The 72089-nt window shown below is 38.1% G+C and overlaps 2 protein-coding genes and 1 long non-coding RNA gene across 3 annotated transcripts in view; 1 reads left to right on the top strand and 2 right to left on the bottom strand.

Annotated features, from left to right (window-relative positions):
- Positions 1 to 12161: 12161 nt before the first annotated feature.
- LOC132131357 (SLAM family member 5-like) lies at positions 12162 to 20560 on the bottom strand. The gene is made up of 3 exons (XM_059543380.1): positions 20512 to 20560; positions 18169 to 18486; positions 12162 to 12490 (listed from the first exon to the last, which is right to left on the bottom strand). Exons 1-3 carry the CDS (start codon positions 20558 to 20560, stop codon positions 12162 to 12164), a joined length of 696 nt encoding a protein of 231 aa, XP_059399363.1.
- Positions 20561 to 30317: 9757 nt separating this feature from the next.
- LOC132131674 (uncharacterized) lies at positions 30318 to 32784 on the bottom strand. Its single transcript, XR_009428918.1, has 3 exons — positions 32701 to 32784; positions 31879 to 31946; positions 30318 to 31439 (listed from the first exon to the last, which is right to left on the bottom strand). It is a non-coding gene; the product is annotated as an uncharacterized LOC132131674 (long non-coding RNA).
- A 26406-nt stretch (positions 32785 to 59190) lies between these two features.
- The window catches only part of LOC132131356 (uncharacterized), a 13266-nt gene continuing 367 nt past the window's right edge, over positions 59191 to 72089 (top strand). The window contains exons 1-6 of the mRNA XM_059543378.1: positions 59191 to 59429; positions 59968 to 60303; positions 60923 to 61060; positions 69667 to 69819; positions 70242 to 70595; positions 72030 to 72043. Of these exons, the coding sequence (XP_059399361.1) occupies positions 59357 to 59429; positions 59968 to 60303; positions 60923 to 61060; positions 69667 to 69819; positions 70242 to 70595; positions 72030 to 72043 (1068 nt within the window). The 5' untranslated portion in view covers positions 59191 to 59356. The remainder of the gene's footprint in view (positions 59430 to 59967; positions 60304 to 60922; positions 61061 to 69666; positions 69820 to 70241; positions 70596 to 72029; positions 72044 to 72089) is intronic.

The raw sequence follows: 72089 nt of genomic DNA, 5'->3' as shown, positions 1-72089 counted from the left end.
ACTGACTCAAATGTTTCGCGAACCCACTTTGAACTCCCGAACTGACTCAAATGATTCGCGAACCCGCCACGAACTCCCGAACTGATTCAAATGATCCGCGATCCCAAAACTGACTCAAATGATTCGCAAACCCACTGTGAACTCCCGAATTGACTCAAATGATTCGCGAACCCGCTACGAACTCCCGAACTGACTCAAATGATTCAGAATCAGAATCAGAATCAGAATGAGCTTTATTGCCAGGTATGTTCACACATACGAGGAATTTGTTTTCGTGACAGAGCTCCGCAGTGCAACATAACAGCGACAGAACAAAAAACACAATAAGGAATAAAAAATACAAAAAAATACAAATAGGTGGGTAAGGATTGACAATATACAAATTGACAATGTATGGCAGGTATATTAAAAAGAGCATTTATGTATGTACATGTATATTATGTGGAAAAATTGTAACTGTACGCTAAGTATGTGTGTTTGGATAAATAAGTGTATGTCTATATAAATATAAATATAAGTAGTATAGTGTGTTCCATGTATGTACATGTATATTATGTGCAAAAGATTTACGTGTACACTAAGTATGTGTGTTGGATAAAAAGTGTAGTGTATATAAATATAAATAGTGTAGTGTGTCCCACAGTTATTATCAGCTGTTCATAAGATGGATTGCCTGAGGGAAGAAACTGTTCCTGTGTCTGGTCGTTCTGGTGCTCAGTGCTCTGTAGCGTCGACCAGATGGCAACAGTTCAAAGAGGGAGTGTGCTGGATGTGAGGGGTCCAGAGTGATTTTAACAGCCCTTTTGCTCACTCTGGATAAGTACAGTTCTTGGATAGAAGGGAGGGTTGTACCGATAATTCGCTCAGCAGTCCGGACTACCCTCTGTAGTCTTCTGAGGTCCGATTTAGAAGCTGAGCTGAACCAGACAGTTACTGAAGTGCAGAGGATGGATTCGATGATGGTGGAGTAGAACTGTTTCAGCAGATCCTGTGGCAGGTTAAACTTCCTCAGCTGGCGAAGGAAGTACAACCTCTGCTGGGCCTTTTTCACAATGGAGTCAATGTGAATGTCCCACTTCAGGTCCTGAGAGATAGTGGTGCCCAGGAACCTGAATGACTCCACTGCAGTCACAGTGCTGTTCATGATGGTGAGTGGGGGGAGTGCAGGGGGGTTTCTCCTGAAGTCCACGATCATCTCCACTGTTTTGAGCGTGTTAAGCTCCAGGTTGTTGAGACTGCACCAGACAGCCAGCTCTTTAACCTCCTGTCTGTAAGCAGACTCGTCACCGTCCTGAATGAGGCCGATGAGTGTGGTGTCATCTGCAAACTTCAGGAGCTTGACAGAGGGGTCCTTAGATGTGCAGTCATTAGTGTACAGGGAGAAGAGCAGTGGGGAGAGAACACAGCCCTGGGGAGCTCCGGTGCTGATTGTACGGGTGCTGGATGTGTATTTTCCCAGCCTCACTAGCTGCTGCCTGTCTGTCAGGAAGCTGTTGATCCACTGACAGACGGAGGTGGGCACGGAGAGCTGAGTTAGTTTGGGCAGGAGGAGGTTTGGGATGATCGTGTTGAAGGCAGAGCTGAAGTCCACAAACAGGATCCTCACATAGGTCCCCGGTCTGTCTAGGTGTTGCAGAACATAATGCAGTCCGATGTTTACTGCATCGTCCACAGACCTGTTTGCTCTGTAGGCAAACTGAAGAGGATCCAGCAAGGGTCCAGTGATGTCCTTCAGGTGGGCCAGCACCAGTTTTTCAAATGACTTCATGACTACAGACGTTAGAGCCACAGGCCTGTAGTCATTTAGTCCTGTAATTTTGGATTTCTTTGGGATGGGGATGATGGTGGAGCGTTTGAAGCATGAAGGGACTTCGCACAGCTCCAGCGATCTGTTGAAGATCTTTGTGAAGATGGGGGCCAGCTGGTCAGCACAGGATTTCAGACAGGCTGGTGTAACACAATCTGGGCCTGGTGCTTTTTTCCTTTTCTGCTTCCTGAAGACCTGGCGCACCGCATCCTCGCTGATCTGTATTGCAGGTGTGGGGGAGAGGGGGGATGCAGGAGGTGTGAATGGTGAGAGCGCTTGATTGGAGAGGTGTTCAGGGTGGGTTGCAGGAGTTGTGAGTGGTGTGAACAGTTGTTTGGAGAGGCATTCAGGGTTGGTTGCAGGAGTTGTGAATGGTGAGAGCGGTTGATTGGAGAGGTGATCAGGATGGGTTGCAGGAGCTGTTAATGGTGTGAACGGTTGTGTGGAGAGGCATTCAGGGTTGGTTGCAGGAGCTGTGAATGGTGTGAACGTTTGTTTGGAGAGGCATTCAGGGTTGGTTGCAGGAGTTGTTATTGGTGTGAACGGTTGTGTGGTGAGGTGTTCAGGGCAGGTGATGAGTGTTCTTTCAAACCTGCAGTAAAACTCGTTCAGATCGTCTGCCAGTCGTTGATTTTCCACAGTGCTGGGGGGTGGTGTCTTGTAATTGGTGATCTTCTTTAGGCTTTTCCACACTGATGCGGAGTCGTTCGAAGTGAACTGAGTCCTTATTTTTTCAGAATAATTCCTCTTTGCCACTTTGATCTCCTTTTCCAGTGTGTATTTAGCCTGTTTATACAAGACATTGTCCCCCTTCACGTAAGCATCTTCTTTGGCCTGACGGAGCTGTCTGAGTTTTGCAGTGAACCATGGTTTGTCATTGTTGTAATTTAGTTGAGTCTTGGTAGGAATACACATATCCTCACAGAAACTGATATATGATGTTACGGTCTCTGTGAGTTCGTCCAGATCAGTGGCAGCAGCTTCAAAAACACTCCAATCAGTGAGGTCAAAACAAGATTGTAAATCCTGCTCTGCTTCATTAGTCCATCTTTTTACAGTCCTTAATACAGGTTTAGCTGATTTTAGTTTCTGCCTGTAGGTCGGTATAAGATGAACCAGAAGGTGATCAGAATGTCCCAAAGCTGCTCGTGGAACAGAGTGAAATGCATCCTTTATTGTTGTGTAACAGTGATCCAATATATTACTGTCTCTTGTGGGACAAGTAACATGCTGTCTGTATTTTGGCAGTTCACGGGAGAGATTGGCTTTATTAAAGTCCCCAAGAATGATTAAAACAGAGTCTGGGTGTTGTTGTTCTGTCTCTGTGATCTGCTCAGCGAGTTTCTGTAAAGGTGAGCTCACGTGCGCTTGAGGAGGGATGTAAACACTCACCAGAATGAACGAATGAAACTCCCGCGGCGAATAGAACGGCTTGCAGTTAATGAAGAGCGTTTCGAGATTTGAGCAGCACGTCTTCTTTAACACAGTTACATCTGTACACCACCGTTCATTGATGTAAAAGCATGTCCCGCCGCCGCGCGATTTCCCCATTGATTCTGCGTCGCGATCCGCTCTAAACAGCTGAAAGCCCGGCAGATGGAGCGCGCTGTCCGGTATGGTGTCATTCAGCCAAGTTTCCGTGAAACACAGAGCAGCAGAGTGGGAGAAATCTTTATTTGTCCGAGAGAGCAGAAGCAGTTCGTCCGTTTTGTTGGGTAGAGAGTGGAGATTTGCCAGATGGATGCTAGGCAACGGCGTTCGAAATCCGCGTTTTCTGAGTCTCACGAGCGCTCCCGCTCGCTTTCCCCGCCTGCGCGTCCTCTTGAAGCGTGTGATCACGGCAGCCGCTCCGCCGACAAGAATGTCCAGCAAAACATCAGAATAGTCGAAAACCGGTGAAATATCGGGAGATGTGTGTTGCCTAATATCCAGCAATTCGTCCCTGGTGAAACTGATTGCAGGAATATAACTAAAGACAGGACAAACTAACAAAAACACAAAAACAACTGCAGAGCACGTCACGGAGGCAGCCATCCTGTATCGGCGCCACTCAGAGGATTCGCGATCCCTAAACTGTCTCAAATGATTCGCGATCCCGCTATGAACTCCCGAACTGATTCAAATGATTCGCTATATCCCCAAACTGACTCAAATGATTCGCGAACCCGCTTTGAACTCCTGAACTGACTCAAATGATTCGCGAACCCACTTTGAACTCTTGAACTGATTCAAATGATCGGCGAAGCCGCTCCGAACTCCCGAACTGATTCAAATGATTTGCGATCCCCAAACTGACTCAAATGATTTGCGAACCCGAACTCCCGAACTGACTCAACTGCTTTCCACGTCGAAACATCCACGAACATAACCAGGTGAGCAGATCACTCACTCACTATTTGATTGCTCTAGTCTTTATCCACTCATCATCATCATCCACCAATCAGAACACACAAGAGCTCTTTGACCACAGCTGCTGTGCTTCAAAAGCTCTTGCAGCAGCTCAACACTGGTTTTCTCTGAGGTGGTCGGATCACATCAGATTGTGGTTAATCTTGCAGATCATGACTTATATCTACTCTTCCTCTCCCTGCAGTTTAGTAATATAAAGATTTTCTCTTTTGAACTCCCACCTCTTCTGTGGGTTTTATTGTTCTGGGTCTGAATTTGGGCTCCTGGGATCTCAAAAAATAAACATTTTCAATCTCCAAGTTGAACGTTATGACAACACACTCTTAGAAAAAAGGGTTCATTGGGGTTCTATATAGAACCATAGGCTTCTGTACTCAACTCCAAAGAACCTTTTATGCTAAAAAGGTTCTATAATGACAAGAAAGAACCCTTTTGGCTCAAAGGTTCTTTAGGCTATTATTCAATCATATATTACATTATTCTGCAACATTTTGTATTTGTAATTAAATTATTGTTTGTAGTAACTTAATATCACATTTTAATCATGCTGATTTGTGGAGAAAAACTGAAATGGCACTCTTCGTGTGATATTGATTAACTACATAAAATGATATAAATATTTATTTGATATATGATATAAATACGATTTGTTTAGTTTTTGAATATTCTTGATACTGTTAAAAGGCACATCATTAAAACAAAAAATACGAGTTCATGTATCACACCTAAACAGGCGTGGAAAACGTAATTAGAACGAGCTTCTAAATTAGTTAAAAATGCCTATCCATATACAGCTATGATTCGCGAACCCCAAACTGACTAGGGCTGGGTAAAAAAAAATCGAATTTTCGATTAATCGTTTTTCAAAATGTGGTCGATTCAAATTCGATTCTCAAAGGCCAGGAATCGTGTTTTTTCCATATTTATTTCTGCAGACATTTAACATAAGATTAGCGTTAATCTAATTACAAATCTTCTCCAGTAGATGTCACCCTCTTATGTGCCTTGTGCGATGTTACCAACGAACCTGTCATTCATTCATTCAGTGTTTAAAGCAGTGGTTCTCAACCCGCGGCCCACGCCCACCATATGATGAACACACACACACACACACACACAAAACTTTTGCAACTCACTTGAAGAAGTTCAAGCAAAAGGAAACACCATATACTACGCAGCAATCATCCGTAATTGAAGAAATGTGGCAAAACATCTCTGGAGAGAACCTCACATTATTAAATTCGAAAGTGCTTTGCATATTTGGATCAACATAGGCTACATTTGTGAACGCACATTTTCTGCAATGTTGCGCGTCAAGTCATGCTCCCGTGCACGTCTTACAGACTGCATCTTAAAGCCTCTGTTAAACTTTCTGCGTCCGCGAGTCCGCTATGGACCGCTAGGTAGGCATGATGTAAAAATCGCAATCGGAGAGTGTGTGCCGAGGCTCTGAGCAGACGACAGCACGGACAGGTGCGCGTGGTCAGTAGTCTTCAAAAGCACAATTGCACATATTCAGGCAGTGTGAAGAAGCCCATTGCCAATCGAACCTGTGCAATCCCTCAATAAAGAATATAAAGACAATGATTCTGGGCAATTGTTTGTTAACATGTTTGTTGCAGAGCGGATATCAGCGTACGCTTTCGGAAGTATAAATGGAAGAAGTCCGCGTCAGTGCTGGCCGTGTCTGCGTCCAGATTGCTCATGCGGAAAGTTTAACACAGGCTTTACAATCGCAACTTTCATTGTGCTGTTACTACATCGAGCCGAATTTCACAAAATTGTTCAGCTCCCCACAGAATCAGGTGTAGTAGAATTATTTATGTATTTCAATGAATCTAATCGATTAGCTATCATAATATTTAGGCTATAATATTATAAATCAGGTTGGTTTGTATTGGTGATGTAATGTGCGTGCGGCCCGCGAGACTTGTACTTGAACCATAATGTGGCCCGGTGGGGAAAAAGGTTGAGAACCACTGGCTTAAAGGGTTTCAGGTGCTTTGTCGATGTTGATGCCACCTTCAGATGAAAAAGTCAGAGGTATGGAAGCATTTTAGATTTCGTAAACAAGACGACGACGATAGTGTTTGGACAAGAACAAAGCATTTTTCATCTTGCATCAAACTTGTATTTATTTAACATAATTGTATGCATTAGAAAATTAGAGATGGGTTCTGTTTTAATTTACCCAAGTGTACCTAAAATAAAAAAGATTTAATATACAGGTTTGTGGCTCTTAATTTCTTTTTATTAATTACCCAATTGTAAACTTATGTTCACTGTTCTTTTTTATACAGTATTTGTATTAAATCTATATTCATTGACTTGAATTGAGAATCGAGTATAGAAAATAGAGCTTAAGATCTTTACCCGAACAAGACAGGACCCGATCGGACTTTATTTTGATTAGGGCTTCATTTATATCATTTTACACGGGCTCGGGCCGGGCTCAGGCTTGTGCGGTAAATGAGCGGTCATGTAATGTGTTTCGATTAGCGCGAGAAAGATGCGAAAATGGATGCTGAGTAGGAAACGGAGGCTTGCCTCTAACGATTACTTTTTGGTAGCACCAGCAACTAAAGCAAAGTGTGAGGTTTGTAAAAGTTTTGACCTTGTTTATAATGAGAATCCTCGAATAATGAGCCATAGGGTTATATTGCTGGACGCACCTTCAGTGAGCGCAAGAACGCGCTGAAGTCATCTACAGTGGATTCAATCATTTCTCTTCACAAAAACACGTAGGCCTTACCTAATCTTGGTGAGTAAATGTTTTTCAAATAATAACTAAATATGAATTGAGTTTTAAATGCATAATGTAGACAGAATAGGCGATATAAGCTAATGTTGGCATTATTATTTTATTATGTCAGCTGCTATGGCGAAGCAAATCCGGCAGAGCCTTTATCTTAAATAATTTTGTTATTGCCAAATACCCATCTTAATTTAGAATTTATCTTTATAATTTTTTTTAAGAAAGACTTGTTTTTATTGGTGCGTTGGCCTATTTATATGCTAAATGAGCCTATACCTAGTGCTATTTATAGAGTGCTGAGAGATGTTACAGAGGACTTAGGCCTATTTTATTTCTTTGTTCAAACTTCCAAGTGGCCTATTACGTTAGTCTTGTATAAATTATGTTAAAACATGTATAAATGACTCATTCCGGACAAAAGGCAACAGAGCTGTGTGCCTGCATACATTTGAATAATGTCGGGTTGTAAATGGGTTCGGGCTTTTAAAAAGCTGTCAATCAAAATGTACTTGTCGGGCTCGGGCCGAAATCTGTCGGGCTCGGGTCCTGTCGGGCTTAACTTTTAGGCTCGATTACAGCTCTAATAGAAAATCGAATAGAGAAATGAAATCGAATCGATTTGAGAGCTTGTGAATCGAAATCGAATCGATCTGGAACATCTGAATTGATACCCAGTCCTTACTGGGAAATGATTCGCGAAACCGCTACGAACTCTCGAACTGATTCAAATGATTTGCGATCCCGCTCCGAACTCCCGAACTGATTCAAATGGTTTGCGATCCCCAAACTGACTCAAATGATTCGCGAACCCACTTGAACTCCCGAACTGACTCAAATGATTCGCGAACCCGCTACGAACTCCCGAACTGATTCAAATGATTCGCGATCCCGCTCCGAACTCCCGAACTGATTCAAATGATTTGCGATCCTCAAACTGACTCAAATGATTTGCGAACCTGCTTTGAACTCCTGAACTGACTCAAATGATTCGCGAACCCGCTACGAACTCCCGAACTGATTCAAATGATTCGCGAACCCGCTCCGAACTCTCGAATTGATTCAAATGATCCGCGATCCCGCTCCGACCTCCCTAACTGACTCAAATGATTCGCGATCCCCAAACTGACTCAAATGATTCGCGAACCCGCTACAAACTCCCAAACTGATTCAAATGATTCGCGATCCCCAAACTGACTCAACTGATTCGCGAACCCACTTTGAACTCCCGAACTGATTCAAATGATCCGCAAACCCGCTACGAACTCCCGAACTGATTCAAATGATTTGCGATCCCCAAACTGACTCAAATGATTCGCGAAACCACTCCAAACTCCCGAACTGACTCAAATGATTCGTGATCCCGCATCGATCTCCCAAACTGACTCAAATGATTTGCAATCCCCAAACTGACTCAAATGATTCGCGAACCCACTACAAACTCCCGAACTGATTCAAATGATTAGCGATCCCCAAACTGACTCAAATGATTCGCGAACCCTCTTTGAACTCCCGAACTGATTCAAATGATCCGCGAACCCGCTACGAACCCCCGAACTGATTCAAATGATTTGCGATCCCCAAACTGACTCAAATGATTCGCGAGCCCGCTCCGAACTCCCGAACTGACTCAAATGATTCGTGATCCCGTATCGATCTCCCAAACTGACTTAAATGATTCGCAATCCCCCATGAGAGGTCATGGACATGTTCCCATTTCTTCAGGTTCCACAACTTGTGAGTAGTGTTGTTTCCTTTGAGTTTAGTATTTCCACTGTAGGCTATTTTCAAAATAAAATTTGTATGAATAAAAACAGTCAAAATTGTTTTAATGAAATTTTCTTTCTATTTTCTTTATTTCTTTTTTTGGTAGCTGCTGCATGAAGTGAAGATGCGGTTTGGGAAGGACCTTCATCTTGATCTAGAGACTGCTCTTCAAGTTCTGAACAGTTTACTTCAGCAAATTGACACAAACACAAAAAGTACGTTCTTTTTTTCCTTAACACTACCATTAGTTGCTTGGTTTGTTGAATGGTTACTGTGATAAATCTATTTATACCATGGTTTGTCTGAATATTTGATTCTGATTGGCTAAAAGGTGTGCATTAAAATAATTTGATTCACAGGACATACATGCAAACAAAACACTTGCACATGGAGATCGGAGATTAATGTGAACTGAGACATTTTGCATTTCATTTTTTTTAATTTTTTACAACCTCAGTTGCATTGCTTCACTGCCATTCATAAATCCTCTCCTGTGTTCTCATGGAGTAGTAAAGTGTCCATTGTAAGCATACTTCAGAATCTCAGCAGAAGTACTTTGATTTTGGATGCTGCTCTGCTCACATACTAATTAATGATTCATGTTTGAAAGTGAAGTGTAAAATAAATTATATAAATATTTTATTTGACTAAGTAATTACAGTATATTTCAGTCTTTATATATTAATAATTGAATAAAAAAATAAGCAAAATAATAATGTTATTATGTAGATTTTGTTATTTGTTCAAATTTACAGGGTTTCCAAAAACACTGTGAATGTAAACCGAGACAACCATCACAGCTAAAATATAATGTGGACCAATAACCTGTTTTGTTTTGTTTTGTTGTTTTTGTGTAAACAGATATTGCAGATCTGGAGAACAATGCCGCACTGCTTATCTTACCATCTTTATTCAGAGAAAGCATCAAGTTTCTCTTCTGTCTGGACAATGTAAGTTTGATATGTCATGTCTTTGTGTTGGTGGGAGGGGGTTCAGAAAATGATCTGAACTTGATTTCCAAACTGTATGACGTTCATCGTGATGAGCAGATATTTGAGATGCCATCATTTTAAAGAATTGACAGCCACGATCACTTGATTGCATGTAGCTCTGTGAATGTGATAACACAATTAAATAAAAATGTCTTGCTCTTGTAGAATAATGTTCTAATGAAGAATGTTTTACTCTTATTGACAGTTGTTTTGTAATAGCAGGAGAAATACAAAGATGTTAAAATTGAGAGAGGGCTGCTCAGTTTCTAACTAAAACCTTTGCACAATTTAAATAAAAGACGTGGAGGCAACTGGCCTTTAGATCTAGCATTCTGCATGCTTTAAATCAGATACAGAAATAATGTAGCTTGAACAAATAACATTTTTATTTAAATGAACAACTGAGAGAAAGTGAAAACGGCATGTGTGAATAATGTTTGTGTAGTGTCTCTTCAATAATCAAGCTGCGAGTTTAGTTAAATTCAAAACAGTTTTTAGTTTTTCAGTATGCTATCCAACCAAGCTATTTTATTAATGAATATTGCATTGATCTTGAAGTTTCTGTGGTCATGATTGTTTGTGAGTTGCGTGTGCAACCTAGCCAGTGAATTGGCCCTTACCACTGTGGTAAAAAATGGTCAGTCACATCCCGAATTGTTCGGAAGAAAGTATGCAAGATTCAAGTTATTTCATAAATAATTTATATGTTTTCCAACTTGCAGGAATCAGTAAAGCCAACTCCGACTATAGTTTTTCATGAAGCTTCAAACCCCTGAATCTGAATCTGTAATTACAATTCTTTATGAGTGATATTAATGTACATTAGATGTGAAATACTTGATGTTCTGAAATGTTGATCTGAATTTTAATCTATGTATTCACATTTATTATGAGTGATATTAATATGATTTTGTAGATTTGAAGTACTTTTATATCTGTATATTTCCATTGTGAGTTATATTAATATGGATTTGTAGTTTTGAGGTACTTGATGTTGTTCTAACCCTGATGGGAATTTAGATGAATCTGTATATTTGCATTATTTATTAGTGATATATTAATGTAATTTTATAATGGACTTATTTTGTAATATGTAGATGTAGGTGAAACTCTATTTTCATTATTTTTGTGTTTTAATGTGATTTGTACATTTAAAGCCTTGAATACTTGAAATTACAGTAGCATTCTTTCAGTAATAGTAATTATTTTTGTTAATATAAATAAATGACTAGTTCTATGCACTTTGGGTTTGCTTTTTTCAGTATTCATGGGTGACTTTTTTATGTGAATTACATTTTTATATTTTAGGGTCTTGATGTTTGTCAATTATATGAAATATTTAATCCGGAAAGGACAAAAGAAATAATCATGAATAAACCCCTAAAAGGTTCCATATAGAACCTTTTTCCTGGTTACAAAGAACCCTAAAGGGTTCTTTTGATTGAACTCTTAAAAATGGTTCAATGTATTAGCAATGTTATTGTTGTGAGTTTCATCCTCTTTAATATTCATTTTTGTAATGTTGTTATTGTTTGTCTTTTTCTCATTGTTACTATGCACTTAAAATGGTTTGAGATGGATAGAAATGTCATCGCTGTGTGAGTTGAGTCTTTTTCAAAATTCATGTTCACAATGTAGCTATTGTTTGATGTTTTTCATTGATACAGTTGTACACACTGCTAGTGTTTTTTTTTTTTTTTTTGATTAAATATTCTACCTAGTAGTAATGTTTTTCAATATTGTTTTTTTTTTATTTACTTTATTATAAATAAATATGATTTAAAATCATAAGATGTGATTTTTGTTTTTTTCAGTGTTACTAGCAAACACTGACAGCAATGTACATTAGTGTTAGTATTTTGTAAGTATTAAATGTCCATACATTGCACTTGAAAAAGAAGTTATTGTGGCTCTTTTTGGTGAATAAAAATGTATATATTTTTAAATATATTTTCAAAAAAGTACAAGATTAGGCTAACTGAATATATGGGATATCAAATAAGGGTTAGCACAAATGTAATCTAAATGTAATCCAAAAGTGATCAGATTACGTTACCAAAAATGTGTAATCTAAGAGATTATATTACTGACTACAACTCTTTTCATGTAATCTGTAATCAGTAACTGATTACAATTCATAAGTAATCTACCAAGCTCTGATTATAATACTCGGCTATCAACTAATTCATATTTTTAGAGGAGATTTGAGTATATTATTGTTTGTTATAACACTTGCCTTCTTGATCAGTTTTCCTACATTTCCAGCAGATGCAGAAAATCCCAAATCCAGCGACAATCAACAGAGATCCAGCAGCAGGAGCAGAGTTCAACTCTATCAGAGAGACGGAGACTGGAGGAACTGAAGGAGAGGAAAAGACAGACAGTCATGAATGTGAGTGACTGAATCAGTCTGATCTACAACAGAAGACAGAGATCAGCTCAATGAATAACTTGTGGAAGAACCTGAACATGTGTGACAGAGCTGAGTGATGTCCAGATGTTGAGTCTGGTTGCTGATGGGATTGTTGAGCACACAGCTGTAGCTGTTTTTATCCTGATATTCCACCTCCAGAGGTAGAGAGAGACTGATGCTGAGATCAGACACACTGATGCTGGACAATAAACTGTTTCCTTTGTACCAGGAGAGAGTCACATGACCCACATTCACCACTGAACACACCAATGAACAATTCTGCTCTGAGGATGAGGATGATGAAGAACATTGTGAAGAGTTACTGCGGATGACAGGAACAGACAAATGAGCTGAAAACACGAGAATAAAGAGAAATCCAGATTTTGGGCTCAATGTGTTGAGTAAATGTTCAGTGTGTTAACAGTCAGTCAGTGTTTTCATCTCAAAATACTGAACTATTAAACATTTTAATATGTAAATAGTTATATAAATATTCTTATTTATTTTTTCAGTTTCAGTACCAGTTAAGCTCCATTGACAGGATTTGTAGCATAATGTTGATTCCCAAAACAGTACATAAACAATTAACAAAAATCACTATAAAATATTGTCCTCCTTAAATCCTGAGTGTATTCTTTAAACACGATTAAAACAGTTTACAGAAAAAAATTCTACACAAGGTTTAACAGAAGAATTAATAAAATTAAGTCCTCCAACAATTAATTTGACATAAGTGGCTCACTGTAGACTTGAGATTTTCTAAAAAAAAAAAAAAAAAGACACAGACTAATTAAATCTACATTTGTTTTTCAACTTTTTTTTTCCATCTAAATAACCATTTTGCCACAAATGCTGTTGATGGAGATCAACTTCTACCGAATGCTCCTTTAATGAAATAAGAACATGTGAAGGACAAGACGAATGATCTCTACTCACCATAGACAGAAACATTAAATGTTTTTGTGGATTTTCTTGCACTAATTATCTCTATTTCATAATCTCCAGAGTGTTGAGTTGTGATGTCTGTGATGGTCAGAGATCCAGTTTGATCGTCCAGCTTCAGTCTGTCTCTGAATCTCTCATCAGTCTCATTATATGTGGGGAAGATTTGCTTGTTTCTATTTTTTTTAATTTTAGCTATGATAAATTGTTCAGCTCCAAATGTCCAAAGTATGTCGTCGTATTCATGTATTTCAGTAAGATCAGTGTGTAGAGTAACAGAATCTCCCTCCGTCGCTGACACTGAATCACCAAACACACCTGATCAACAAACAGATGAAGGTAATTACAAAAGAAGAACATTTTAATTAATCAGCTGTTATTATTCCATTTCTTTCTTTTATAACTGACTAGCAGAACCTTTCTGTTTAGCTCTTGTGGGTAAAAAATAAAATATGTAAAATGTCAACTGTCTTTAAATTGCTGTGGTAAACGGTTAACTTCTCTCATTACAGAGAATCAAACAGACACTATTTGTTCTGTTTTGGCTTTTTTTGATTGTGTTTTCTTCTGTTTTCTGTTAGCCTGTGTGACCGAGTTTTCTAGTTGGTGCCTGTTTGTTCCAGTGATTATGATTCAATTCACATATTGTTCAATTAAATATCATATTTAGTCGGTGTATATATCGTATATTCTCTGTTTTGTTCAGTTCTTTGTCTGGGCTCGTCAATGTTAGTGTTTCCTGAGCTTCTCTGCCTGTTTGGTGGATTATTGAATAAAATATTAATATTCACATGAAATATTCCAGGCTATTTAACACATTAAAAACATAAACAGTTTGTTTGCAGTCATGTGACTTAGGGAGTTTACTTTAAAGTAATGGAGCACTGGGAATAAATTTAATCTACATTAAATGTAAAGTAAAACCAGGATCAAAATAATGGTTTAAATGTACATCTGCATATTTTTAAACAAAATATAAAATTTGGTGCAATATAAAGATTAGATATGCCTTGATTTAATCTCTATTTAAGATTAATTTTTATGGTGCAACACATGTTTAATATTTTGTTTGTTCTCTGCTGTAGAGAAAATCAATGCATAAAGTTTTATAATTTATTGAAAACAAATATAAAATTTATTTTTAACAGAATTTAAATAATGGGCTTACATTTGCATGCAACTTAAAATAAGTTTTTGTCATTCTGAGCCTCCATGCAAATCATTTACATTTACATCACTACAGGGTGACATTAGGATTTAAAATGTATTTTTTTAGTACAAAAAGTGTAGCGCCAAAGTTTTAAACCTTTTTTCTGTGTATAACAGAATCCTATATTTCATCTCATATTTTTTTTAATAAACCATAAAAATGTTTTTATTACTTACCAATCAGACGCCAGCAGCACAAACAGAACAAAACAAACATATGAAACATTTTCGTCAGTATTTCAGCGTTTAATCTGATGAAACTATCCGCTGAAAACACTCAAGCTATAATGAATACTCCCTCAACAGTTTGACCCTCCTAGTTCACACGCAGCATTTGCATATCATATAATGTTATAATTCATCTGGGCCTTATTACCTCTTCTTAATGGACAAAACAATATTTTTATCGTTTAACATACTTTTTGTCAGGTAGCTGCCTGACTTTGTTAAATGGCTAAAAGCAGAAGAATGTTGTGTGAATTGTGCATATACTATATTTCACGATAAAATAGAGCATAGTTGTAGTGTTTAAAATGGTTGTGTATTCAATTATGAGTTTTAGTACAAGCACAGTGCCAGTTTTACTGAAGCTCATCTTCTAAGTCAAACTGAAAGCTGCTTTGGTTTGTGTTCTTCAGAAATGTGGTTTGATCTGTTGCATGGACAAACAGCTTGTAGATGAGAGGGGGTTTACAGAGCATGTGTGTTTAGTTTGTAGATCAAGAGTAGCTTCCTGTTTAAGACCCTTTAAGAAAAAAAAATGGATGAGGTGAGAAGGATGAGAAACTTTTTGATCTTGTGGGAGAAACAAGAATAAATGTATCTTGTTATTTTATCGAAGTCATTTAATATTTGAAAAATTTAGAATGCCTTTTATTTTTAAATGGGGGGGGGGGGGGGTCAGTCTGTCAGGGCCAGGTTGGAAGGACGGAGTTGAAGCGTGGATCTATTTGTAAAGCTGTGCTTATGAAACGAAAAATAATAACAGATAGGACACGCTAAAGACACAGGTGAACGAAATGAGTCAAGTCAAGTCCCCTTTATTTCTATAGCGCTTTAAACAAAATACACTGTGTCAAAGCAACTGAACAACATCCATTAGGAAAACAGTGTGTCAATAATACAAAAAGACAGTTAAAGGCAGTTCATCATTGAATTCAGTGATGTCATCTCTGTTCAGTTAAATAGTGTCTGTGCATTTATTTGCAATCAAGTCAACGATATCGCTGTAGATGAAGTGACCCCAACTAAGCAAGCCAGAGGCGACAGCGGCAAGGAACAGTTTTAAGTTATTCTCAAAACTGACCCAGACATTGACAGAAAAATAAGGATATGACCTGTGGAAAAAAGGTAGCAAGAATACTTATTAGAAAGACATCTTGAGCTGGAAATAACTTCTGAAACTAGAACTGTTTAACTGCAGGATCACTGCATGAGTATAAGATCATGATGCATATGCACACAAAGTATATATGATACTTTCTTATTCCACAGTAATATCACTGTTTATTTTGAGCATTATGTGTTTAATATTTAGCAGTAAAGCAGATTTTCTGTAGAGCAGAAGTCGACGGTTTTATGTGAGCGGGAATGGAAAAAGCCCTTCAACCACACGCTACTGACAGACACACTTTTCACACCTCACACACTCTCACAAACAGACATCAAACACAGACATTGAGCAGTACACATGCTCACTAATACGTTTTCTGTCCAACAGATAAACCACACGTAAATAAATGAATACATGAGAACACAGCGGGGTCTCCATTCCTTTCGATGAGCATTTTGCATCTGCGTTTTGTACGTGTCTTTTATTTTATTTTTTTCATGAGATTTAAACACATGGTTACTAAAGGCAGATTCTTTTGAAGTTTTTAGGAGACCATTTCATTAATCAGTCTTTATGTATCACACTTTACGTTTGATCATCTTCTCATTTTGATTGGTGCATAATCCACATGATCGTCCTCTTGAACTTTCTAAAAACACATTACAAAAGATATAAAAACAGTAAATGTGGCATGTTCATCCTGAAGATTGATTGAGATGTAATGTGATATATATACAATAAGTAACAAGTGTTTCTTGCATTGAATAAAGATTGTATGGCTTTTATAAACCTCTGATTGTGCTGTGGTGATGGATCATTATACAGGCAAAAACAAGTGCACACACATATTCATCTGCAGAAATCATATAAAGTCTCTCAACATAAATGAATCAATTGTCTTACTGATGTCTGTGTGTTTCTTCTGTAGAACACTGGAGCAGCGTAAGTGATCTCTTCTTCATGACGCTCAACTGTTTCAACAAGAAAAGATGCATTAAAACAACAAAACTCCATCCGAACTAACAATCAACCAACAAAAGTCATCATTAGAGATTTAATTTGACTCATCCAGCTGCATCCTTACACATGTAAATATTGTTTATAAATGAAGAAAGCTTTTTTTTTTAATTAATGCAGACTTACGTTGCTGATTTGCATTTCCAGTATTATGATGCACTTTGAGAAATGCAGAATCTCTGTGTGTGTGTGTGTGTGTGTGTGTGTATCAGTGACATGAATAAAAAGTGCTGCCCTGTGTCATTATATACAAACAGATGTGTATTTTGATTTAAGTTAAGTCTACAGAAATTGTCGGTTTATTTTAGAAATGATCTAGGGGGTGTTAACTAAGAAATTATGAGAACTGTTTTGACTCAATTCTAATTGGGGCTATCACTTGACTAAAACATTTAAAATACACTATAATTGCTAAAGTCAGTCTATAACACTTGCCTTCTTGATCAGTTTTTCTGTGTTTCCTGCAGAAGCAGAAGATCACGACTGAAGCAACAATCAACAGAGATCCAGCAGAGATCAACACGATCAGAGATGATTGTGAAGTAGACTGTCCATCCAGCGCTGTAATGATAATAGAGAGAAGTAAATGTGTCCGGCTGATCTTCAAAAGAAGACAGAGATCAGCTCAGTAAATAATCACATATATCAGCTCTGCTGTACCTGAACATGTGTGACAGAGTTGAGTGTCGTCCAGATGTTGAGTCTGGTTGCTGATGGGATTGTTGAGCACACAGCTGTAGCTGTTTTTATCCTGATATTCCACCTCCAGAGGTAGAGAGAGACTGATGCTGAGATCAGACACACTGATGCTGGACAATAAACTGTTTCCTTTGTACCAGGAGAGAGTCACATGACCCACATTCACCACTGAACACACCAATGAACAATTCTGCTCTGAGGATGAGGAGGAGGATGATGAAGAGTTTCTGGTAATGTTAGGAACAGGCAGACGAGCTGAAAACATCAGAGAATGAAGAGAAATCCAGATTTTGGGCTCAATATGTTGAGTAAATGTTCAGAGTGTTAACAGTCAGTCAGTGTTTTCATCTAAAAAAACTGAATGATTATGTAAATAGTTATATAAATATTCTGGTTTCAGTACCAGTTAAGCTCAATTGACAGGATTTGTAGCATAATGTTGATTACCACAAACAATTATATATTATATATATTTTTTGTCCCTACTGGTGCTACAGTGAAATACAATGGAAGTCAATGGAGCCCATCAGTAAATGTTAAAATACCGTAGTAAAGACACAGTACATAAACATTATCAGTATGAATGAATATCACTAAAATATTTATCCAATTTTATAACTTTATTTCCAAGACATTTTAACTCCCTAAACCTTAAAGTTATTATATAATTGTAATTTAAACAATTTACAGCTGAAATAATTCAAATGCTATTTCTATTTAGTAATGAAACAATGTGCCACAAATGCTGTTGATGGAGCTCAACTTCTACCGAATACTGCTTTAATAAAATAAGAACATGTGAAGAACAAGATGATGATCTCTACTCACCATAAACAGAAACACTGAATGTTTTTGATGTTTTTTTCGCTCCACTTATCTCTAGTTTATAATCTCCAGTGTGTTCAGTTGTGGTGTTTGTGATGGTCAGAGATCCAGTTTGATCGTCCAGCTTCAGTCTGTCTCTGAATCTCTCATCAGTCTCATTATATGTGAAGAAGATTTGCTTCTTTTTCTTCATTTTAGATATTTGAACCTTATCAGCTCCAAATCTCCACAGTATGTTGTCGTATTCATGTATTTCAGTAAGATCAGTGTGTAAAGTAACAGAATCTCCCTCCGTCACTGACACTGAATCACCAAACACACCTGATCAACAAACAGATTTTACACTGATTAAAGCTTCTGAGAGTTTACAGAGCCTATGATCAGATGTAGTTTTTATGGTCTGCACATGTCCTTGAGAACATCCAGAATAACAGCATAACATCAAAAAAAAAAAAAAAAAATTAACAGGTAATATATTTACATTTATTCATTTAGCAGATGCTTTTATCCAAAGCGACTTACAGATGAGGACGGTGGAAGCAATCAAAACAACAAAAAGAGCAATGATATATAAGTGCTATAACAAGTCTCAGTTAGGTTAACACAGTACACGTAGCATGGGCTTTTAAATAATATAATAAATAAAAACAAGACTGATAGAATAGAAAAAAGAATAGAGCATGTTGGAGGCCTTTTTTTATAATTTTATAAAAAAATGAAAAGAAAATGAATAGAATACAAAAAGATTAGAAAGGTAGTTATATATATATATATATATATATACAGTACAGACCAAAAGTATGGACACACTTTCTCATTCAAAGAGTTTTCTTTATTTTCATGACTATGAAAATTGTAGAGTCACACTGAAGGCATCAAGGGCTATTTGACCAAGAAGGAGAGTGATGGGGTGCTGCGCCAGATGACCTGGCCTGGGATATATATATATATATATATATATATATCAAGAATAGAATTAGAATAGTGAGTGTTAAAGTTAGAGGGTCAAATAAAGATGGAAGAGATGTGTTTTAAGCTGATTCTTGAAGATGGATAAGGATTGAGTTGGGGAGGTCATTCCACCAGGAGAATGCAACAGTGATCCGTAAAAGTGACTTTGTGCCTTTTGGGATTAACAATAATGCGACGTTCACTTGCAGAACACAAGCTTCTAGAGGCACATAAGTCTGAAGTAACAAATTTGGATAAATGGGTTCAGAGCCAGTGGTAGTTCTGTAGGCAAACATCAATGCCTTGAATTTTATACGAGCAGCAATTGGAAGCCAGTGCAAATTGATAAACAGAGGTGTGACGTCTATTCTTTTTAGCTCATTAAAAATGTTTCTTATAATATGTACAGGCTGATGTTAAAAGCAACACTTCATTTTAAACACAGGTTAAAAAGTCCAGGGATTATAATTCTGATTAAAAACTTTCGTCTGTGGTTAATTTTGTCCCCATGATGGATTCACCATTAAACAGCAAAAATGTTAATGTTCCAATATATATTTATAGTATCAATTAATGGAGTAAAATGGCAGCATAATTTATGAAAAAATAAACGATAACCACATATAACAAACTATAACAAGCCTGAAATCCCCTTTACAGTATTATTATCACTAAATGTATAATAACGGAGAGACTAAAGTTAATCTTTATTAAATGTAAAATAAAACCAGGATCAAAATTAAGGTTTAAATGTAAGTCTGCTAATTAAAAAAAAAAATAGTTTAAAGTTTGGTGCAACATAATTATTAGTTATGCCTAGATTTAATCTAGATTTAAGATTAATCGCGATGATGCAACACATGTCAAATCTTTCATTTATTTTAAAGTTCTGTGGTAGATGAAAATCAATGTATAAAGTTACATGATTTATTAAAAACTAATGCATGATAATTATTGAAGATTAAAAGTGCCAGTTTATTTGTGTTTGATATATTCAATACATATTTTAAATAAATGACGCCTTTAGATCAGTAGACAAATCAGCCTCACTGAACCCGTCTTTAATAATGGTTTTACACTGAAAAAAAAAATCTAATTTGAACAGTACTCTGTCAGAAAAAAAATATAAATACATAATAATAATAATAATAATAATAATAATAATAATAATAATAATAACACAAAAGCACTGGGGCAGTAAACTTTCAAAGAGTAAACTTTTGTACCTTATTTATCTTTAAAAGGTGCATAGTATCTCAAGTATCTCAAGTATTTTATACCAAAAGTGTTCATATTAAAGTGTACCGCCTCAGTGACAGTTATTATACCTTTTTACTGTATGTCTCAAATTGTAGCAGCCGCTGTTATTAAAAAAAAAATGTTTTTATAACTTACCAATCAGACGCCACCCGCACAAACAGAACAGAATAAACACGTGAAACATTTCTTTACCAGTTCAGTGTCTGATCTAACAGAACTATCTGTGAAAAACACCCGAGTATGAATCCTCCCTCATAAGAGTTTGTTCCTCCTAGTTCACACGCTGCGTTTGCATGTGATATAATGATTTAATTCAGCTGGCTGTTATTCAGAATTGAGCTGTATATCTGTTGTGTATTTCAATTATCAGTTTTATTGAATAGAAAAAACCAAAGTACAAAGTAAAAACCGTGGATGGTCTCACAGTGCCAGTTTTAATGACGCTCATCTTCCGAGTCAGACTGAAGGCTGCTGTGGTGATTTATTTAGAGATGTGGTTTGATCTGATAGATAGATGGATAAACAGTTTGTGTGTTAGACTGCTCACTCAGAGCAGAGGTGTTTAGTTTGTAGGTGAAGAGTTTCTTTCTGTCCTGCTACTACTGTATGAACAGCTATTTAAGACTGTTATGGAGATTTTTTTTTTATAATTTTTTTTCTGAGGTTGACAGAGGAAGCAGATGAAGATCCAGCAGATGGCGCCACTCGATATTGTGAATGAAAGTGATGAGAGTAGAGCAGTGTAAATATGAGACAAAGATTTTGGCAAAACCATTTCTCAGTCAATCTCTAATAATAGTAATTGTCTGTTTTTATCAATATATTTACAAATCAAGTCTGTCTTCAGGCCCTATAACAGGACTAGCCAGTGTTGTTGTGCTGATGTGATTCACTATCACTGCAGTAACAAGAGCAGGACAAAAAGAAGCTTTTAGAACCTTTGCTTCAAAAATGATTCGAAGCGCTGGAAACTCACGCTGGTGACCCATGCTGGCTTTTTCATTTCTATCTTGCAATAAGCTAATCAAACGGACACTCTCCTTATTTCACGTGTTTGGCTATTTGCTGCAGGTCACACTTACAGGTGCACAGGCTCCAGAGTTAAACTCTGGATCAAACTCTGAGCTGACAGAGAGTGTTTTATTGAGCATTGTGAAACTGATGAATCTGATCTAAACCAAGTTGGATTTGCTTGGTTTTGTCAACTCTAAACCTACTATGAAACTCAAGAGTTCCCTTTTCAAAACTGGTCTCACATGTTGCATAAAACTCTGTGGGGAAACTCCTGTTTACTGAACACTGAAGTCTGATTGGTTCATGTTTGTGTGTCTACATATAAAAATGGCATTTCAGCTCACCAAAATAGGAGGAGCTGGCAGGCTATATGGGTTGGTGCTGAGTTACCAGTCTCGAGCGATCTGATGCTGGCACAGGTCCTGCGTGCTTCACTCTGCCCATAGCAGTTTGATTCGCTGGTGCATTTCACACATGAGGATCAGTGCCCCTCGTCTGCAGCGACGAGTTTGATCTCTTTCGGCAGATCAGAGGAGGAAGCTGTCGCTGATAGCTTTAGATGCAGACAACTGGGTTTGCTTCGGAGAGGATCCTGGCACCCTTCTCCCCAAAGAGTCACCACGGGACAGACAGTGAACTGATCTGAACCCTCGCCAAGGCTGTGGAGGAACTCGGCTTAGATTGTTTGGCTCCAGAAGAGCCCAGCCACAGCTGCTTTGACAATAGTTCCTGTCAGGACGTTGTAAATGAACTTACCAAGGCGAGGCACTCCCTCTACTCAGAGCGAATCCACTCTTCTGCTTCTGCCATCTTCACCTTGATGGAACTGAAGAAAGGGGATATGACAAGCTCCCCCCTCTGAAGATTGAAAGCCAAGGCCATGCACCCATCCAAGCCCTGCATGACCACCTCCTGGCCATGCTCTCAGCACTGGACATGAAGGCAGTGTTTCACACCAAACTCCTCTGTGCTATGGCAAGTCTGGCCTGAGTCCTGAGGATTTTAAGGAGCTGCACACAGCAACTGATCTGGCTCTGCATGCTACTAAGGCTACTGCTCAGGCAATCACAAGAGCATGGTGGACTTGGTGGTGCTTGAGCTGAATCTAACCAAGATCAAGGATGCTGACAATCGCTTTTTTTTTTTTGACTCCCTAGTCTTCCTGTTATTCAGCCCTGCTGTGGACGGATTCGCAGACAGCCTCACTGCAGTCGTATACTTGAGTTGTCGCAGTCCATCCACTAGTTCCTTCCTAAATGCTCCAGCTCGGCAGCTAGTTCAAGTCACCAGAGGTCTCTGTCTTCCCAGCCTCTGTCTACCCATCTCCAGCTCAGCCTATGCCCAGATCAGCACCCTCAGATGGTTAACCTCCACCTCTTTCCTAAGCGCCAGGGACCTAACAAGTCACTGGTGTCCATATGTATTTCCAAGCTGGGAAAACTATTTTCTGAAGTAAATAAAAAAGTGCTGTTAGATAAAGAGGGCAACACCATGTCTATACCAGATGAAACACTGTGATCTCTGCAAATCCATTAGCCCTTGTCAGGAGTAACACATGCATGTTGAGTATGTCATAAATAGTTTATGTTAAAGAACTTTTGTAGGCCTGCAAAATTAAATAACCCTTCAACATGGAAATACTGTATATTAGTATTCACAGAACACTGAGTGCAAACAGTACAAACACTAATAGTAAATAGGTTAAACCATCCTATGCTTTTGATCTGCTCATTACTGAAGGTAATAATAATAATGACGGTTGGGCCGTTATTCAGATGTCTGTTCACTGACCGCCTGCTGCACATTACACACACAACTTTAATCAGCAAGCTTCAATCAGATTAACGGACTTCAACACATCTTCTTGCAACACAGTCATGAGTGATCTTATCGTTTTTCTTATTTTTGGTTGCTGAATCAGTTCAGACTTCCTCCTGTGTCTGGACTGCATTAACAATAATACAGATGAGTTATAAACAACAGAGTTTGCATTCTTTGTCGATTTCGGGATTAGATGCATTATTTGCAGTCCTAAAATGTTTTTCTCAGTTTCCTGCAGTGGCAGCACATCCCAACTACAGCAATCATCAACAAAGATCCAGCAGCAGCAGCAACAACAGGGATCAGCTCTATCCTGGAGGATGAGAAGGATAGTGTGAAAGATTCCACTGGAACGGCTAAAGAGTCAACGAAAGAGATCAGGTCAGTCAACAATCACTAATATCAGCACTGCTATACCTGCAGATGTGTGACAGAGTTGAGTGATGTCCAGATGTTGAGTCTGGTTGCTGATGGGATTGTTGAGCACACAGCTGTAGCTGTTTTTATCCTGATATTCCACCTCCAGAGGCAGAGGTGGGTAGAGTACCCAAAAACTGTACTCAAGTAAAAGTAAAAGTACTTCTAGAAATATTTACTCAAGTAAAAGTAAAAGTACTAGTCTTGAATAGTTACTTGAGTAAGAGTAAAAGAGTATCGGATAAAAAATCTACTCAAGTAGTTAGTTACTAGTTACTTTGGGTCATATATACTGAGCCTATTTTTATTTAGATATATAGATAAAATGTATGTAATGTATGTGTGCGTGTATAAATGTATATATTTCATCAGCCTTTACTCCAATTTATGTAATTTATTATAAAACCCTGTCTGTTTACTTAAGTAACAGATATAGGTGTCATGCCATAACATATTTTTAATACGACTGACTTTATATTAAATGTGAATTTAACATTGAAAGTTAATGTGATATAAATATTGCTACTAATCTTCTATTGTTCAGAAAGAGAGCAAATAACATTTACATTATTAAAGATAATTTTCACTGACAGTCTAGATTTCAATCACTCTCAGAAACTCCCATTAAAATCACTGAAACTGTTAACACTGTGAAATCAATATCTTAATTAAAGATTCGTACACACATCTGCACTTTGTTGTTTCTGCGAGAGAATTCGCCAGAAAGAGGTCTCCAGTCAGTGAGCGAGTGAAGGAAGCACCGGCATTTTAGCGATGACTCATCGGAACACCTCTGATTGGCCAATGCTTTAATAAGCTCAAAAGAATCATGTGTGATTGGTTATAATGCGCAGTGCTGTATAAACACATCTATCTCTGGCTAAGCGCCAGCAAGCAATCACAGATCTGAATTTAGCAGCTGATGATATGACTCGCTGAACGTACTTGCACAGGTGTGATTGTATTAAAATTAATAAAATCTTAATCGGCTATTTTTTGTCTTTTGGAAGCTGCATTCAACTTGACTCCCCTCTGTTATAAGCCACACACGTACAACAAACTAATGTCACAGTGGTATCGTGTACTGTAATCGAATGTAGCCCAAGTTATTACCTGTTAAACAGTAGACAGCACACGTGGTGTTCATCTAATAAGGATCTCCATCGCTAGCAAATAATAGCCTTTGCAGATTTCAATTCAGTGCAGTTCCAGCCACGTTTTCAACGCTCTTTCTGTTCTTAAACGTTACAACTCTGAGTGAACCACTTCAGATGCTCAGCGCGTGCGGCAGGGAACTGAACGACTCATTCAAACTGATTTATGAACCAATTCACTCGTTTGCCAATTGGTTTGATCAAGCCTTTGAACAGAATTGACTCAAAAGAATGAATCATTCGCGAATGGGCATCGCTCATTGCCCAGAGAAAAGTAGACGGCGCGTTTGGAATAAACTGAAGCATTTATAACATTTATTGCATTAAGATAAAGTAACGAGAGGGGCGTAACACACAGTAACGAAGTAAAAGTACAGATTTTTCCCCAAAAATTTACTCAAGTAAGAGTATAAAGTACCCATCTTTAAATATACTCCGAAAAGTATTCGTTACCCCAAAAAATTACTCAAGTAAATGTAACGAAGTAAATGTAACTCGTTACTACCCACCTCTGTCCAGAGGTAGAGAGAGACTGATGCTGAGATCAGACACACTGATGCTGGACAATAAACTTTGCATCAGGACAAAGTAACCCAACTCACATTAAATAAAATATGAAAAAAGCTTGCAAAAAATACAGATTTTTGAGAAACACCCTTTAATCTTTGGGTTTAGTTTGCTGGATATAGCAAATGATCATACAATTTGAAACAAGATAATGGTCTATGTTTAATTTCATGAAGTGTGCGCTTAATCACAATTAATCAGAAAAAGTGTGATTTAATTAGATTTAAAAAAAAACTATATAGATTGACAGCCCTAATATATATAGTGTATGTGGAAAAGTACAAAGTTAACACTGTTTATCATCTCACAGTACCAGTCTTCTGACTCAAACTGAAATCTGCTGCAGTTTGATTTCTTCAGAAATGTGGTTTGATACACAAGTTTATTCTTAAAAGGGTTTCTTTGTTTCTGTTTTTAGAAACGAATTAGTTGGAAGCACATGTAAGGAATTTCTGCTAAACAAACCTTTCACTCCTTCAATCCCGAAACATCTCGAGGTGGTGGAGCAGTGGCAGGGCATCTCCCTACTGCCCCCTGCAGCCAGCCCTACGATACATTTGTGCTCACATCTTGTCTTTTCTCTGGAATCAGAGCCAAAACTTCCCTGTTCTGCCTCCTCTGTCAGGTCTTTGAGGGCCTTTTTCAGTTTGGAGTCTCTGATTTCAAGGGATTTCTAGAGACGTTGGATGGATGCTCCAGTGAAGCCCCTTCACCTGACTTCTACCGGGAATGTTAATTCCCTCCACCTGGCTTGTGAGCGTACAATGGACAAGTCTGCATACTATTCCCTTTTCAGACTCTATTCCTTCTTCCCATGGCACTGTCAGTTCTGCCAAGATGACCAACACAGCAGAAGTGTACCAGAGCATGATGTCTGGCCAAGGTTGTGGTGATCTCTTGAGTGAACTTCAACTGGGGTTCGAGATCGGCACTCAGTGGTGCTTTGAAGGAAGATAGCACGTGCCACAGGCTTGGATTCTTGCGGTCACAAAGTTGACAGGACTCCTCCAAAACAAACCACTGTTACATGTTCTGATGACTAGGAAGGGTGTTGTATGTGGTCCGGTTGGTGAAGCTCAGCCTTGCTTGGGGTATTCTCCACATGTCCGCCCTTGCGATGGCCGTGTCTACGACTGCCTCTCAGGTTGCCAATTGTCCTGACATTGCTGACTCACTGCTCTGATCTTGCAGGTCTTCTCTTCCTCTATCTTAATTACCCCTGAGATCACCAGGTTTCTCTTCTACTCTTATGGAAGCCATTCCAAATCCAATGCCAGCCCTGCCTGTCTGCAGCCACCCAGAGATCTCATAATGCTTCAATCAGTTCATGGCCTGATCTTCTACCTTTGCTGCATTCCTCTTATTCCAGAATTGACTTGAACCTTGTAGTTCTGGATGATGGTGTCAGGTGAGTCTCTTAGCTTGAAAAGGAGCCTCACGTTCCCTTGCTTGTAGCCCAGGATGATAGATTGCAGGGGAAGCAGTAAGGTGTTTCTTCAAAACAGTGCCATGTTGGAGAAGCTTCACCGGAGGCTTAGCCATTGCGGATATAGCTGTTGACTTTGCAGTCCATCTTCTCAGCTGCTGTCAATGTGATATCACACAACTTTAAGAGCAACATCAGACATTGGTAAAGGGTAAACTCATAACACCAGACCTTGAACTTTCCTGGGAGAAAAAGTCTGGTCATTTTTGCTCAACCCATCCAACAGATGAGACATCACAGAGACGGCCATGTACTTGTCACATGGAGCCTTCTGAGACTTTTTACAGTTTGTTTGTCTGATGAGTGAATGTGTGAATCAATGATGTTCTTCTGCTGTTTGTTTACATGTTTTACATTTACAGACTGCAGCGAGATCATCAGACTGGATCTCTGACCATCACAAACACCAGAATCAGTAAAACATACTTGAAATCATATTCCGAATGATCACTGTTAAAGTAAAGAGCCCAAATCTTAACCCTTCACTTAAAACCATTCACACACACATCCTGATAGGTCGCATATGTTGTCAGAACACCAGCAGTTTAGCTGCAGTTCTTCAAAAACACACTAGATAGAGCCATTTATTAGATCTATCAATATACAAATGAAGATCGGTGTAGAAATGTGTACATTTCAAAGGATTCAACTTTTGGCATTTAATCTAATCAGTTAACGGTTTAACTCATCAATATGAAGCCAATGCCTGAAAACATTTATTTGATATAGGCTACTTACATTAGACGGTGGAGGTGATTCCTGGTTGTGATACTAGGTGATGCTTTAGTATTGTTGCAGTTTTATCATTAAGATGAAAAAATGGGGAGACACGTTAAAGTTTAATCTTCCATTATGTTGGTATTATGTTATGAAATGTATGAAGGTGAAGTGTAGTTTTACATCACGTTTAATTTTCTCCATCGTCACTTTCTCAATAGAATTCAAATGGGTCGCATGTTTTATCATCGGCAGCTCTGTGAATGGAGCAGCTCTTTTAGAGAGTGCCGGTGAATATGATGTAATTGGTCTGTTCAATTCAGATGGGCAGTTGGAACTTATAAAATCTCCAAATATGTGATTACATATGGTATAAATGATTAACAGCCTAAGCCTAAACCCCCCCCCCCAAAAAAATATATATGCAGGATTTTATTTAGCCTAAGTAAACATGACAGCTTTGGAAGGATAAGATGTGTGGCCAAGTGTGGTGATCCATACTCAGAATTTGTGCTCTTTATCCCATCCAAGTGGACACACAGCAGAGAGTAGTCAACACACATACACACACACACACACACACACACACACACACTCACATGTTTGTTTTTGTGAAAAGTGTGTTCATCCCATAGGCGTAATGGTTTTTATACTGTAGAAACTGTATATTCTATGGCCCTACACCAACCCTACACCTAACCCTAACAGGAAACTTTGTGTATTTTTACTTTCTCAAAAAAACTCATTCTGTATGATTTATAAGCGTTTTGAAAAATGGGGACATGGGTTATGTCCTCATAAGTCACCCTCTCCTTGTAATACCTGTGTCATACCCATGTCATTATACAGAGTTGTGTCCTGATATGTCACGAAAACAAGAGTACACACACACACACACACTCAATACATACCCCCAAATCTCAGCCCAGGCTATGAGTTAAATTCAGTTCCCTCAGTTCATGTGTAAAATTCTAAACAACTACAACCCGAATTCCGGAAAAGTTGGGACGTTTTTTAAATTTTAATAAAATGAAAACTAAAAGACTTTCAAATCACATGAGCCAATATTTTATTCACAATAGAACATAGATAACATAGCAAATGTTTAAACTGAGAAAGTTTACAATTTTATGCACAAAATGAGCTCATTTCAATTTTGATTTCTGCTACAGGTCTCAAAATAGTTGGGACGGGGCATGTTTACCATGGTGTAGCATCTTCTTTTCTTTTCAAAACAGTTTGAAGACGTCTGGGCATTGAGGCTATGAGTTGCTGGAGTTTTGCTGTTGGAATTTGGCCCCATTCTTGCCTTATATAGATTTCCTGCTTCTGAAGAGTTCGTGGTCGTCTTTGACGTATTTTTCGTTTAATGATGCGCCAAATGTTCTCTATAGGTGAAAGATCTGGACTGCAGGCAGGCCAGGTTAGAACCCGGACTCTTCTACGACGAAGTCATGCTGTTGTTATAGCTGCAGTATGTGGTTTTGCATTGTCCTGCTGAAATAAACAAGGCCTTCCCTGAAATAGACGTTGTTTGGAGGGAAGCATATGTTGCTCTAAAACCTTTATATACCTTTCAGCATTCACAGAGCCTTCCAAAACATGCAAGCTGCCCATACCGTATGCACTTATGCACCCCCATACCATCAGAGATGCTGGCTTTTGAACTGAACGCTGATAACATGCTGGAAGGTCTCCCTCCTCTTTAGCCCGGAGGACACGGCGTCCGTGATTTCCAACAAGAATGTCAAATTTGGACTCGTCTGACCATAAAACACTATTCCACTTTGAAATAGTCCATTTTAAATGAGCCTTGGCCCACAGGACACGACGGCGCTTCTGGACCATGTTCACATATGGCTTCCTTTTTGCATGATAGAGCTTTAGTTGGCATCTGCTGATGGCACGGCGGATTGTGTTTACCGTCAGTGGTTTCTGAAAGTATTCCTGGGCCCATTTAGTAATGTCATTGACACAATCATGCCGATGAGTGATGCAGTGTCGTCTGAGAGCCCGAAGACCACGGGCATCCAATAAAGGTCTCCGTCCTTGTCCCTTACGCACAGAGATTTCTCCAGTTTCTCTGAATCTTTTGATGATGTTATGCACTATAGATGATGAGATTTGCAAAGCCTTTGCAATTTGACATTGAGGAACATTGTTTTTAAAGTTTTCTGCAATTTTTTTACGCAGTCTTTCACAGATTGGAGAGCCTCTGCCCATCTTTACTTCTGAGAGACTCTGCTTCTCTAAGACAAAGCTTTTATAGCTAATCATGTTACAGACCTGATATCAATTAACTTAATTAATCACTAGATGTTCTCCCAGCTGAATCTTTTCAAAACTGTTTGCTTTTTTAGCCATTTGTTGCCCCCGTGTCAACTTTTTTGAGACCTGTAGCAGGCATTAAATTTTAAATGAGCTAATTAAGTGGATAAAAGTGTAAAATTTCTCAGTTTAAACATTTGCTACGTTATCTATGTTCTATTGTGAATAAAATATTGGCTCATGTGATTTGAAATTCCTTTAGTTTTCATTTTATTAAAATTTAAAAAACATCCCAACTTTTCCGGAATTCGGGTTGTAACAGAACATGTTGTGATGACATTACATTTGATGAAATCTGAATATCAGAATATTTGGAAACCAAAATGCACACATTGCAAATCTGACTGTAACACATGCAACCACAAATACTTAACAAAATAAACTGAATGCCCAATGAAATTAAGTTTATTTAAGTTTATTCAATGAATGTGTGAAGCTTAAAGGTCGCCCACTTTATCTCACATTTTAAACTCCATAGCAAAAACAATCTGTAACAAACAAAACACGAACTGTCACAATAATATTTAGTGTAGTGTGTACATGTAGTGTCTCTTTAGATTTTTTGTCTTTCACCTTGAGTGAGTTCTCCTTTGATATGTGGCCACAACCACCTGTGTCATACTTCATCATCCAAAACCAGTTTATTTCAGATTTTGACCTAATTTGTTTTAACTATGGACAGGAGCCCTGTTAAATCTACTCAGAGTTTATGAAAACTAAATACATCAAACATAAATTGCATTTATTCTTAAAATGACCCAGACATTTGCAGAAGAAAAACAAAACAGGATATGACCTTTATGGGGGAAAAAAAGCTATCAAGAATAGTTCTGCTTAGAAAGACATCTTGAGCTGGAAATAACTGAAACTATAGCACTGCTTAACTGCAGGATCACTGCATGAGTATGAAAAAAAATCATGATGCATGTGCATAAGTATATACCAATACCTGCTTGATTTGAGACATTTTTGTCAAACATCAGCATTGATAAGTTCAGTATTACATAGTAAAGTGGTTTGTCTGTAGAGCAGAAGTCGACGGTTTTATGTGAGCGGGAATGGAAAAAGCCCTTCAACCACACGCTACTGACAGACACACTTTTCACACCTCACACACACTCACAAACAGACATCAAACACAGACGTCCAGCAGCAGACTCATTCTCATGCACAAGCTGTTGTGCACCAGCAGACCAAACCACATTTCTGTACAGATGTAAATAATCAATACCACAGCAAGGGCTCCGCTCCTTTTGATGAGTAGTTTGCATCTACGGTTTGCACTTTTAACTTTAAGAGTACCAAATGAAAATGCTCCATTTGGCTAGAAGAGTTACATAAACGTCCTTCTATTACACTCTAAAGTCTTTTGAAGTTTTAGGAGACCATTTCATTAATCCGTTATTAATTATCATTCTTTAAAACCCTTTTAGGATGATCCTGCTGTATGATTTCCTGATGCAAACTGGCGTACGAAGTAAAACATTGACGTTTAGTCTTCATCAAATCATGATCGGTGTATATTCCACATGATTGTCCTCTTTAACTTCCTGTAAAAACTGCATAACAAGAAAATAAGAAGAACAATAATAAATGTTTATAAAATGCTTTTATAAACATCTGTCAGTGCTGTTGAGAACTAAATCAATGTTCATTATAATATCTAAGCCCATTTCTGCCACATTAGAAAAAAAATAGACATTAAATGGCATCATTTTGACATACTAAGTCAAAATTAGTATTGTATCTCATAATTACGGTATCTCATTAAAAATATCTCAGAATTATGACTTAAATGGTACCATTTGGCTTTTTATTTCATAATTATGATTTGTTAGAGTATTTTTGTTTTCTTAAGGTGGAAATGGACTTCCATTTTATACAGACAAAAACACAAGCACACACAATGATCTACATCTGAAATCATAATATATTTGAAAATTATATCTGCTGAAAGTACACAAATGCACTGAACAAATGAACAATAAAGTTTCTTACCGATTCGTGTGTGTTTGTTTTGGTGAATGTCGGCACGGTGTAAGTGATCTCTTCTGCAGAACTCTCATCTATTCCAACAATAATACGCATTAAAACAACTAAACTCAATCCTAGACAACTACATCGGGTTCTTCACAACATATGTGACATTATTAAGGCTTCCAAACTTAAATCAATACATGTTTAATACAGCAGTTGAAAAAAAATGGCGTGAACAAATATAAATAGCCATTAGGCCTGTAACATTTTCCACACACAAAAAGTTCACAAAAGAGCATGTGTTTATCATTAAATTTAGAGAGATATTCTTTACACATATATCAAACCCGCTTGAGATGTTTAACAAAACTCTTTTCATTATTTGTATGTAATCAGCATGTAAGCTCAACTAGCACAACAGAAGTCATAATTTATATAGATGTTAATATGTGCACCAGCTGCATCTTTACACATGTAAGATTATGTTCTTAAAATGGAGAAAGCTTTTTTATTTTTTTTTTAATTAAAAATAAACATTTAAGTTTTTGTATTTTTTAATATTGATGCAGTTTGTGAAACACAGAATTTATTTTTGTGCGAGTGAGACGACTAAAGAGCGACGTTCTGTATCATTAAATAAACAAGAATTCTGATATGAGTGTGATCTGCAGAAATAGATATATACCCAATAACTACACATATTAATTTGTTTCCATATAAAGGATGTTAACTACAAAATTATGACAATAATTCTAATTAAATGATAAAATATAGCAATCAGTTTAAATTTTTCAAATTCACATTTGTTATAATTTGTGTTTAAAAGCAGTAGGTAACACTTACCGTCTTTGTCAGTCTTTCTACATTTCTTGTAGATGCAGAGAATCCCGACAGCAGCGACAATCAACAGAGATCCAGCAGAGATCAGAGAGACGGAGACTGGAGGATGAGAAAGAGACTGTGCTGAAACGCCAAAAGAGAAACAGTGTCAGTCTCATCTATAAAACAGAAAATAAGGAGATCAGGCCAGTAAATAAACACATATATCAGCACTGCTATACCTGCAGATGTGTGACAGAGCTGAGTGATGTCCAGATGTTGAGTCTGGTTGCTGATGGGATTGTTGAGCACACAGCTGTAGCTGTTTTTATCCTGATATTCCACCTCCAGAGGTAGAGAGAGACTGATGCTGAGATCAGACACACTGATGCTGGACAATAAACTGTTTCCTTTGTACCAGGAGAGAGTCACATGACCCACATTCAACACTGAACACACCAATGAACAATTCTGCTCTGAGGATGAGGAGGATGAAGAACAGTTTCTCATGATGACAGGAACAGGCAGACGAGCTGAAAACATCAGATAATAAGAGGAATATGAACACAACAGTCAGTCTATTTTCATTGTAGCGAATGCTGTGATGAAGGTTGTGTTGAGTGAGTGTGTAGTGTGTTGACGGTCACTGAATGGGTCTGTCATCTCAAGCTATTAAATTATGTAATGTGTGAATATATAAATATAATTTGTGCATGTTTGCATAAATCATGTTTTTATACCAAGGAGAGGAAACATTGGTAGCTGAACAAGTTAATCAATGACTTGAGGATTGCTTAGACTGCTGGCAGCTGAGTTTTTTATTTTTATTTTTTATTATTAATTTTCAGTGTAGGAGCTAATCTCTGCAGGATATTGGCATTCTAGGACAAACATTACCTGTTCCTGCTTTATACTCACCATAGACAGAAACATTAAATGTTTTGGATGTTTTTTTCACTCCACTTATCTGTAGTTCATAATCTCCAGTGTGTTCAGTTGTGATGTTTGTGATGGTCAGAGATCCAGTTTGATCGTCCAGCTTCAGTCTGTCTCTGAATCTCCCGTCTGGACCATCATATGTGGAAAAGTTTAGCTTGTTCTTGATTTTAGCTATTTGAGACTCGTTAGCTCCAAATTTCCACAGTATGTCATCTTCTTCACGTATTTCAGTTACATTAGTTTTTAAAGTAACAGAATCTCCCTCCGTCGCTGACACTGAATCACCAAACACACCTGATCAACAAACAGATTTTACACTGATTAAAGCTTCTCATGGATTACAGAGCCTATGATCAGATGTAGTTTTTATTGTTTACATGTGAACCTGAGAACATCCAGAAAAGTGGCATAAAAATATAACACTATGAAATGTGAGATATACGAGCAGACAGATGTGTGAAAGCCACACGTTTAGGTTGAGTTGATCCAAGGATTAACTATAGTGTATTATCTTATAGCTGTATATCACTGTTGGACATTCCTTTGACACAGATAAAGAAAAACACATGAGTAAAATATCAGCTCTCTACAGAGAGACTGAAAACATTTCAGTGCTTACGGATTGCCATGAAACACATTTATAGTGTAAATTAATGGAGTAATATGTCAGCATGAATATCTGAAAAAGGAGAGATAAGTATTTTTATGCAACAATAATAATTATCATTACTATATTTATTATTACTTTCACACATGCCAATTTTAAACAAGCACTTGACCCAATACACATTGGGTTTTCATACTTAATATTTAAGGGCTATTTAATACACTAAAAACATAAATGCATTAAGCCCAGATATAAACTCAAAGCAAACAGGGTTCCAAAAATAGCAACAACTTTTGCCATCTTGACTTCTTCCTTAATGAGTTTAATTTAAAGTAACACGGTCCAAGTTAATCTATCTTAAGTGTAAAGGAAGCCCAGGATCAAAGTGATGGTTTGAATGTAAGTCTGCATAATTCAAAATAATATTTGATTTATTCGTCTGATATTTGAAAGCAACTCAATGAATTTTTTTTCATGATTTTTAACATTTTATTTTCACGACCTTTCTTTCTAGATCTTGAAATTTCCATTTAAAATGTACTGAATTCAAAGTTAGCAGATTTCACAATATCCGTGATGATCTGGTACAGCAGATGAAAATAATCCGATTTGAACAGTATCATCAGCTTTATTACTCTGAGAAAAAAAAAAAAAACTTTTATAATAAAAAAATCCATAAAGATGTTTTTATAACTTACCGATCAGATTCCAGCAGCACCAACAGAAAACAATCATGTGAAACATTTTCTTCATTTGTTCAACGTCTGATCAAATAAAACGACCTGCTGAACCAACAGCAGAACTGTTGAAGTGATGTGAAACCTCCTACGGCTCAGTTTGACCCTCCTAGTTCACACCTTGAGTTTGCATAATAAACTATTACAGTTCATCTAGCTGGGATTACAACATTTAACTCTTCTTTACGGGTGAAATATTCTTTATTTTTATCATTAAACATGCTTTCTGTAAGAAAAAAAAAAAAGCTGTCACTGGGGTATTTTACTGACCCCTTACATTTAGGTACCTTTTGAAAAGGTCAGCTTCTGTACCTTTCTGAGAGTGTAGTTGCCTGACTCTGTTAAATGGATATAAGTAAAAGTATATTGTTTGAATTGTGGATGAACTACATTTTGTGGTACACCCCCATTTCTAGAAAAGTTGGGACATTTGGTAAAATGCAATAAAATCAAGGAGCACAGCCTAAATTGTTTGAATATGACAAAATGAAAAAATAGGCCTATAGGGAAGGTCCCAAAATAGTTTTTGTTAATAGAGTGAAGTTTATAAGTTGGTGTGAGCAACCAGAGTCATTTAAAAAATATTCAAAATAACACAAAGTGCAAATAAAGGGACATTGTGCAGTTACGGAAACAACATTTACCAAAAACCCATCAGACTACTAACATGAACCATTAATGAAACATGGAAACTGATGCTGATTAATAGAATGAACATCATATCAACAAGCAAATCCTTCCCAGCTAACACACGATGTACCAGTTACCTGATTTATTTATCATTTGCTTTTAATTTATGACTTATTAATTGCCAATGTAACTATGACATTGCATGCTCATAGTTTCTCTTGTGCTTTATGTTTGAAGTGATATACAGCATGCACGGCTACATCTCCGAGTGCAAATGAAGATCGCATGGCATACGAGCACAGTATCATGTCTGACAGGACAGGAACGTTTGGTTTTCTGAGGTAAGAGACTTTACTAACAAGCTACAAATATAATGTTTGTGCAGTGACACTGATAACACTGTAGTCTGACGACCTCTCACCTAACCACAGATAATGAATCAGGTTACACGTACAGTATTTCTACACCACCCACCACTTTTATAGAATATCCAAATTAAACTCTTTTGAATTAGTCACTGGTATTGTGACTGGGTGTGAAAGGAGCATCTCAGTCTTTGCAAGCAATGATGGCTCATGGCTCAACACTTTGTGACAAATTTCATGAGAGAATTGTCCCGAACAGTAAGAAAAATATATATATATTTAAAAATCACATTTCTTCATGCAAAATTGCATAGAATTTTGAATATTGTGGAAAGATTCAGGGAATCCAGAGGAATCTGAAATGTGCAGGGCGAGGCAAAAAAAAAAAAAAGAACTGTTGCATCTGCGTGACCTGTGAGCCATCATACGGCATTGCATAAGAAACTGTTGTGCTGCGGTGTTAAATATAGCCACATGGGCTCAGGAGTTCTCTAGTGGTAAACATGCCTTTGGCCAAACTCTTCTGGGCTGTGTTACTGGTCAATGAAAACATATGACATCTTTTCTTTGTACTTCTGCCAGTTAAATGAAGGTAAAGTGCAATTAACAAATCAGATTCTAGACTTTATTTACATTTTACAAAATGTCCCATCTTTTCTGGAAACGGGTTTGTAAAGCCTAACACTTCTGATGTTAAAGTGATGTATATTTATTATAAAATTGAGTGAATGGAAAAACCGAAGTACAAAAATAAAACCGCCTGCTGCCTGACAGTTCCAGTGTCACTGAAGTTCAGCTTCTGATTCAAACTGAAAGTGGCTGTGGTCGGTTTTCTACAGAAAGGTAGTTTGATCTGTTGGGTGGACAAACAGCTCATAAGTGAGTGTGTATTCAGTGCATGTTTGTGTGTAGTTTGTATATAAACTTCTTCCTGTGCGAACAGCATTTTAAAACTCTTGAATCTACTGAAAAAAAATAAACAAGATGAGCAACTGTTTTACACCAGTAGAAACAATAACAAAATTATCATATTTAACTGTTCAAAAGTTTAGTAGTGTGTGTATACATAAGCCCTATTCAGACAAGATTAGTTTTACAAGGGTCCATGGACTAATGTAATGTTTGTATGTAATTATGTCTGTAATATCAATGGCCATGGAATTTGCATGGAATAAGCAATCTCAGTAAAATTACAAGAACACTATTTATGCTCCGTCACTTCCCTGTCGTCATGTGCATACTACATTGCTTCCTGACATGACATGAAATATTGCTCATCAACATCATTAGAATATTACAACATACTGCATGACCTTTGAATTGACCTGTGTATACCTGAGGTAATTCTTCCAGATAATTTTACAGAAGGTAAAAGTTGCTGTATTCTTTACTGGCATTATCTGAAATGATTACTGAGATGGCACATTATCACGGGACTAAAATCCCTGAGGAGCTCTGGTAATACTTAATTTTTTCCACCTCTCCATGTAAAACTAATTCTATCTGAATAGGGCTTTAGGTGACACTGAACAAAATGGGACTGAAACTGTTCTATATTTATACACAGAATAAACAAGCTGCTAAACAAGACACAGGTGAAGGTAATTGGTAACTAAAGGAATCGATTAACAGGAAGAAAACACAGGAAGAGAGAGAATTCAAACTAAAAGCCCTTGAATAACTTACCAGTAATAGTCCTGAACTCAACAGGACACTCAAAAACTGGTGGAGCCTGAGAATCTGTTGTAAATGGCGGAGCTGCTAGATCAGAAGACCGAAGCTGAGCCAGACGAGGTGGAGAACAGGGTGGAGTCAAAGGAAGAAAGGACCAGGGTGGAATCAAGGGGTGTGGGTGACAACAGTTGTGAGGACAACAGTGGAGCCAGAGGAATGGAGAAGCCATTAGAGTCAATGAGGTGGAGGCCGGAAGTCTATCACGTAGATCGGATCTCAATGTCAGGAATATTTGATTTAAGCCCCTTTCACACTGCACATCGGACCCGGCAAATTGCCGGAACATTGTTTGGTCGGCTTCTGTGTGAAAGCAAACATGTCCCGGGATTGATTCTGGCATTGAACCCGGGCCAGGGACCTAGTAACCTAGTAACAATCTGGTGATGACAGGGACCTAGTGCGCGGTGTGAGCAAAAGCCAGATCTAACAAAATCCAAATCGCACGTTATCGCGCGACTCTTACCGGCTGTTTTTTTCATAGACAGTAAAAGAAATGGACACAGCGACCCCATTGGATTCAAAAGAGAAAAATGAAGTCAATTAGAAGCAAACACTTCCTGGGGGTCGGATGTACTGCGCAGACTCAAATTGAGCTTGATGACGTAGATGTCACTTGAGCAAACTGTAAGTCTTCTAATCGCTGTGCCAAGAGAAATCTGAATCACCCACCAAATCTTCCAGAGAAGGCGAGCGTGAACAGGAGCAAATTTTGGTAAGTGTTCTGATTAATTATCTCCCTTGACTTTATGCCTCCACGTTCCCCCGATAGCCTCATAGACAGTAAAAGATCGCTGGTTATGACGCAATCGTTAGCCTATTTTTTACAAAAACTGCTTCTACGGGAACATAACGTAAGATACAAGGTAATGGAGCCTTTTATACATTTTTGTGTTTCTTTAGAAATAACTAATGGACAAATGGAGTCTTTAAATGCCTTAAATGTAAAGTATTCGCTGTCAAAGTGACGCCAAAATGAATGGGAGTCAATGGAATGCTAACAGCAGGTGGGGGTGCGCTAGCCAATGGCAGTGGCCAGGGATGCCTCAAAAAAAATATCAAACCCTGCACCCCTGGTTTTTTTAGGAAGATCAACGTTCGCGACAAAAAAATATGTGCAAACTGTAATGAAGCAAAGATCAGTTAGTTCCTCACTTTCCGCGCTGACGCCGAGATCGTTCACCGGCTTCACTGAAAGTATAACCATAGACAGTAAAAGAAATGGACACAGCGACCCCATTGGAACTCAATTGAGACAAGTGAAGCCCATTTTTAGCGTTTTTTAGCACTTCCGTTTCTGACGCGCAGACTCAAACTAAGCTTGATGACGTCAGCAACCTGTCTGACAGATGTAAATCTTCTAAGTGGCTGTGCGTGCAAACTGCCATCGTTAATCTTGCAGAGACGGCGAGCTTTAGCGGGGAGTTCTTTGGCGTGAGTGAGCAGGAGTTAATATTCTGATTAATTATTTTGTATAGTATTTTAAAATGTAACGCCAGTACGCCATATTAAGTTAATTGCATGCGAGCTTCTCCTCCTGTCTGTACGGTAATTTCTCTACTGTGCGACAGAGAGTCGAGTGGTTATGATGCAATCGTTAGCCTTTTTTTTCAAAAACTGTTTCTACAGGGCCATAATGTAACATAGTAGGTAATGGAGCCCTTTATACATTGTCGTGTATCTTTAGAAATAAATAATGGACAAATGGAGTCTTCAAACGCCTCAGATGTAAAGTTATTCGCTGTCAAAGTCACGCCAAAATGAATGGGAGGTCAATGGGATGCTAACTCAAGTGAAGTTCTGCTACAAGATGGCAGCTCGCGGCCGACTTCAACTTCCGGTCGACTTCCTTGCCGCCTGAGTATAACGTGCCTAACGTTTTCGACTCGTACATTACACGTCACGCCCTGATGTCACGTTATGGGATCTCTACGGGTTGTGTGTGAAAGCAGTTTTACAGAGGAAGCGTGATGACATGCTGATGACAGCAGAGAGGTGTTAATATGAGTCAAAGATATTGGTAAGTTGCTTATCAAGTCAGTCTATAATAATAATTGTTTATCTGTCTTCAAATCTTATATCAGGAATATTGTTGTTCTGCTGATGTGATTTACTGTCGCTGCAGTGACTCAGAACAGCTGATTCACAATCTTTGAAAGGTATGGAAATATGTATTTTATTTAAAAATAAAAAAATCTAATCAATTTGTGTTAAATTGTTGTTCAAAAGACAATGCAGTGATTGGTCAGTGTCTTATCAAACAAAGCTATCAGAATATGTGAATCAGTTGTTTGGACACACGCTGATGACCTCTGCTGGTCAGAACAGAATATATGGAAATGTAAAACTCGGCCCAAGCATGCATTAAAACACCACTTACAAATGATTTATCAAAGCTGTAATATATACAATGCAATTAACAAATAATCTGATACTAGTATATATGAAGTGTGTTATAGGACTTGTTTTATTCAGCTTGGTTAATCAGACCAATGAGAGACTAAACTACAAATCTTCCTTTTTATTATACAAAAGTGTCTAGAAAAGTATAAAACTGATCTGAGATCAGGTAAAAGCATAGTAAAAGACAAATAAAGACCCCTGGCGGAGAAGCACTGAAAGTTCGAAACAGTTATGACGTAACAGAACCTAGTTTACTGAACTCACGTGACTTGGCAGACTGATGGTGCGCTCGAAATCACAGGAAATGATAGCTTCATCAAGCTGTGTTTCGAAAGTGCACATCACTAGTTCATTTCCTTTGTGAGGACAGCAGCTTCTATTTATAGCGCAGTTGCTGTAAAAATACAGATATGAATTTCTGATTTGGACACCAGAGAGAGATTGTGTGATTGGGCAGAATTGTTAAAAATATCAAGCAAAGCAGATGCCTATCGTGAATGTGTGTGATCAGTGTACAACACCATGCAACCGTTATTATTTTATTATAATTTATTTATTTATTTGAACAGGAGTAGACGACAGTATTTCACAGGCTAAAGTTCCATGCTTGTTAAGCTAAAAACATCACATTTAGTTGAGTTTCTGAATGCATTAAACTAATAGATAAAGCAGCAACATTTCAGGCATAACATTATCTTATATAAAAAAAAAAACATCCACAATAAATGTCTGGGGCTGGGCTATAAACTAGTCAGGGCCTATAAGAGCTCTATAACATTTCATGGTTTATTCCAGTAGATCCCGGTATTTTATCACCTTTTTGGGGCAAAATTTTCATACACAGCCTCCTTTTTTAATTTCTGCAAGGAAAAATATACAATCAATCAAGAGCAACATTTTAAGCATTCTTTTAAAAGTTATAACAATAGATTTTAGCTTCAAACTTAGCTTCAGGGTGAAGCAGGTTTTACAAGACGTTTCTGTAAAATAAATACATTGACTGATCATACCTTTTCAGATTTTAATATTTTATTGAGCTTATACATTGTTTAATGGTAGCTCTCATATATACTTGATGCACATATTTTTATCTGGAGGATAGCCTATATTAGGTGTTCATTCCATGGTAATGTGATGGTAAAAGTAACCTAATAATGTAATCTATTAACTATGCATAAAAAAACTGTTTTCTTAATTAACAGATGTGGGTGTTATGCCATAACATATTTTTAATACGACTTGACTTTATATTCAATGTGAGTTTAACAATGAAAGTTAATGTGAAAAAAACATTGCAAGTTAGGCTACTAATCATAACACTTTTATTGTACATAAAGAGAGCAAACAAAGAACATTTTCACTGACAGTCTAGAGTTCAATCACTCTGAAAAACTCCCATTAAAATCACTGAAGCTGTTTACACACTGAAATAAATATCTTACATATGCGTACACACATTTTCACTGTTTCTGAAAATGTCAGCGAGCGAATGAAGAAAACACCGGAATTGTATCGATGACTCATCTAAACGCCTAAGATTGGTTATTGCAATCATAAGCTCAACAGGATCGTGTGTGATTGGTTATAATGCGCAGTGCTATATAAACACATCATGCTCAGCACCAGCCAGCGAAGGAACGCAGATTTGATTTTAGCAGGTGATGCTATGACGCACTGAACGGTATAATCGATGTGACTGTATTAAATACACAAAATTTAATTAAAAAGAGAAGCTGCATTCAAAATCCACTTGGCACAAAATCTTTTTGAATGGGTATAACGCTTGCGATAAAATGCAAATTTTGTCATATCACCCTGCTGCCCAAGACTGGTTGCCCACTCAAGCGGAGCAGGGTTGAAGGTCAGTACCCGGATGGAAGACCTCCTGGGACACTACTGTAGGTGTTTAGTGCGGCCAGCAGAGGGAGCTGCTCACCTGTGCTCTGTGTGGGACCGAGTATAGAGATGGAGACACTTTACTGTAACAAGCACCGTCCTTTAGATGAGACGTTAAACCGAGGTCCTGACTCTCTGTCCTCGTTAAAAATCCAATGGCACTTCTAAAGAGTAGAGGTGTAACCCCAGTGTCCTGGCCAATTTCTCTTATGGCCTCCAAACAATCCCTATCTACTGAACTGGCTCTATCACTGTCTCTCCTCTTCACTCTTTGACCTTTCAGGTAATGAAATCACTGCCAATATCATTCACATCTGGAGTCATAATAGTAACAGTAGGCTACAGTGAGTAAATTACGTTTTTGTTTTTTATTTTTTTTGGGCGGGGGGGGGGGGTTAATTTATAATTGAATGTAACGATAATCTATCAATAATATTTTATTGTTATCAAGGAAAAATAATACAGTACTTTTCTGACTGATAATACATTTTGTCTGCAAAATGTAAGTACTTCATGTTAGTTTATGTTTCATTGACTGTCTGATGCTAATGCACACTGCAACAATATCTTGCAACTTCTTACCTTTTTTCGAGTTGTTGATTTGCACGGTGTCTCGTCTTTCTCCTGTGTCCGGGCTGCATTAACAATAACACAACACATGTTAAAACAACAAAACTTTCCATTTTACATTGAAATTTGTACCTCATAAAAGAGAAATATTTCAACATCTGCACTTTTTATTTATGATCTCCTGAGCTTATTGTTTGTTTGTTTGTTTGTTTACATTTCCTGCAGATGCAGAAGATCACGACTGCAGCAACAATCAACAGAGCTCCAGCAGCAGAGATTGGTACAATCAGAGACACTGAGACTAGAGGAGAGTAAAAGACAGACAGTCATGAATGTGAGTGACTGAATCAGTCTGATCTACAACAGGAGACAGAGATCAGCTCAATGAATAACTTGTGGAAGAACCTGAACATGTGTGACAGAGCTGAGTGATGTCCAGATGTTGAGTCTGGTTGCTGATGGGATTGTTGAGCACACAGCTGTAGCTGTTTTTATCCTGATATTCCACCTCCAGAGGTAGAGAGAGACTGATGCTGAGATCAGACACACTGATGCTGGACAATAAACTGTTTCCTTTGTACCAGGAGAGAGTCACATGACCCACATTCACCACTGAACACACCAATGAACAATTCTGCTCTGAGGACGAGGAGGATGAACAGTTTGAAGAGTCTCTGGTGATCACAGGAACAGACAGACGAGCTGAAAACATGAGAATAAAAAAGTTTTGGTGTCCACATCAAAGAAATAATAAAAAAATAGATTTTATATACATAGAAGGCACATTAAATAATAAATGCAAGTAAAGTGTCTACTAGTGGCAAATGCACAATTAGTATGTTGGGTAAAAGTAATTAGTCTTTTAATATGTCATAAGACTAATTAATTGTCATGACATTTTTTAGCGGGCGTCTTCTGTAAATGATTAATCATTTTGTGTAAATCAGTAAAAACTATTTAATTAAACAGGGCACATTTCTATGTATTGGGGAAAAAAAACAATTCAAAGGGCCCCAATTATGCCTCCTTTTTACAAGATGTAATATATAATATACAAGATATAATGTCTCAGGTGTGCCCAGAATGTAAAGTGTCAGCTCTAAATTTTTCCATAGATCACTACATCATTTTGAAAAGGCCCGTTATGAGTCAATGAGGCAGTCCAGTGTTAAAATGCAGATACAATGGAAAAGACACACTGCGCACACAACATGAGTGTTAACATTAATTTAGTGTCTGTAACCACTACAACATTTGATCTAATTTTAGAACTTTGTTTCCATGACACTGTAATTCTTTAAACCCTAAAGTTGCTATAAAATGATTTAAACAGTTTACAGCTGAAATAAAACTCAAGTGTAAGGAAGAATTAATATCACCATAAACTTGAGTTTTCTTTAAAGAACTAAAAGGAAATATTTGTATTTTAATATTCTTTATAATCAACATTAAACCATAAATGCTGTTGATGGAGCTCAACTTACTGAATACTCCTTAAATAAAACAAGAACATGTGAAGGTCAGATCAAATTATCTCTACTCACCATAGACAGAAACACTGAATGTTTTTGATGTTTTTTTCGCTCCACTTATCTCTAGTTTATAATCTCCAGTGTGTTCAGTTGTGGTGTTTGTGATGGTCAGAGATCCAGTTTGATCGTCCAGCTTCAGTCTGTCTCTGAATCTCTCATCAGTCTCATTATATGTGAAGAAGATTTGCTTCTTTTTCTTCATTTTAGATATTTGAACCTTATCAGCTCCAAATTTCCACAGTATGTCTTCATCTTCAGGTATTTCAGTAAGATCAGTGTGTAGAGTAACAGAATCTCCCTCCGTCACTGACACTGAATCACCAAACACACCTGATCAAAAAAGAGATTTTAGGCTTCTGATGATTTACAAATCCTGAAATTAGCTGCCGTTTGTGACTAATTGTAAATTGAAAAACATTCAGAACATAAATTAATTGTAAAATTTGTGACCCTAGATGGAATAAGCGGTGTGAGGGACTGATGATTTCCAGACCATGAACAATCATGGAAATAAATCAAATGAAAACCTTTAAAAATTAGTTTAGTTTTTTTATATAATAAATTGAATAGTTTTGCTCAGCTTTGCTCAGTTTTTCTCAATTACAAATTAAAATAATAATAAAAATAATAGTAATGGCCATTGTATTTTGAAGATAATTTGGTAAAATCCAAATAAGGTTGAAATATGAAAAAGTGAAAGTGAAAGTCGTGACATTTGCCAAGTATGTTAACCCATACTCGGAATTGGTGCTCTGCATTTAACCCATCCAAGTGCACACACACAGCAGTGAGAAGTGAACACACCGTGAACACACACACACACACACACACACACAGCAGTGAGAGGTGAACACACCGTGAACACACACACACAGCAGTGAGAAGAGAACACACCGTGAACACACACACACACACACAGCAGTGAGAAGTGAACACACACTCCGAGCAGGGGACAGCTATAGATCCAGTGCCCGGGGAGAAACTGGGGGTTCAGTGCCTTGCTCAAGGGCACTTCAGTCATGAGTATTGAGGGTGGAAGAGAGCGCTGTTCATTCACTCCCTCCCAATTACAACTCCTGCCAGCACCTAGACTCAAACCTGCGACCTTCAGGTTACAAGTCCAACTCGCTCACCATTATTCCACAACTGAAAATATATGTTGTTCAGCTATTAGACAAATACGGCCACAGTTCCAATAACTTTGGACATTAAAGAGACCTTTCTACTGACTCTGCAAAAACACCAGAAGATAGGTCTCTGATCAGCTGCATGAACATGCCATATTCTGCTGGAGGGAGGCATGAGGACCGCAGATGTGACCAGAACAATAAACTGCAGCGTCTGTAATGTAAGATACCTGATACATCAAAATGACAGCTGATCGTCCATACAGTATGTACCCCAAATGTATTTGAGAACTTGCAAGTTACTTGGTGGAAGAGAGGAGGAACATCTCACAGTAAGAGCTGGCAAATCATTCTCAGTCCATGATGATTAAAAGCACTGTAGTACTTAAAGGGGAAATCAGATGAATGTAACATTTAGTTAGGTTTCTGGCATGTCTGCCAGCTCAGAAAAACTGAAAAGAAAAAAATGCAGCCAGTTCGTTATGGGTTATCTGAGTTTGAATCATTCTGTGGGCTGCTTCAATTTTCAGCTGGTTTGTGGAAAATGGGCATCTGGTTTAGGGGTCGACCGATACAGATACCGATTATTACAGATCAATTTCACTGATAACCGATATTTTAAATCACAATATATGTGACCCTGGACCACAAAACTAGGCATTGGGGTCAGTTATCGAAATTGAGATTTATACATAATCAAACAACCTTCCATTGACGTATAGTTTGTTACGTCACGAGATACAACTATACTACTATCTGGATCTGAGGGTGCAAAAAAAATCTAAATACTAATAAAATCACCTTTAGAGTTGTCCAAATGAAGTTCTTAGCAATGCATATTATGAATAATATATATTTTTTTTAATTATTAAACAATATTTACAGTAGTAAATTAAAAAATTTCTTCATGGAACATGATCTTTACTTGATATCCTAATGAGTTTTGGCATAAAGGAAAAATCAATGTATTTTTGGCTATTGCTTCAAAATATACCCCAGAAACTTAAGACCAATGGTTTTGTGTCTGGAGAAAATTAATGTCAATATTAAGAATAACACTCTTTCAAAAACTTTCTTTAAATACTTTTTAAACTATTTTATCAGCAAAATGGTTTTGAAAATGAATGATACCGATAACCATAAAAAAGATTAATATCGGTGCCGATAACTGGTTGACCCCTAGTCCAATGTCCCATTTAAAGCAGCTGTTGGACACACATACTGACTACTTACTTTGATATTGACCCTCGCTCTGTTCAGAGACTCTATTCCATTTCTGTTCATCAGTTGTCTTTTGTTCATGTCTCAGTTGTTGAATATTCTTATGTTCATACAAATATTTACAAATAATCAAGAAATAAGAAATCTGCTGGAAAACAATTTAGTTTAAAAAGTAGGAGGATTTTTTTTTTTGATGAGATATACACACACGCATATAATTTTTTTAATATAAATTGATGTTAATTGTAAATTGCATGTTGTGTTTTTGTGTTTAGTACTGCCCTGAATCAGCGACAGTTCACATAAAATATGCTTATGTATTACACATAACTATTACAGAAGCTGCAAACATTCACCGATGCTCAAGAAACCAACATGATACACTGAGAGTTGGGGTTGACTGAGAAAAAAACAGTGAAGAGCAGAAGAAGAAGTCGAAGTGAAGATGATGAAAAAGTAGCAGAATTTATTGAATAATCTTAGTTGCGTATGTTTCAATGCTCAAACTTCTAATGAACAATAATTCAACAAGTGATTTTATACCTTAAGCCATACATGCGCGTAATTTGCACGGGGGTTACGGGGGTCATGACCCCCCCAAAAATCAGATCCAGCTAATATAACCCCCCCAATATCATCACATCATTCAGTTTAAAATAGATATGAAATATTCAGAATGAATACTTTTGTTCATTTTCTTTATTAATTTCATTTGCCAGCAAGAAAGATAGTATCATATTTTAAATAATCTGTAATGTACCCCCCGCCCACCGCACCGATTTGGTATTACCAAAGTCTCTGGTATTACCCAACCCGCTTTCTGTACCAAGTTTGTTCACTATTTTGCGCAGTCGATGGGATGAATGGTTGGAGAAAGCTGACGGAAAGATGAAAAGGACACTGAAAGGCAGCCAGACAACGATTTTTCATTGTTTGTCGACACCAGCCAAAAAAAAAAGAAAAAAACGGAGGTTTTAAAAAAACCCTTAAAAAAATCCTGACCAAACGGAGGTACCCTTAAGTTAGCTGTTAAGTTAGCTCAGCGTTTCTCAAAGTGTGGGGAATAGAAACATGACAAACAGGTTTTGTGCCCATCTTTTTAATTCCGTTATTTATTGACCATACACTCAAAACAAAGACACATTTAAATGTAAGCCTTGACGTTACTTAACCTCTTCACACGTAAGTTTAAAAGTATTTCAAGGCTACCGTTATTGATCGTAGTATCGCTTTATGGTTCCCATGGAGACGCGCCATTCATTGCTTGTCACACCGTAGCCACAATAGTGCTGAATGACTGATGATCTGCTTTTATTTCCTTTTTTATTCAAAATTTCACAAATGTGTTAGCTATAGCAGGATATATCTGATATTCCGATTGTCAAATATGTGCAAGTGGATGTGTTTTGTTGTTCAAACACCTTTATAACGATCGCATTACTTGAGCTGTATGCGCAACGTATTTTAGGTATCTATCTTATTAAAATACCTAAAAAAAATACGTACATTATTAGGAATTTACCACCTCTGGTTCAATTTGAGATTATTTTTATTTTTGTTGGTTTGTTTGTTTTTTTGTTGTTCTTTTTGCATGGATTTTGCAAAGTGTCAAAATGAATCAAAGCACAACTAGGTTAATGTTAGTCCACACTTGTATTGATGTTATCAGAGGCTAAATGCAAACACAATTATTATTATTTTTTAATCTAATTTTGAGTCTTATTTCATGCAAAGTGATAATATAATTGCACTTTCATTTTCTTTATTTGAAAATTTTTAATGCTGTTATTTGATGTTAAGTTTTTAAAATGTGATGTTAATAAAATACATTTTAACAGTTAAACTTAAAGCCTAGTTTATTAACATTTTGTTGGGGTGATTGGGGACAGGTGGGGCTCGAAACACTTTCCTACCTCTGAAGTGGGGAATGGCAGAAAAGTTTGAGAAACACTGAGTTAGCTGATGATTTGTTTTGTTGACTGGAGTTGGCTGGCTAGATGTTCGTTTGCCAGTGTCCTATGAGGTAAAGCCAGAGGGTGCCAGGGACTGTGTAGAACCAATGTCACTGAATTGTAACTGCTGTTTGCTCCAATACAGTCACCCGTTTTGGGGGGGATTGCATAATTAAATTATGCAAATTAGCATGTTACCTTTTACACAAGAAAATAATACAATAAATTAATAAATAAATAAATATGCCGCGAGTTTAACCCCCCCCAATGGTAGACCCAAAGTTACGCCCTTGAAGCCATAGCAATGGAACATTACTGGCAAAACACACACACACACACACACACACAAACAGTTTGCATTTGAAGATCCTTAAATCCTAAAAATAGGATACATGTACATATTTAAAACATATGTTCATAGCATTCAGTTAGCACATTTGTTTTGAGGACAGCATTGGGCAGGATGTGGAATATGGAATATGGAATATGTGTTTTTGTCAATAAAATGAAGAAATCAAATTCGAAGAAATAATCGACTAACAAATAGACTGTAAAAATAATTGTTAGTTGCAGTCCAAAATTAAGGTTTATAATCATATGATCTGGGTTTTATGTTTAACTTCACTTATTTTGTCTTGGTCTATATGTAGACATCTGTTATGTGAACTAGCTTATTTTAAAGTACTGAATCAAAACAAAGTATTTATGATCCCTCTTTTATTTAGTATTAAAAGGTTGCAGATTCTTTAACATTAACTGTACACATAACTGTACACATATGTAATGTACTTGTGCTACAGTAAACAGTTCTGTAATTTTTTCATACTTAAGACATACTTTTTTACATACTTTAAAAAAATTTTTTTTAATTCTTTAGATGCATTTTATTTGAACTGAGTCAAAAACATATGAATCGCATCAACTCTTATTTTTGCAAGTCAAATGCTCCGTTTTTGAAATGCACCCCAGTCTTACAATCATAGAACCAGGCCTGGCCTGAGATTTAAAAGTGGCTTGATGGAGGATTCGCTCTCTGAGTCTCCACTGGTTGAAGCTTCATTTATTATAGAAATTTCAATTATTTTCCATGACTTTTAACATCTTTAAAGAATGTAACTGATATCAAGCCAAAAATGATATATTTATATATATTTAGAACTTACCGATTAGACGCCACCAGCACAAACAGAACAAAACAAACACGTGAAACATTTTCTTCAGTTGTTCGGTGAAAAGTCTGAAAAACAGTCAATGCCAATGATCTTACACACTGCTCATTTTCAGAGTCAAACTGAAACCTGCTGTGGTTGCTTTTGTTTAGAGATGAAGATATGTTCATCGCATGAGGGTTTAGTTTATAGGTGAAGGGGCTTCTTCCTGTCCTGCTTTTATTGAACCTTACAGTTGGTGCCTTCACAAAACAGATTTACAGTTACGTACAAAATACTGAATACATCAAAAACAATAAAATCACAAAGTTTAAATTAGACTTTTTTTTAACCTCATCATTAATAACATAGACAGATTGACAGCTTAACACTTTGCTAAATAATTCACCAGACCTTTTCTTGACTGCTACTGGAAGCAGTTGTGTTGTGTTGTCTTTTAATAAAACATTGCCTTTAAATCCATTAAGATATGTTTAGAGCTGGGCCGTCTGTGAGCAACTTTTGGGCTGGTTTTTGCGCTGTGTTCCACAGGTCGGCTCTAGTCGGGCTCACATTTAGTTTATAATTGTTTAATGAACAATTCAGTATACAAGAATAAACATGAAAATGATGTAAGTTAGTGAATTAATCAAGACTGCACAGACAGAAGGCTGTTCTAATTTTACATAATCTTTTATGAGCATTCAGAATATTTACATAACATAAGCCAACAGAATAAAGAATGTGGTCAGCATGATTGCATTATCCAAAATGGTTATGGTTTGTATATCTGCAGTCCTAGTTTTGGTTTGCTGCTGAATGACGATACCCGCTGATATAGAGAGCTATTTCCTTACATGCAGGCTGAGAAAGCACATGCTTGTTGACAGTTGTCCTAGTCTTTATGGTGTGTTCAAGCACGGCTTTTTGGCCGAGACTTACACAAAGCGTTGACACAGCTTTGATCACCGCTAGTGCTTTGACATCAACTTGGTACATACAACAGATTAAAACAACACAACACAAATACTTGGAATGACTAAATAAGTAACAGCATATGTACACAAACGCTTGGTCCACTTTACAACTTTCCACACAGATGGCTGTCCATTTCTTCTTTGAATCAGTCGTGTCACTGTCCACTGAAGTACCTCTCTCTGTTTTAGATCCTATCCTTCTGTTCTTCCTTTTTCCTGCTTCAGTTGGCATCTCAGATACCAGGTACACTAAATCATCTGGTAAATCATTTCCATAGTGAATTTAGTTCCGCAAATTAGGCACACTGCACTTCCCCCAACTCAAACATCACAAACAGCTTTTACAGGAGCTTGTGAACGGTTGTCTCAACGGTTAAAAGTAGGTGCCACGACTGTTTGTGTCTGTCTACACTGGACATGTCAAAGTAAACACTATGAACTGGTTTGTGTGTCCTTTTTGAACGGGTACAGGATGATGATGTAGTAAAGCATCCATTGTCTTTCTTTCATCTTAATGCTACATTCTTTTTGATGTATTCTTAAAATGTTTAATCCTTCAATGTCTAAATGCAGTGAATATCGTCTTGCACTTCTGTAACCGGGTCTGAATGTATTTTTGCATGTAATACATCAGTCATTGTCCCACAGCTAAACTCCCTCTGGCTCCGCTTGCTACAGTAACCACGCCCCAAACTCATGCTATTGGTTGAGCTGTAAGAGATTGATAGATTTTAGAAACACTTTCAATGTTATGATGGTACCTGAGTGGCTCAGTGTTTACTCTTCTGGGGAGAGAAACCCATGAATGGTGCAATAAACCGGGATAAGATCATGCATTTTAACTTTAAAAAAAACTTAAAGTATCATTAACTGTATTGATAAGAAAGATTTAATGTACTGAATTAAGACTGCACTACCGATAATGTTATTTCTTTCTTTATATATGACTTTCTATCTTAAATATTTGGCGTCCACTTGTTTTCTTATGTTTTGGACCACAATTGAAAAAAATCCCTATTGAGTGATGATCAGATCAACCCTCGTCCCCACACACACACTATATTTGCTGTTTCCACTTGCAATTTTGTATGCTTTTTTTTTAAAGTGAAAGTGAAAGTGACGTGTAGCCAAGTATGATGCGATAAACCCATCCTGGTGTGCACACACACAGCAGTAGTGAATACACACACACACTGTGAACACACACCCGGAGCAGTGGGCTGCCATTTTTACATCGGCACCGGGGGTGCAGTTTAGGGGTTTGTGGTTTAACGCATGGTATTGAGGGTGAAAGAAAGCATTGTACATTCACTCCTGCTCTTACAAGCCTTGCAGGTACAGAGACTCAAACCGAGTCTATCAGTGCAAAAGTGTCCAAATGAAATCAACGAATATTGTTTCTGCTCTTGTTCTTCCAGACGTGTTCTTGGTTCCCATACTACAACCACTGTATGCAGTCACTTCTCTTCTCTTTTTTGCAGTTGACAAGTGCTGATTGTTTTGTGTGTTAGCTCTTTGTGTGTTTTGAAGGGTGGAGTCAAGCTGCATGTGCTGTGGGTTACATGTGACGAATCGACTGATAAAAAGAGCTTTCTTTCTCACTGTGCTTGTCACTTGAGACCTTTCAGCACAAGTTTTGTGTATTCATTAGTTATTAGTTTTCTTTTCTTTACTGCTTTAATGTTGTTTGCTTAATTTATGTGTGTATTATCTTAGTAAATGTTTATTTTGGGGTTCGGCCTCTTGTGTAACACTACCCTAATCCAGGTAGTTTGTAATGATTGTGAACACAAATGTGAGTTCATAGGGTAAAATAGTAGTACTGCTTCTCATTGGAATCCTCTCATGAGATACATGCTTTTATCCTTGTCTTTCTGGTATCAGGACCAACAACAACCTTTTTTCTGTCATTTACTGGGATCTACAACATTTTTTATTTAAATAATTAATTAATGTTCCAACATTGCATCGTGCAACAGAAGGATCGATGACTACGCCACCCTAGGACTTGCACCCAATACCACGCACCCTCAGGTGCTTCTCAAGGAAACACAGGTTCGATACTATTGCTCAGAGGAGCAGCGGTCCAGCACCGTGATGGCCACACAGTCTGCTGCATGCACAGGACAATGAAACAGAATCAGACAGAGTACAAAAACAGCTGTAGGAGCAGCCATAGATGAAGCCAGTGTAAGAAACTGTCGTAGGTACAGGGTTAAGAAACAGCTAGCACTCTCAGGCCACACCTCATTCTCAAACAACAGTAAGTTTACGCTACCTGCGCTTCTCACTTTGGACATGCACACACACACACATCCATCCATCCATCCCAGGGGAAAGCAACCGGACATATTAATCCCTGGAACTTTACGGCCCACAAAACAGGAACACAGAGTGGAATGAGCATGCCACACTTTGACTTGCCTCTTATAAAGCCACTAGTCCTCCACTAGAACGCACCTCAATGATTGAGCCGCCATGTGTGATCAATGTCAAGATGCCACTCAACGCCAGTGGCCCTGTCTTACCATTTAAAATATGCAAAGATTAAAATAGAAACTGATTCTAATTAATCCACAAACCATAATAAAATTAATCCGGTCACATTCTACCCCCTAGTTTTAAATGAACTACAAGGCCTAAAGGGGGGTGAAAACACTAAGAATTTACAACACCCCACTTTGGCAACTAAAACAAACCTGTCCATAAGCTACCTTAACGATAGGAGTAAACTTCATGATGCCACCTGGTACACAAGGACACCTACCTCCAACCTGAACAGAAGGGGTCTTTCACTATGAGCGCATCGCGTTTAGATATCACTTTACCAAAATCTTCAACATCCAGGTCTAAAAGCCTATGTACAGAAGGTCTAGGACTCTAGGTCATTGGCAACCTTAAGCTACAACCAATGAGAAGTGATATTTTTCCAAACCTCAAGGCCCAAAGTTCAACAAAACATTAAATTCATAGTTGACACCATTAAGCCAGTGTCTAACAGGCAGGGGACTTACAACCCCCCCCCCACCCCACCCCCCAACACACACACACAAACACACACACACAGTCACATCGGAAAGAAAACCATTCCAAACAGCCTAAGGAGTACCTCTTACTTGGGCCTAATTTTTACTTCCCCTTCAAAAGGATTATAAAAGGATATCCTTTTAACTAATTAGTCAAATAATTTTTGGTGCAGCCTTTAAAAATAAGACATTTCCTCTCCCTAAGCACATTAAATCAATTTTTCTGTCACTACTGAATTACCATTGGAGGAAGACCTTGTGCTCGTGTCTAACCCTGCCCCCCATCATTAAGTTCGGTGGGCATGACACTAGAACTTGCCTGAACCTCAGATCATTCTTAACGCAGGCATTCATTATCAGCCTTAAGCTGGGCCACCAGGACTCGCAATTACTGCATCTCATCCTCCAAAGTGACGGTCTAAATAGAAAAGAAGGAGAGGAAAGTACAAACAATACACTTATGCGCTAGCTGTTGTTTCAAAGTCGAACAAACACGAATTAACATCACAAAACAATAAAATAAAGAAGTAAATGGAGGCACGTCTCTCCTTTATATCAAATGTAGACTCTGCCGACTATGCTAGAATGTAGTAACATGGCGTCGTGCAACAGAAATAGTGGAGAGACAACTATGCCACCATAGGGCTTGCACTCAGGAAAATACCATGCACCCTCAGGTGCTACTCAAGGACACACAGGTTCGATACTACTAAAGGAGCAAGAGACGGGACTTACCAAAATAAAACATTTATTTTACACAGAAGTCATTCTTCTAAATGAATTACGGCATATTGGTTTGTTTTAACTCAGAGGGAGTGTCAGCCACATTAAAAAAGTTAACAGCTTAAGTCATTTGTGGATTAATGCTTATTGGAGACGCGAACCGTTTCAAACGATTCAGTTCGATTTGGTGAACTGGTTCAAGAAGATCTGGTTACATCGAATGATTCATACGCGAACCGGATATCACAAAATGCTTTGTTTTGAACTCTCTCACAACAGACACGGAAGAGAAGATAATGCTGAATAAAGTCGTAGTTTTTGCTATTTTGGGACCAAAATGTATTTTAGGTTGCTTCAAAAAAATTCTAACTGACCCTCTGATGTCACATGCACTACTTTGATGATGTTTTTCTTACCTCTCTGGACATGGACAGTCAGTGTTGGGAGTAACGGTGTTTAAGTATAATGGCGTTACTAACGGAGTTTAATTTTCAGTAACGGAGTGTGACGAGTGGGGCGGGGCCGAGGGATGTGGGAACACGAGCGAGGCTGGTGGAGTGATTGGGAAATCCGCGAAATCTGCGACCCACCACCGGTCTTGAGTCCCACAGAGGAGATGGAAGGATATAAAACTGGAGCGACGACAGTGAAGGACCAGGCCTGGGCTTTATTGTATGTTTTGGTTTTTATTTGTGCGCATCAGTCGTCCGAGAGGGGCTGATGCACTGTTTTGTGTTTATTTTGTGATTATTAAAGTTTCATTTGATTGTCCGCCGGTTCCCGCCTCCTTCTTCCGGATGAATATGAAGGTTTTATTATTACAGTGGTGCCGAAGCCCGGGAGAAGGAGGGACGAGCTGCTGAAGATCCGGAAGGGCGGCTGCCGTCCGTGAGGGAGCGGAGGAGTCGCCGCCGTTCGCCAGGGGGCCGGAGCCTGCTGCCTCCGTGAAGGTATCTGGAGGAGCAGGGAACGGGGGACTCCTGCCGGCTGCCCAAAACTAGAGGAGACGTCGCCGTCCACTGGGCGGCGGAGGAGTGTCGTGCCGTCCGCAGAGGGCCGTCCAGTGCCACCGGCAGGAACCATGGAGGAGATCACTTTGTCTCGCCTCGTCTGTCCTACCCCCAGGTTCCCGCAGGTCCCCTTGAGCGGTCCCCCCCGGAGGGAGGGGGGGGAGTAGAGCGCAGTCTCGAGGGTACCCCAGGCCTGCGAGGGGCGATGGGGGTATGTGACGAGTGGGGCGGGGCCGAGGGATGTGGGAACACGAGCGAGGTCGGTGGAGTGATTGGGAAATCCGCGACACCAGCGACCCACCACCAGTCTTGAGTCCCACAGAGGAGATGGAAGGATATAAAACTGGAGCGACGACAGTGAAGGACGAGAGAGGACCAGGCCTGGGCTTTATTTTATGTTTTGCTTTTTATTTGTGTTTTTATCTGTTTTGTGTTTATTTATTTTTTTAAAGTTTCATTTGATTGTCCGCCGGTTCCCGCCTCCTTCTTTCCGATGATTATGGAGTGTTGTATTATTACACGGAGTAATCTAATTAATTATTTTCCCCAGATAGCGCCGTTATCTTTACTGAGAATGTAAAGTGTCGCGTTACTACAATTTGGTTGAATAAAACGCGAGGTGTCGTGCTTTGGCTAGTGGCTACACATCAGCTGCCTGACACCATTGCAAATTCGATGATGATTGGCTGGGTGGGCGGTGCCCTGCTCACGCTGTCTCACTTCACGCTCTGACAACCACTAAACACAAGACGGCATCAGCGATAATGCTATTCTCGAACTGGAAGTACCGGAAATAAAAGGCAAGAATGTTTCTGTAACATGCACGCCATGCCCAGAAAAAAAGACTTTATCCTCGTCCTGCCAGTTGAGTTCACGCAGCATTTTCAACCACCATTTTTATTCGGATAATTTTCTAAATATTACTGTTATCGTGTCATGAAATGTAGTTTTAAAAGTATTTCATGCGAGAATGTAGTTGTTTTAAACTCAAATTGTTAAAAACTCAAATTATTTATAAAGACAGCGTCTATTTAAAAATGTGTTTCGCTGATTTTTGAGGGTTGTCTATTTCACGTCTTTGCATTGACTTAACATTGAAATCACTCGCGCCAGACGCACTATTTGCGTTGGATAGTGTTCTGTTTATTGTGCAGTAACTTTAGGCCTAATATACAGTTACAGATATTTGCACTAATGGCCAGGTTTCCCTTTGTTTCTTTTTACCCAAGTTTAAATTTGTTTGTCTTAATTTTGCACTTGAATTTTGTTTTCAATATTTATTTTTTATATGTTTTATTTCTATGCATATCATATAGCAGGCAGCAATCTATTGAGTTCAAATAAATACAACATTTTCTAAAATACTTAGTGTTTTTATTCTTCATTTCATCAGTTAATATACAAATCTTATATATTAAAGATGTTATAGGACGTAATAGCATTATAGAACATAAAAATAACGTCACAGTTACTTTGCTGAGTAACTAATTACTTTTACAATGTGGTAACTGAGTAACTAACTCAGTTATATTTTAGGAGAAGTAATTTGTAACTCTAACTAATTACTTTTTTAAAGTAAGATGAACAACACTGTGGACAGTATACCATTCACACAGCTTCAATGGAGGGACCGAGAGCTCTCGGACTAATTCTAAAATATCTTAAACTGTGTTCCGAAGATAAACGGAGGTCTTACGGGTTAGGAAAAACATGAGGGTAAGTTATTAATGACATAATTTTGCTATTTGGGTGAACTAACCCTTTAATTGTAAAATAGCACTGTAAAAAATAAATATACAGTCCAACCAACATTTATTCAGACACTTTCAACATTTCTCACATTATCAGTTTATTTGCTATAGTTTAGAAAATGGTAATAAAATATTACAAGAACTCAGAGTTTCACACACACACCAATGGGCAGCAGCAACTGGGGATTCAGTGTCTTGCTCAAGGGCACTTCAGCCATGGGTATTGAAGGTGGAAGAGAGCGTTGTTCATTCACTCCCTCCCACCTACAACTCCTTCCAGCACCTAGACTCGAACCTTCAACCTTTGGGTTACAAGTCCAACTCACTAACCATTAGGCTCACTTACATACATTAATTAATAGTGTCCTGCACGTACTAGTAAAAAAAACATCTATATTCCTTTCATCTTATTTTTTTTTTTTTTTCTCTCTCATTGGATTAACATTACAGCAGCTAGTAGCTAAATTAGGCGCGGTCACTTTAACAGATAATGAATGCATCCAATATAATACACATACGATTTTTTCCCCCTCAACTGTTTACTTTCATTTAAGACATAACCAACAGTTTTTTTCGGACATACTATCCAAGACGGGTATTTTCACATATTTTTTATGTATTTGTCGGTACAAGAGCAAAAACAGACAAATTCGGTGTTCAAGTGTTTTGAGACGCCTCTCTCTGCGTGAGCCCTGAACACCAGAACACCGCGGTGCTGAAGGGGGCTCTTATACATCCTTTTCGGTTTGTTTAAACTGCGATTTGTTGTTGTTCGTTGGGGTGCAGGAGGAACTTAAAGGAGAACTTCACAAGGACAGCTCGGTTCAGTGTTGGCTCTCTCTCCACGTGCGCACTGAACTCAGCATGCGAGTAACCAGCTACTCAGTTCAGCTTTTCCGCGTCTTGTGTTTGAATGCTTTAAAGTCTTTTTAATGGTTAAATTAGCAAGTGGCAAGGCTTATGCCACATTTACACATAGCCGGGTATTTAGAGAAACGAATATTTCCCCCCCTCCGTTTTCAAAAATAACATCGTGCACACAACATCGTTTTCAAAAAAGTTGTCGTCTACATCAACCCGCATAAACACGCCGTCGAGCGCCATCATAACTATGCCAAACCTATGGGCGGCAGTGTAGGGAGAAGGATAAAGCCATGCAAGCCAATCAGAATCCTCAAAATCGAGCAACTTCCTGTTCCTTTCAAAACAACACACATGTACTCCTTCGCCTCTGCTCCTCGATATAATAGAGCAGTTGTGTTTGCAAATGCAATCAGACCAAAAGCGTTTGCACAAACGTAAAAATGAGTACCACCTTAACAGCATCCATGATCAAACAGTAATGTTACCCAAACAAACTCTAAACATAGGGCGCTCACATGACGTTAAGCATTTTCTGGCGCATAATGTGACGTTTGAGAACCTAAAACCCCGTTTCTCCCAGTTGACACGACAACACATAACCGGCGTTTTCAGAAATCTCCACTTTGGCCGGAGTTTTTAGAAATAATCGTTTTCAGGGATAAAAACGGCGTTTTCGTGTAAATGACAGGCCAAAACGCAGGGAAATATCTGCATTTTCCCATCGTGTAAACGGGGCCTTAATGACACGTGAAAATGATACACTTTCGTGACGACACGCAGCAGCCTTCTGTCAAGTGTCCTGAGCTCTTTTTAAACTGATCTAGGTTGAGATCGCCGGGGGCCCCCCCTCGGCCTATAGGGGCCAACGGCCGTCAGTGTCATGTCACTTGTATACAATAAATGTCTCTATTTAGCCTATGCACGTGTAGGCTCCTGCACTGTAGTGTACCGCTTTGTTAAATAGTAGTCTTCAAATTCTTAAAAAAAAATTTAATTCAGACAGAGTTAATCAAAAGCCTTTTTACCTATATGCATATTAGAAAATGCAGGAAGTTCACGTATCATACTCTCCACACATTTCGGTTTTGAGACTGCAGCTTATTCGCTTAAGTAAAGAATGCCCGACTCGTGAACTGAGCGTATGGAGTGAACTAACAAGATTATAGCCTTATGACCCAGCTAAACAATGAATCGTTTGTTTTTCAGAATTTAGCCTTGGCTGCATTATAGTTTGTATTTCTAATTCGAAATGTGATCAACGTTTTCGTAGATGTTGTGGGAATTTGGCTCTAACCTAACATTTTAATTAAACTCGACTTGGAAAATAGTTTAGTTTGATTTGCTGAACGATATTCAGTTCCGAGTCAGTAAAATGAAATGAACTTCCCTTCCTACACTACTGTCTCAGGGAGGCTCGCGGACAAACAAAGCGTCCTTCAAACAGAAGAACAGAAGGCTTTTATGTGCATTCATGAGGGAGAAAGAGGCGAAAATGAAGCTTCTCTTTAATGTGCTCTCAGTCATCTTGTTTTTACTCGACAACGGTAAGACCTTATTTGTTACGATCTCTCTTCCAGGTTTATACCTATTTCTGTGACTAGTTGGAGTTAAACACCGGTTAACAATAATAAAAAAAACGAACCTTACGCAGTTCCAGAGGAGTGAGAATTGTAAACAATCAGGTCAAGTGGCTTGGTATAAATATATCTAGTCGGTAAAAGTTGGTATATTTTGCATCAGTGCATAACCTGATCAAATGTGAGTCACGTTGGAATTCTGCCAAATGAATTAAATGTAATGTAGCCTAAACATTTTATTTACATGGGAGATTATAAAACAAAATTATACTTTGTAGAAAAAAAAAACAAAAAAACATGGCACTGTATTATTTAAGTAATTGCATGGATAATATTAATCTAAGGGAGTAAAAAATTAATCAGGGTGTGGATAGCCTTTGTTTATCTGATAAGTGAATGTGTTTCTTTGAGTGTACTTTGAATCCAGGCATATTTCTTCATTCAAGTTCTAAAAGTTTTCACAGCGCTATTGTATATTTGTGTTTGGTTAATGTTTCTTCTTCAGGTGTGTCTGGTGTCGTATCAGATGTAGTATTGGTTTCAGTGATGGAGGGGGATTCAGTCACTCTACACACTGGTGTTCAAACAGACCAACAAGAAGATATTAAATGGTATTTTAAAGACACTCGCATCGCTCAAATCAGTGGAGATCTCAGTAAGATCTGTACAGATGATCAGTGTAATGAAGGTACTGAGAGATTCAGAGACAGACTGAAGCTGGATCATCAGACTGGATCTCTGACCATCACAAACATCACAAACACAGACTCTGAACTTTATGAACTGAAGATCATCAGCAGCAGCAGCAGCAGTGACAAGATCTTCAGTGTTACTGTCAATGGTGAGTTATTAATTAATGTTTAAATGCAGTTTACATATTTAAAATGCTTTGTATTTTGATTTTAAGATTCATAGTTTTATCTGTGAAAATGGACATTTAACTGATCACCTGTGAACTATTTATTTATTTTAACTGAAGAAAACATTTAAATGAATATGAAAGGAGTACCTCTTTATTTGGTAAAAATGCAAGTTAACTGCTGCTTTAATAAAGGGCCACGTGACTTGGTCATGATTGTGTCGTGATATTATGGCATGTGAGTTATGCATGAACCATGGGAGACGTTACACATAATCTTTACAAATTTGTAGAAGAATCTCACTTTTAACATGAAACAGCTTATTTTGATTTAGAACTAAAGGCCCATTCACACAAGAATGATAACTAAATGAATATTTGCAAGAAGTTGCAGTTGAGTTTAAATGAGATTTCAGCGCATCAGCTTCTTTACTTATTCAAATGAGTATTTGATATAAAATCAGGGTGTTCAAAAGCACAAACCAAAATGTTTATTTTCAGGAAGGGCTTGTGCCGTCCCAGACATGGTCACAGTTCTTTCATGTTAAGTAGGGAATTTCCAGGAAAAGTTTCCCCCAGTAGCTTGTGGTTTGTGTTTCAGGTGTTTCTGCTGCCGAACAAGAAGAAGTGAAGGAGGGAGAATCTGTCACTTTAGATCCTGGTGAAACTAAAAGCCCAAATGATGTGATGACGTGGTATTTTAATGACATTCTCATCGCTGAAATCACTGGAGATCAGAGTGAGATCTGTACAGATGATCAGTGTGAGGAGAGATTCAGAGACAGACTGAAGCTGGATCATCAGAATGGATCTCTGACCATCACAAACATCAGAACCACAGACTCTGGACTTTATAAACTACAGATCAGCATCATCAGCAGCAGTTTCAGCATCAGCAGAGTGAAGAGATTCAATGTCACTGTCACCAGTGGTGTGTATATCATTCAGTCATTCTGTGCATTTTCCTTTGAGGAATTAAACTATATATACATGAAAAATGCGTAAAATCAGCATTGTTTCCCATTGACCTCTGTCAGATGTTGCATTTTATCAGTTAAATCAATGTCATATAACTGATGACCAAAGTAAAAAAAAATGTAAATATCAGTCAAAAATATTGTTAAATACTGGATGGATTATCTGTCAATCTCTAGTAGTAGTGACGTTGTCTTTATCTGTTCCAGGCTCAGGTTTGTCTTCAGCTGCTGTAGCAAGAATAGTTGTAGCTGTTGTTTTGCTGGTGGCTGCAGCTGTAACTGTTGGTTTGATTCACTGCCGTCATCGCAGGAAATACAAACATGCAGCACAGAATGTAAGTACTGCATACAGTATAGCTGAAATATGAGTCCTCCTCTTTACTTTTACCCATTTGTGAATCTGTGTTTTCTTACAGGACAATGATGTTATTATCTTGTCACCTGATCAGAAAGACTTTCCTTTAAATCAAATCAGTCAGACTAAGGCTGCCAATGAAACAGTGTTACAGCATTTATAATTCTTGAATTGTTTAATCCTTGAATTTCTAAATGCAGCGAATATTGTCTTGCACATCTGTTACCGGATCTGAAGGTAATACGTCAGTCATGGTCCCACAGCAGCTAAACACCCTCTGGTTCCACCTGCTACAGTAGCCACACCCCCAAACTCATGCAATTGGTTGGGCTGAAAGAGATTAAAAGAGTGGATGCAATTTTTTTTTTTTTTTTGAAAGTGAAAGTGACATAGCATGTACCCAAGAATGGTTTCCCATACTTGGAATTTGTGTTCTGCGTTAAACCCATCCCTAGTGTTCACACACACAGCAGTAGTGTTGATTTCGTCAACCAAAAAGTATGACTAAATATAGTCATCAACGAACCGTTATCACATGACGAAAATGCGACGAGACGCAATGTAAATGCTGGTCGGAAGACGACAACAAACAACGTTAAGCGGGATTTATACTTTCACCTGGCTCCGCTGACTGTGAGCGCACCTTCCCAAACGGATGAGGCTTTTATACTTGTCGCTTTCGCCAATGTACTATTTTTTGAAACGACAGGGGAGTGATGAGGAGTAATTGTTCTCTAAAACCATCGGGGATCACCGCTGAGAAACCATTTGTCCGTACAAGTCTTGTGATGAATGAGTCGATGAATTAATAATTTCTTTATGTACAAACTTAATCTTAAACTATTGGCTGTATTTCGCGTCAAACACAAGACAACTGTAAGCAAATAGTGTATAATTAATATCTAAATTAATTTTTATTCTATTTCATACAATAAAAATAAAACGTACAAACCCGATTCCAAAAAAGTTGGCACATTGTACAAATTGTGAGTGAAAAAGGAATGGAATAATTTACAAATCTGATAAACTTATATTTTATTCACAATAGAATATAGATAACATATCAAATGTTGAAAGTGAGACATTTTGAAACGCCATGCCAAATATTGGCTCGTTTTGGATTTCATGAGAGCAACACATTCCAAAAAAGTTGGGACAGGAAGCAATAAGAGGCTGGAAAAGTTAAATGTACAGATAAAAAAAAGTTGGAGGACCAATTTGCAACTTATTAGGTCAATTGTAGCAGTGTCTCTCAGAAGTCAAGAAGACAAGCAGCTTGTCTCCTCAGTCCCCAGTTTGCAGACTGTTAGAAAAAGAAGAGGGGATGCCACACAGTGGTAAACATGGCCTTGTCCCAACTTTTTTGGGATGTGTTGATGCCATGAAATTTTAAATCAACTTATTTTTCCCTTAAAATGATACATTTTCTCAGTTTAAACATTTGATATGTCATGTTGTATTCTGAATAAAATATTGAAATTTCAAACTTCCACATCATTGCATTCTGTTTTTATTCACAATTTGTACAGTGTGCCAACTTTTTTGGAATCGGGTTTGTACTTCAAATAAGAAGCCTTGGACAAACTATGTAAATGTTTTCCATCAAAAAGCACCTGATGGAGTTTGAACTTCACCTTTTATTTAAATTTATGTGTCTGTACTTCTAACATGTTTGGTTGGTAAAATAAATGTAGTAAATTCAAATCAGAGAGTCTTTAGTGTCTGGAATGTATGTATTCTTCAGTCTATAAGGTAACAGTAATATAATAAGATAACCTTGTTTGAAATGGGTTTAGCTAAAATAAAATTTTGGTTTTGTCTACACTACTAGGTACTTATACTATATTGACTGGGTTAAACAGAATGGCATTACTAAAAAGAGACTAAAATAACATTTTCATTGACTAAAACTAGACTAAATGTCATCAGTTTTTTCGTCGACTAAAACTAGACTAGCCTAAAAAGAGTATGAACATGACTAAAACTAATATAAACAAATGATGGCTTCACACAAAGACTAGACTAAAACTAAAATTAAAACAGGCTGCCAAAAACATCACTACTCAGTATTGAACACACCCACACCATGAACACACACCTGGAGCAGTGGGAAACTATTTTTGCTGTTGTGCCCAGGGAGCAGTGAGGTGTTCAGTGGTTTATTTAACTTGTGGTACTAAGTGTGAATACTAAGCATTGTACATTCACTCCCTGTCGGTACAGAGACACAAACCCACAACCTTTGGGTTAGACATCAGACGTTTATAAGCATAGCTATTCATAGACTCATCTTCTTCTGAGTTCAGTGCAAAAGTGTTCGAAGGGTAAAATGAAATCATGGAATATTGTTTCTGCTCTTGTTCCCATACTACAACCACTGTTGCTTCTCTTCCCTTATTTGCATTTTCAGTTGACAGGTGCTGTTTGCTATGTGTGTTATCTCTTTGTGTGTGTTGAAGGGTGGAGTCAAGCTCGAATGTGACGAATCGACTGATAAAAAGAGCTTTCTTTCTCACTGTGCTTGTCACTTGAGTTTAAGAGCTCTCCAGCATCAGGAGTTTTGTTTATTCATTAGTTAACAGGTTAGTTTGCCCTCCTTAACATAAGGAAATTTGTGTAAACTTATTTGTCTTGCTTATCACTGACGGCGGACCCGAAGAAGCAGCTTCAACTCAAGCTCTGATAAAATCCCCCCCCAGGGACTTGAAATAGGAAGATTACAAAGGGCAAGGTACCTAAGATGAATGTGGATATTGGGGAGGTGGAGGGACGCTGGAACAGCTGAGACTGGAGATAATTAAGCAGCTGCTTATATAGGCGACTCTGGCTGTTGGTTGAAAGATTAGATGGGCCCGCTGCTCCCTAACTTACATTTAGGAACTTGATTTATTTCTTCCTCTTTTGTTCTTTTTTTTTTCTTTTTTTTTTTTACTGCTTCAATGTTGTTTGCTTAATAAATGTATGCATTACCTTAATAGATCTTCTGCACTGTAGTGTACGGCTTTGCTAAACAGTCTTCAAATTCTTTAAAAATAATAAACATTCAGACTGAGAGTTAGGATTAATCAATGAAATATAGGCTACTAATGCCATTAAATATTTTTACACTTTTACAAACAGAACACAGCGAAAAGCCTTTTTGCATATGCATATTAGAAAAGGCAGCAAGTTCACTACATCACTCTTTAGGAAGTCTCCCGGATACAAGGGCATCGCCATTTAAGCAGAAGAACAGAAGGCTTGTGAAAATGAATCTTCTCTTTAATTTGCTCCCAGTCATCTTGTTTTTACTTGACAATGGTAAGACCTTTATTTGTTACAAAATCCTTCTTCCAGTTTTATACCTATTTCTGTGACTACAGTTGGAGGTGAGACAGTAGGATTGGGGATAAACACGTTAACCGGAAAAAAACGAACCTAACGCACTTTCAGAGGAGTGAAAATTGTAAATAATCAGGTCAAGTGGCTTGGTATAAAATATTGATAAAGTCAGTACAAGTTTGTATGTTTTGCATCAGTGCATATACTGATCAAATGTAGCTTGAATGTAATGTGAGTCACTTTTAGGGTTGCCACCCGCCCCTAAAAATATGGAATCGTCTCATATTTAAAGGTAAAATGGCGCATCCTTTATGAAATTAATACGTGATTTGTTCAGTATTTTACAAAGGCCAACACATATTTGAATAAACAAATAAGTATTTTGCTGTGTTTATAATACTAATAGCCAGGGCCGTAGCAGGGGTTAGCGGGGCCCCAGTGCAGGTTGTACCAGTGGGCCCTGTCTGAAAGTGTTTAATTTGTGTGTTTGTTTTGTTTATTTATTTTTGCTATTTAAACATTACGTTTTTTCAAGTTTGTAAGTGTCCAGGTACAGAAAACAAATAATTAAATGCAAAATAGCCCTGTAAAAATTAAATGTACAGTCAAACCAAAATTTATTCAGACACTTTCAACATTTCTCACATTATCAGTTTATTTGCTAGAAAATGGTAATAAAATATTGCAAGAACTCAGTTACACACACACACACACACAGTGTTTAAGTTTTTTCAAGTTTGTAAGTGTCCAGGTACAGAAACCGAATAATTAAATGTAAAATAGCACTGTAAAAATTAAATATACAGTCAAACCAAAATGTATTCAGACACCTTCCATTTTATATATTTACAACTATATTGCTATAGTTTAGAACATGATAATACAATTTTACAAGAACTCAGTTACACACACACACACACCAGTGGGCAACTGGGGTTTAGTGGCACTTCAACCATGGGTATTGAGGGTGGAAGAGAGCGCTGTTCATTCACTCCCACCTACAACTCCTGCCAGCACCGAGACTCAAACTTGCAACCTTTGGGTTACAAGTCCAACTCTCTAACCATTAGGCCACAGTTGCCCCTCTTATTTTGCTATACTCACTTACATACATTAATTAATAGTGTCTTGCACGTACTAGTAAACAAAATCTATATTTCTTTAATTTTTTTTATTTTTCTGTTATTGAATTAACATTACAGCAATTAGTAGCTAAATAAGGTGCGGTCACTTTAAGAGACAATCAATGCATTCAATATAATCCACATACGATTTTTTTCTCTCAACTATTTACTTTCATTTAAGACATAACCGACAGTTTTTTCGGACATACTATCTAAGACGGGTATTTTCACATATCTTTTATGTATTTGTCGGTACAAGAGCTCACTCTTCGTGAGCCCTGAACACCAGAACACCGCAGTGCTGAAGTGGGCTCTTACACATCCTTTTCGGTTTGTTTTAACTGCTATTTGTTTTTGTTCGTTGAGGTGCAGGAGGAACTGAAGGTGGGCATACACTGTGCGATTTCTGTGCGATTTCGGCAAGGTACCAACTCACACTGTACGAGTAGATCGCATGCGATGTAATGCCAAAACTCACGTTTTTTATGCGCTCACTGTACGGTCCGATCGTCGAGTTGCGATTTGACTGCTCACACTATACGTGGGGAATTAACCGAATCAACACGTAGGATCCCTCAGAACCCGGATTTTTGTGGCTGTTTCTGAATAAACATGCTTTCCCGGGATAAACGCACTGCTTTGGTGATATGCGCAATTCTGTGTGCCGAACCCCCCCCCCCCCCCCCCCCCCCCAAAAAAAGGCGTATCTAGACGCGCAGGTGGCTCAGAAGATGTGGCTAATATGGTTTATCCATTTTGCAACGTGAACTGGAGGTAAGCAGGCATTTTCTTCCCTTTTTTATTTTTCTTTGCCATAACTCCACAAGTTTTCCCTCCATCACTTCAGTCCACACTACACGCCGTGTCACCATGGTTCTCTTTATGGTTTCGCGCACGCGCAGTGAGGGAAACGCGAAAAATCGGTTCTTCGTAGCCCTGCTTCAATAGTGCGATACCTCACGAGAGGCGACCAAAATTTCAGACATGCAACGCACGAAAATGCAGAAAATCGGCCCGACCAGAAAAAGAGTCTCACGAGTCAGAATTAGGCTCAAAATCGGATGAAAATCGCACATGGTATGCCCGGCCTAAGGAGAACTTCACAAAGGAGAGCTCGGTTAAGTGTTGCTGTCTGTGAGACACGGCTCTCTCTCCACGTGCGCACCGAGCTCAGCGCGCGAGTAACCAGCTACTCAGTTCAGCTTTTCTGCGTCTTGTGTTTGAATGGTTTAAAGTCTTTTGAATGGTTAAATTGGCAAGTGGCAAGGCTTAATAACACGTGAAAATGATATGCTTTCGTGACAACTGTCCTGAGAGTCTTTTTAGACTGACCTCAGCCAGACGGTTGAGATCGCCGGTGGCCCCCCCTCGGCCGTGGGCCCCTATAACCGTCACCACCTTTCACCCCACTAGCGACGGCCCTGCTAATAGCAATGAAAATGAAATTATTTTGATAAGAAGTATTAGAGAAGCTCATTTGAGTGTGATTCTTCAGAACGCGCGCCATTAAAGCCCTTTCACACGAGCACAGCATGCATTAAATCCGCGTGGTTTAAAACCGAGTGCCAACCACCCGCTCTCTCTCGTGAAGCCCATACGGAAGTGACTAAAACTTCAAATCATCGACTGGCCGCTTGATTTTGGTCTATATAGTTAATTTACCCTTCATGACAACTGTGAGGGGGGTGATTTTTATTTTATTTTTTTTATAACTCATTCGTTTAAATTATATTAAGCCTTAAGTTTCTGCATAATTAAGGGCGTGGTCACTTGAGTGACAGGTGGGTTGTTGTTGTCACTGCTGTCGTGCTAAGTGGGCGTGGCTTCAGCAACCAGCTCCCACCTTTTTGCCTATTTTTGAAGATGGCGAGGTCCAGCTCCGCCTACTTTTGGTTTCAAAAACTCTCTTCGGAAACCTATGGGTGACATCACGGACACTACTTCCATGTTTTTATACAGCCAATGTTAAAAACACAGGACCTGCCCTTTGAACACCAGACTTTCCAGATGTAGGGCTGAACGGGAAAGTTATCAATGTGTCTAGTAATGATGAAATGCGCAGTTCTCTAATGATGAACACCCAGTCTGCAGAGAGGCATTTCAGTTGTTCACGGTGAACTGTCTGACTTTCAACAGAAGAAAGAACTTTATGCAGGTTTAGAACAACCTGGTTATATTATGACTAAATTCATTTTTGTGTGAACCATACCTTTAACGTGACAGACCTATCCGTGCTTCTAAAAGTACAGGCCTACAATTTTTTGGATTAAATTTATTCCATACATTATCAGAGCTTGGTAGAAATAATATTGTTAGATAAATGTATATATTATACATAATGTTAGGCACTTTTTATTGATTTGTTTTTTATTCATCATAAATATATACATAATAAATCATATATGTCATGAACAATTTGGCATGTTAAAAAGTAAGAAAAAAATGCTAAACTGATTAGATAAAAATGGGACAAATAATAACATAATAATAGAACCCTAATTCAAGCAAATTAATTCTATCTATCTATCTATCTATCTATCTATCTATCTATCTATCTATCTATCTATCTATCGGCAAATTGAGGAGCTAAGCATGGCATGGAGCATCACACCTAATGCAACGATGAGCAATTATTGTAACTGAAATGGCTGGAAAATCATAAATGCAACTACTAGTAATATGATTAAACAGCGTATCACTTTTGACCAACATGGGGCTGTTAAAAAGTTATTGCATAAACATGAGTGCAAATTTGGAAAAATATTGAGTTAGAGACTCCAAATTTGCTATGGTGACTTTTCTCACTGTCCTCTATCCATGTGCCAAATTTCACACCTTCCCGGAAGCAGTTCTACGGGCTGCCATACACTTGCAGCAAGAAGAAGAAAAATAAGAAAATCACGCTAACGGATACAATAGATGCTTAAGCACCTTTGGTGCTTGGCCCCTAATAATGATAAATAAACAAATTTTAAATAACAATATTAATGTGTTCTGCTGCAAGAGGGGGTCGTGAATGGGTGTCCCTTATTTTGCTTTGCTGATTGTGGCAACCCTAGTCACTTTGGATAAAATGACAAATGAATTAAATGTAATGTAGCCTAAACATGTTATTTACATGGGAGATTATAAGACTAAATCATACTTTATAGAAAAACATGGCACTGTATTATCTGAGTCTTAATTAATTAATATAATTTTATGTATATTTTAAGTATTTTTTATAGCCTGTGTGGATAGCCTATGTTTGTTTGATAAGTAAATGTGTTTTTCGTCCGCTGTTCCTTTGAGTGTACTTTGAATCCAGGCATATTTCTTCATTCAAGTTCTAAAAGTTTTCACAGCGCTATTGTATATTTGTGTTTGGTTAATGTTTCTTCTTCAGGTGTGTCTGGTGTCGTATCAGATGTAGTATTGGTTTCAGTGATGGAGGGGGATTCAGTCACTCTACACACTGGTGTTCAAACAGACCAACAAGAAGATATTAAATGGTATTTTAAAGACACTCGCATTGCTCAAATCAGTGGAGATCTCAGTAAGATCTGTACAGATGATCAGTGTAATGAAGGAACTGAGAGATTCAGAGACAGACTGAAGCTGGATCATCAGACTGGATCTCTGACCATCACAAACATCACAAACACAGACTCTGAACTTTATGAACTGAAGATCATCAGCAGCAGCAGCAGCAGTGACAAGATCTTCAGTGTTACTGTCAATGGTGAGTTATTAATGAATGTTTAAATGCTGATTAAAACACATTGTTTCTAGAATTTTTTTTTTTTACAGCAGTGATCTATAAATTCACATGGAGTATACAGATAATCTTTACAAAATTTGTAGAAGCATCTCACTTTCAACATTAAACAACTTTTTTTTTCTTTTTTTTTTTTTTAACTAAAGGCCCATTCACACAAGAATGATACATGGATGTTTTCAGGAAGCTGCAGTTGAGTTTAAATGAGGATTTAATATAAAAACAGGGTGTTTAAAATCACAAACTAAAATTTTTATTTTCAGAAAGGGCTTGTGCAGTTACAGACATGGTCACAGTTCTTTCATGTTAAGTAGGGATTTTCCTTTTTTTTTTTTTTTTTTTTTTTTTGAAAAAGTTCCTCCAGCAGCTTTTGGTTTGTGTTTCAGGTGTTTCTGCTGCTGAACAAGATGAAGTGAAGGAGGGAGAATCTGTCACTTTAGATCCTGGTGTAACAAAACACCCAAATGATGTGATGACGTGGTATTTTAATGACATTCTCATCGCTGAAATCACTGGAGATCAGAGTGAGATCTGTACAGATGATCAGTGTGAGGAGAGATTCAGAGACAGACTGAAGCTGGATAATCAGACTGGATCTCTGAACATCACAAACACCAGAACCACAGACTCTGGACTTTATAAACTACAGATCAGCATCATCAGCAGCAGTTTCAGCATCAGCAGAGTGAAGAGATTCAATGTTACTGTCACTAGTGGTGTGTATATCATTCAGTCATTCTGTGCATTTTCCTATGAGGAATTAAAAAAATGTCCACAATTTTTAATCAGCCTAACAAAGTGTTGGGTTGTGGACTGTTTTAGGAGTTCACACTTGCTTTTAATAAACGGAGTAAAGGGTTATGCATATTTGGCATGCTGTCCGGGGAGAGGGCTCAAGGCTCGGCGTTTAGCCCAGACCCAAGCGCTCCAACAAGTGTTCTTCCCTGTGCTGGGTCAGGAATGGGCTGAAGGTGAGGAGTCGGGGGGTGGTAGAGGGATGCTGAAAGACTAGAATAATGAAGGTAGGACCGTTTTGATTATTTATAGGGGTTCTCTCGTGCTGATTGGATAGATGAATGTGATTACTAATGAGGAATTGGCCGCTTTAATTATCTGTGTGTGCTCCTCCCGAAACTTGTTAATTAAACATCACTTCACAAGTTCACACTTAGATTTAATAAACTGAGTAAAGGGTTATGGGTATTTGGCGTGCTGTCCATGGAGAGGGCTCTGAGCTTGGTACTTACTCCCGATGATCAGGGAGAGGGGTCCAAACTCTGCGTTTAGCCCGGACCCAAGCGCTCCCCAAAAATGCAATTAGAATAGGGCAGCAGCCAGATACGTACACTTGCAGAGCCCCAAAAAGCAAGGCTTAATGTTAGAGGGGTGCTGGATGTCCTTTGGTATACATTTGTGTGGTGGTATCTAGGAAGATAATTTGGCTTCAGTGGAAGCGTTCAATGCTGCAGCACTGGAGAAATACAGATAGATGCTCCTGCGGGAGCCACTACTGCTGTGGTAGTAGAGAAAGACCGAAAAGGCTCCTGCAGGAGCAGAGACTGCAGTGGCAGTGGGAAAAGCTCCTGCAGGACCAGACACTGCTGCGTCAGTGGAGAGATATAGATAGAGGCTCCTGTGGGAGTGAGAACTGCTGGGGCAGTAGGGGAAGACAGAAAAGGCTCCTACGGGAGCAGAGACTGCAGTGGCAATGGGAAAAATAAGGAAAAGCTCCTGTGGGAGCAGACACTGCTGCATCAGTGGAAAGATATAGATAGAGGCTCCTGTCGGAGCAAGAACTGCTGCGGCAGTAGGGAAAGACAGAAAAAAGGCTCCTGCTGCAGCAGTAAGGAAAGACAGAAAAGGCTCCTGCGGGACCGGCTACTGTTGCGGCAGTAGGGAAAGTCAGAAAATGCTCCTGCGGGAGCAGACTCTGCAGTGGCAGTGGAGAAATATAGATAAGACGCTGGGAGCGGCTACTGCTCTATTTTACTGCTATATTTTAAGTATTTTTTATAGCCTGTGTGGATAGCCTATGTTTGTTTGATAAGTAAATGTGTTTTTCGTCCGCTGTTCCTTTGAGTGTACTTTGAATCCAGGCATATTTCTTCATTCAAGTTCTTAAAGTTTTCACAGCGCTATTGTATATCTGTGTTTGGTTAATGTTTCTTCTTCAGGTGTGTCTGGTGTCGTATCAGATGTAGTATTGGTTTCAGTGATGGAGGGGGATTCAGTCA

This window comes from Carassius carassius, chromosome 48 (genome assembly GCF_963082965.1).
Source record: "Carassius carassius chromosome 48, fCarCar2.1, whole genome shotgun sequence".
Taxonomy (NCBI): Eukaryota; Metazoa; Chordata; class Actinopteri; order Cypriniformes; family Cyprinidae; genus Carassius; species Carassius carassius.
The sequence above is the reverse complement of the archived record's forward strand: the minus strand, read 5'-3'. Positions and strand labels throughout refer to the sequence as shown.

What these genes read in the sequence shown, in the direction of transcription:
- LOC132131357 (XM_059543380.1), bottom strand. Translation starts at nt 20,560, where the DNA reads ATGTTTCACGTGTTTATTCTGTTCTGTTTGTGCGGGTGGCGTCTGATT. An exon ending in GTGCGGGTGGCGTCTGATTG is followed by an intron (nt 18,487 to 20,511) that starts GTAAGTTATAAA and finishes TTTGTTGATCAG; the next exon opens with GTGTGTTTGGTGATTCAGTG. An exon ending in ATTCAGTGTTTCTGTTTATG is followed by an intron (nt 12,491 to 18,168) that starts GTGAGTAGAGAT and finishes TCGTGTTTTCAG; the next exon opens with CTCATTTGTCTGTTCCTGTC.